We start from the raw sequence: 71,786 nt of genomic DNA on the forward strand, positions 1-71,786 counted from the left end.
ATACTTGCATGTTTTTTTCATAATTAAAGTATTTTTATGTCTTTACACATGTTTTGTATTGAATGAGAGGCCAATGGATACTTCTTGAAAATGGATGTTTGCGAATACATTTTTTCAAAAAAATAACTGTTACGTGTGTCAAGAGATATTTGATTTTTTTTTTTTATTTCACAAATTTTCAATTTTAAGTAGTTGGAAAGCTCAGATTTATCCTCATTTTAAGCCTTGGTGACGGAGCCAGTTGGAAGGAAAATAATTAATTTTATTTCACCATTTTTGCAAAACTAAATTACAATAACAGCTATAATTGGTCAGGCTAATGTCTTTGAGACTTAACTCCAATAGCTGACAAGTGGCAGATGTTTCCAAAAAGAAAGCAGGTGTCCAGTGATATTTTTTTGCTAACATAACTTCTCAGCCTCTTGGAAATCAATAATTTTGGATTTATTTGAGACAGGTGCTGTATCTGGATTACTGCATTTAGTAGCTACAGTCTCCAAAAAATTATCAAGCATTTTAGAAATTTGAAACTTTCCTATTTTTTAATACAAAAAGAAAAAAGAAAAAAAAAAAGGCTCAATACATCTATCAAATAAATTTTAAAAAGTTGCATTCTTTCTTTTTCCACAACCAAATAAATTTGTTTCAGGGTATTTATTTTATTGTTCCTCCTCCTATATGCAGCTATTTCAGTGGTACTGGTGTTGATACACAAGTACTATAGTTTTTTATCAAACATTCTAGACATTAAGTCTTGTTCCTGGAGACAGACAGGAGCCTAAACTCTAGTGCAAATGAGATTTTCACATAAAAATGAAGAACAAGTAACAATTACAACTTCTAACTTAACTTTGTCTGTAATTGCATTCCAAAAGGTGTCTATTTCTTAAAAGGCTTGCAGAATTGAATGTCCTGGACTGTTTCCTATTTCATTATTGCAGAGCAAAACCCACACAAGGTTGAAGCATTGTGCTTCATTCCTTTAAAGAAAATTAACTTTAAAATCTTAGCACACATCAAATCTTGGGAAATTTTAATGAGATAAATACCACTCTATGTTCTACCCTAGTCTTGCACATGAAACCTAATTAAAATCACTAGAATTGGCTGGTATAACTGGGAGTAGAATTTCATATCTCTGAACAGATTTAGGCAGAAAGTATTACCATTGACAATCTGACTACATTTGAAAATTAAATATGCTGCTATTATTTTACATCAATTTTACATTTCTGTAGAATATGTAATTAACATTTATGTTGCCTACAATTATTTAATTATTTTTATGCAATTGTGATAATGTTGCAGAACTGTGGTATTGTACTAACTGAACATTACTGTCAAAGTCTATAGCTATTGTACTGTAATGCATCCACTGACAGTATATACAGAAATGTGTTGGCCCTCTTTCCTATGCAAAAAGTTACTTTATCATTCAATTTCTTCAACAGTGATTAAACTGCTCAATTTTAAACTGCCAAAGATGTCTGGAGAGAATAATGATGAGTCATCCCTATTTTCAAACTGTGTGTAGAAAATTAAAAATGTATTTTAATTTTATATGTTAATTGAAAGGTTGAAATGTTGAAGTATTAATAAATAGACAATATTTTTAGATCGACTATATGAAGGCATTTTGTGAAATATTTGTGCTACGAAAATGACATGGTTTCCTGTTAGGCCATGTATTTACTTCTAACTGGAATAGCATGTTTACTTGTGATTCAATATTTTGTAGTGTTCTTTAAGGACCAATTCACTCTAACAAGACACTGTTAAGCCTGAAGGTAAATGATGCTGATGCATTTAGCACACTTTATATCCAGCATATGTTTAGTCCCACAAGGGATCTTTATTCATCTGACCAAACACATTGATTTCTGTAGAACTCACCATAGGACTTCTCATTGGAAAAATACCTGAGGCTAATTGTTTCCTTTAGATTGCCTAAATATAAACAACTAAATTAATTTAGACATCTTAGTTACTTAGGAGAATAAATACATATTTTAAGGAACAGCTTGCTATAAAATTATTTTTGTGTCGTTTTATATAAATTGCTTGACTGCCTAATGAAAATAAGTAATGAAATAAGCCTAATTTTTCTTAATTATTGTACAGTTAAAAATAGTGCTTAATCTGTGATACAGAATTGTACATGTATTATAAAATGGAGACCTCTATTTATTTAGCAACAGGTTATTTGTTTTCCATGGATATTAAACTATTCTTTCCTAACATTGTCTAAAATCAGTTTTATTACAGGTTCCATGCATCTTTAATTTTCTCTTACAATTCTATTAACTGTGGCAATTATGTACAAGTTAATTAAGTGCACATGTTCTTGAATTATTTAGTGTTTTTGAGTTATTTAGAGATTAATTATTTTGTAACTGTTTTGCAAGTTCTTCAGCTTGTGGCAATGGTTACTGTGAATTGGTGCCACATTTAATTTTTTCTTCCAACATTGTGAATTATATGATGTGCCAAAATAAGAAAGTACATTAATACTTTTATTTGGCATTAATTGCCTATAAAATAGTGTGTCTCGATATTTGTGTCTGTATGGTATTAGCTGCCCAACTAGCATTAAAGGAAATAGTTAATTAATATAATGCAATGAGTTCCCAAGTGGCAATAAATTTCACAGGTATTAATATAATTAGGAAACAGCTTTCCTCTGAAAGTTAGATATATCAGGTGCATAAAAATTAGATGGATTCAGTTTTTCAGTGTAATATTTTCACATATACAGTGGTAATGAATACATATGCATAGGTCCTTGTAGACAGTGCATCTCCTAATACACAAGGTTTTGGTTTCTTGGCTGTTCATCCTGTAGTATTTTCTATCAATGTAATGAATAATGTTGCAGTACTGATACTGTATCACCATATGATACTGCTTGAATTAATTAGATTACAGCCTTTAAAATAAGTGACACATTTAACTGACTTGAACGATGATCTCTGTCATTATATATTGTTTTTCATGCCTTGTTGGCAGTGTCTTACAGTGAGCATAATATGTCTCCCATGTGTAATATTCTCTTTGTAGTTGTGTTTGTCAGACTGTTTGTGCTGTCTCTCTGAACAGGGCTACTATAAATTATTAGTAATGCTCTTATCTATTTTTCCATAGATGGTGTTTTACACAAAAATCAATAAAAAATCAGTGTAAGATATTTTGCTTTTTCTTCTGTGCTTATGCAGAAAAAAATTTAGCTTGTGTTTCTTTCTAATACATGGGTGCTCTGATCAACATTTTCTCTGAGAGATAAATGTGAATGTGAGTTAATAAAAGTATTCTAAGGGAAGTTTATTTATTTTTCAATGTCTGGATAACAGCTTTTTCACACAGACACACCGGATAGCTGTATCCTTTATCCTGCTCTAAGATATTCTCCATGCTTTCAGAACACAAATGTACACTACAATACTATCAGCATATATTCAGTCCACTTTTCATTCAACAAGAAGTTTGGCCATGATGAGATTGCTAGGCACCAGTATGTTTGCCAAGTGTCCTGTCGTGAGTATGAAATAGAATTACTCTTAAAAAAACAAACAAACAAACAAAACAAAACAAAAAAAAAAAACCCACAAACACGTGAAGCACTTTGCAGTCCTTCTTTTGGAAATATGTAACTTTTTCCTTAAGAGGATTTTGCCAGTATAAGAGGAGAACAATACGTGACAATACATGGCTGCTTAACTGTCAATGAGCAGCACAAACTGTTCTGAGTTCAGAGAATTGAAGAGGCATGGGTCAGTGGAGCTGGCAGCATTTGCATTGCTTTCACATTAGGTACATAGCATTCCCAGACTCCCAAATAGAATGTAGGTATTTTTAAAAATTCAGAACATTTAATACTGGCTTGTGCCATGCCTAACCTAACAGTAACATTTTGGACCTTGAAGTCTTTATTTTCTTGGCTTTTATTTTATTAATCTCCCCATTTCTCTCTATCTCAGTGATTGTTCTACTGGATTATGTCAGCAGCTTGGGCACCAAACTGACTCCAGCCTTACCTTGTGCTGTACCAGAGTATAAATTGTGTCCTGTGATTTACTGTGTTTCCTTATAATAATAAAGATCAGTGTGAAAGTTCACCTCAATTCCATACCACCCCATGACCTCAACACTGTATTTTAATAGTACAGGTAGGTAAATCCAGATGTTGAAAGATCTTTTGACTTAGCGGGTTTAAGGCTGAGTTTACTCCCTCTCACTTCAAGGTCTTTTCCTTTTATTCTGTGAATATCAAACACAGAAGGTCGATCAGAGCAGACAAAAAAAAAAAAAAAAAAGAATGGAAAGGAAGTCAAGGAGTCAAAGAAAAAAATCTTAGGAAGACTGATTGCTGTACTTCAAAGACCTCAGTATCGTATTGATAGAGTGCAGGGGGTTTTGGACACAGTCTACACAGTCTACACAGCAAGGAAAGGCCATCATTTGACTGAAGACCCTCACTGCAGCACATGAGAGGTTTATACTGAACAATAGTCCTTTTAAAGCTCCCAACCAAATTTGTAAAATAGTGAATAGCACCTCTGAGGTGCTAGAGGAAATAATTCACTCAGCAAAGTCAACAGGAGATTAATGGCAGACACATATGTGACCATGATCTACTAACACGCAGCTGTGTCCTACACACACAGTCCTGTTGTTTTATGAAATTTAAGTTTTACCTCAAGAATAGACTTTTATGACTGTGTCTTCATACCAAAATACTTTGTCCTCAGTCAAAACAGAAATCCTGTCTACATCAAGTCCACTTTTTTGACATATTTCTTAGCATTTGTAAAACTGAAAATCCAGTACTCTCACAAGTGAAGGCCTTGGTGTCTTGAATATTTTCATTACCAACTGAAGAGGTAGATGTGATAAAAATACAGTATAAGCCTTCTTGGAGTTTATTATCTTTTGAGTAGAGATTTTCACAGTTGATTGCATGATTTTGAGTACGGCCACTTGCTGTTTGCCAAGGGCAGCAGAATCCCTGTAGTCAAACTTGCATAATGTAGTTTTCATCCTAAATTTTAGAAGCTTCATGTTGAAGAAGGTGCACAGTGAGCAAATGGATCTTTACAGTATGATCTTTGGAACAGTGAGCCAACAAGTGCCATGTGACTTAAGCTTATAATTTACAGACTAAGTTGCCCAATTTAGGTATATTCTCTATATATTTGTCATTCAAAACACAGAGCAACCAAACTTGAAATCACTTAGGCTACAATAGAAATAAATGCAAGCAGGACTTTTTATATAAGCTTTAAAACTTTGAATATGTACAACTTCAAGGAAACACCCAAGAAAAAAAAAAATTTATAATCCAGCCTTTTCAGCTAACTGAAAGCCTTCAGACCTATGGGCACTGTCAGCACAATTAACTCAGATGTTTAATAGAAAATCTTGTTCCATCCAGTGTAAGCCCAGATACAAAACAAAATGTTCACGGAAACAAATATTCAAGTAGAACAAGGAAGGGCCAGTAAAGTAGTTATAGTAATGGAGAGATGTGTGTGCATGGAAGGATGAAGAGTGTCAAATACCAGCTCCAAGGATGGCAACTACATTGTCACATCGTGTGATATATATATATGTGTGACGTATAATGTTCTACACATCCTGCCTTCAGATGACCTGTGCTCTATGATCACAGTTCAGGATGTTATGGATGTCAAAGGGGTCATTGCATTTTCTAAATTCAGAGTCCTGTATTATGCTAGGCTGTATTTCTGCCACCATTTTGGAATTGCATACAGGATGAATTTCTACTAAATGCAGAGTGTGCATGGGTATTTTCGTGTATACACAAATACATGATATTGGGTATTTTCCCTTAGATGGAAAGAGAACTCTATAGCATATGTGAATACTAAATGTGAGATGCACCTTATTTGTGCAGAAGGCAGGTATGAAATGGGAGGGGTGTAGCATGCAAGCTGGGAAAATTGAAAATAAGCACTGTGTTGATTATAGTTGGAGCCATAAAGGTGTCTTTCTTGATTGTTATCAATCACTTATTTTCATACAAAAGCTATCTGGAGATTTAAACAGCTATCTTAGCATTTAATAAATTTATTCATATATTCAAATATTTGGAATATTTACACTTATATTTATATACAGCTTGGAATCACTGTATTTAATTATTGTCAATGAAAACAGGTTGGCATCAAGAAAGCCTGCACTCAAAGAAAGACTTGGGATACATCTCCATGTGCATATCCAAGGTGATGTGTGCAACTTCCTAAAGTGTTTCTATATCCTGGGAAAGGCAGCTGAAGGGAGCAGTCCACTAGAGCACCTGTGAGCACACCAAGCGCTGTGTAGTCCTTGAATCTCAGCTGTCAACTAAGCCTCGAACAGCTGCTCACTGTTTGCAAATAGAAGATACCTACATCCCCTCACCCTTCTGTTCCAGCCTTTACTTTTTTGTATCGGTCTATGCAGAGAAAAGGTTCTTTTCGCCCTCTTCCCCGCTGCCAGGCTGCCCCCGGCAGCGCTTTCCCGTCTGGAGTTTGCCATGGCGGCGTATCACGGAGGACTTTTTCATGATTACTTGTTATTTATCGACCTGCCCCTCCCCTGTGGGAGCCGCCGACCCTCTGCCGCGGACGGGACGGGCAAATGGTTTTCTCTCCTCGGTCGCGTTCATCGATAGCAGCTCCCGCAGCTGTTTTCTGTCGGGGCGGAGGAGGGGGTCGCAGGCGGGGCTGGCGGCAGAGCTGTGGCGGCGCGGCCGGGCCGGGCCCTTCGCCGGGCGGAGGCGCCGCGCCGCTCCCATGGCAACGGCCGGGCCGCGCTGCCGCCGCAACCAGGCACCATGGCCTCGCTGGCCGCGGCCGAGCCCCCCGGCCCTCGGGCGGCCGCCCGCTCCCCGGCCCCCGGCCCCTCTCGCAGCGGCGGCGGCAGGCGCAGGAACGGCCGGGACGCCGCCCAGGTGAGCTCTGCCGCGGGCAGGGGCACCGCCAGCCCCGCTGCTGGCCCGATCCCTGCCCTGCCCTGCCCTCCCCGCTCTGCCTGCCCTCCCCCGTCCCCGAGTAAATTCGTGTTGGTTTAACGCGGCTTTTTCACATTTTAAACACGTTTAAAAAATTCAAAATTAAAAAAGATAAAATTGTAAGTGTTGCTTTTTCAGGATGCACCGTTGAGATCGGTGGATTTGAATCACGTCATCGCACTACTCAAAGATTCGGGCTCAGTGAGTAACCCTGGTGCCTCGCTATCTCAGTTACACAGGTACTAATGGGGCTTTGACAAATGTTTTATCCTGTAGCACCCGCCCTGAATAAACTCAGGTGAGTTTATTATACCCACCGCGGATGGGTGGAGCTACACAGCACAATGATGAGTATTTTTTTTCTGGTATTTGCTTCTGAAAATTATCATTGTTATTAAAAAAATGTGTCAGTTATGGGTTGAATTTAAAAAATACACAGAGGAAGAGAAGATCACACAGGAACTTAATAATAGAAAAAAGTACGAGCATTCAAAAACTAGATGTGCAGAATTTAATATTTGAGATTTTTAGATCTGGGGAATAGATACATACACAACCTTATTGAAAATATGTTATGAATTTATTGTGATTGCCCAAGTTAACTGCTAACAGTTCTCTGAGGTAATTTTAAATGAAGGAGAAATATACTAAGGTCAGTATTGAGGAAGATATATAACTACCTAGGTACACAGGAGAAGCATCATCTTGTGGGCTTTCACAGATGATTTATAGTCTACAAGATGATTTGGCAGATTAAATTCCCTAAGCTATCAAATAATTTTGATCCAAAATATGGATAATTTATGCTCTTAAACAAGGACCTGATTAAACTTAGCACATTTTAAGTTAGTGCCCCACAGAGTAGTAGTTATATATTCCCCTCTTCCCCTCTTTTAATACAGAGCTGATAGAATAAACTTGCTGAAGAAAAAGGTATTGGGTGATATTATTTAGTGCTTCCATAGAGAGCATAAGCTGTATGATATAATGCCTATAGGATTCTGAGCTTTTACAATTCTGAAACAACTTCCTGGCCTGCCTTAAGTTGCAGGTGCTCAGGAGAGCTGAAATGGATGCTGCACATCACTGACCCAGCCTGACATAGCCTCACTTCAGTTGTTCTCACCTTTGAATTTGAAGGCTGTGGTGGCTTTCCTAGTGGTGCAGACCACTCTAAGCCACTTAGATCTGCATGTTTACACATTTATGTTGTATGTGATATAGGTTTGGTTTTCTTAGTTGCATTGCATAGAATCACAAAGAATTTAAGAGAAAGAGTCCACATGTTTAAACAGGAGCTTTTGAAAGCCTCTTCAGTTAGAGAATAGAGTTCATACTTGGAAATGAGGCCTCATCATGGAGTTAATCCTCCTTCGAAGCACTCTGAGAATTTCATTGTGTCTTGTAAACTTTTAAGTCTGTTTCCACTTTAATTTAAATTTAAAATTTAAATTTAAAAAAGGGGATAAACATATTCATTTAAGGTTCTAGGGCAAACTGCAATTAAGACCTGCTTTTCATTCTTTTACTTAAGAAAGATGTGGAAGAAGAGCAGCTGAAAACTCTCAAGAAGGTAGTCAAGCAATTTGAAAATGGATTTGTATCCTTTTTGCCACTCTAGAATTCTGAAGTCATGGTGTTTTATGTATGGTAATAGGCTGACTCTTCAGCAAAGTATTTGATGCTGTACTGTGCTTCCATATGGAGAGCAGGGATGATCATATGTATTCTCATCACTGGCCTCCTTGTGTGCACACAGCCAAGTTTGGTAGATTGGCAAGATCCTTGGATATTAGATTCATTTGTAACAAAATTCAATAGAAGGTTCTCACCTGTACAGTGGCTGAAGGTGTCCAAAATGTACTTGGTGTACTTTATAAACTCAGAATAGAAAGGCATAATTGCCACTATTTAAGAAACTGCAGATAAAATAGCAAGATAAAATAGACTTCCAGTAAGGAGACATTTTAAAGAAAAATGAGGTCAAACTAATTTATCTGAAATTTATCCTTCATATTTACAGTATAAACTGGAAGTTTCCAGTAATGAGAAGTAATCTGAGGGTGTTGGAATGTGGAAAAATGTGATTAATTTCATACAGTTCAAATAATTGCACAGTGATTTAAGGCATCACATTGCAACTGAGTTGTGTACTTAAAGGCAGTTTCTGTGAGTCAGTGGATTGGTAGTAACTTCTCAGTCTCAGTTTTTGGTTCAGTTTTTATTTTGTGCCTCTACCCTAAATTAAATAATCTGGATATGTATTTGGGTCCAGATTTTCAAATTTCAGTTAGTCACTTGGGACAGAGAAGAATTTACATATCACAAGGCTGTCTCAGAATTTAGGTAGGTAAATCTGACACTGTGATGTAAAACTTTCATCCTCCATGTTTAGAAATTTTGTACTGAGCTTCCAGTGAGTTCACCTGAGAAGACACCTAAATCAGATTTGCGAAGTTGTACATAAATAAAAGTAAGGCTGCTTCAAAAAGCCCAAGTATAGACTGACATACTTCTTTTAAACACCTAACTTTGTAAACATTGGTCTTATTTTTTCTTGGTTATGTCTTTGAAGTGTGATGAGCACGGTTTTCAGCTTTTTCTTCTGATTCATAGTGGTACAGATGATCTGATTTCCTTAATTTTACATTAAAAGCCCATTAAGAATGTAGCACAAATTACCGAAATTCTTGACCTGTGTGCAGAAAAAGTGAATGAACAAGAAGCTTTCACCGAGCCTTTATGTGAACTTATTAAATTGTTTGGGTAAGTACCTTTGCCTCTCTTTTAGAGATCTAAATACTGCTTATTAACAGGTCTATGCATTTTCTAAAGAAACTGACATATCCATACAGCATTTATCTGCAAAGCACCTGTATCTGCAAGGTATCAATTGCATCATCCTTCCTTTTCTTCAACTGGCTTTTACTTGTGTCCAGTTTTCTGGTGACATGAATGAGGAACCTCTTTTAACAGTTTGATATCTGTGCAGTTACATGTTACATAATTTACCTAATTCAAAACTGTGTTGTACATGGCCCCAGCTTGCTTTGGAAGCAAGGTTCTTCAGGGTCTCTTATTGCCTTAAGTCAATCTGGGACTGCTGGCATCAAAAGATTCACCAGCTGAGTGGTACTGAGGTGTGTTTTGCTGGTTCAGACAAGCTCTTGAGTTTAAAAACTTAGAGTGACACAAGGACATTTAATATGTGATGGTAAGCATTACATAATGACGTATTACAGCAGAGAATGAACCTCAACAGGATTTAGGATTTATATTTTCTTTAAAAATGTGTTGCATGAACTTTCGGGCATCTTCGTTGTCATGCTGCATTTTAAGTAATGTGTAGAATAAAATTTAGGTGTTATCCACCTAATTATTGTCTTCTCCTCCTCAATAATTCAGTAAAGTCATTTATGGTATACTTGTAGCTACAATTACTCTTTTATTTTATTTCATTTGAGGAAAATAAGGAAAAAAAAACAAAACCGCTTGATAGAAAACTAGTGGCATAGTAAAACAGATATTCAGATAAATTTTTACATAGCTTCCTCTTATCTGTTAGGTTTAAGAAACACAGAATTTCTCAGCTGAATCTTTTAGTTCCTTAGCACAGAATGTATGCTTTATACATACTGCTGTATGGCTTTTCTTTGCTGCCATACAGTGTGGAATGAGGAGGTACATCATGGAGTTTAATTTTCTTAGGTGTTTGCTAATAGCATGACAAAACTGAGAATGTGTGTATAAACTCAATAAAATGTAGCTGTGAGAATTTTCCTCTTTTGGAGCAGTTCAGCACTAATTGTGGTTTCTGCAATTGATATATTTTGGAAAATTGCACCCTTGGGTTTTGCATTATTTTCTGTCCTATGGAAATTCCACCACAATTCACTAATTCTTTACTACTTCATATGACAAAGAAGCCTTTAACCAGAGGCAGGGCTGGGTTTTTTTAAGAATTCAGTTTTCAGGTACATTAATTTTTCCAGTAAAATATTCCACTCTTGTAACTGCTTCTGTTTACTTGTTTTTTCCCCAATGTCTTATTTCTCCCTCCCCTGCCTCCCCCAGCATTTCTTCCATTGTTTGCTCTCTCCCTTCTTTTTCTCTGGCACTGTTTACAGAGGTAAACCTACTGGAAAGCTGCTTCCACAGTATGTACTGCAGAGACCTTGGCATAATATTAGAATGTTTACTGTTAGACAATTTTTAGTACTTACATGTTTATGTCACGTCTGAGTATTTTGAATATGTTATTGGGTATTTATTAATATCCTGTTTTAAAAAATGAATTTGTTGTTGTGCTATTTGGAGTCAGTTTATTTGGTTTACTTTTACTCATTTCAAGAGGTCGTGCCCAGAGATATGATCTTTTTTCCACCTCTGCACGTCTGTACATAGCCTAGGTCTGTAATAGCCTGATGGTGTCTAGGTTGTAGGATTTAGTCTTCCACGTTTAATGACATTTGTTTATTCAGCATATCTTGTTGTATCATATTTAAATTGTGAAAATATTATCTATGAACATGTACCACTAATTGCCAACATGTAATTGCAGATTATGAAGCTTTCAGTGTAAAATCAACATTGCAAAGAATGTGTCTATCCTAGAAAAGGTGTCCTTATCTAAAAAAATTATCAAGGAAGAAGGGAAGAGCTACTGAACTTTTATGGTCACTTGATTAAAGCATAGTTGTAATATTTTTAAATTTCATTTTGCAGGTTACCATTTCAAAAAAAGAAATCATCTGATGAGTCAAACTATTCCGTTGAAGTTTCACAATCCATTGCACAACTGGGTGAGTGTAACCTGATACGCCACAATAAAATTATTATTATGCCACAATAAAATCAACTGTATTATTAGCACAATTTTAATTTATTGTTACTCCTTAGCAAATGTAGGTAATTTGTTTAAATTATTCATTCAATCCTCTGGATTTTTTAGTATTAGAAACAATTTTTGCTTTGCTCTGCAGCTAACCTGCAGATTGGCTAGCAGAATTACCTATTTGCCAGTGTCAAAAGCTACATGAGAAAACGTTATCAGTGGAGATGAAGAAGCAAAGGTGTATATAGCCTGTTTTATTTAATCTTGATCTGAGAAATGGGGGTATCACTGTAAACACTGAAACCTGGGATGTGAGGAACATATATCCTTCCTGTTTCTATACTCCCTTTATTTTGTATCATATCTGCTTAGAAGAAGAGTTTATAATGACATGGTAGTGATGACAGCAGCTTAGTCTAGTAACTTTCCTCAGAATTCCTCAACTTCTGGAATAACATCCAGTTTCTTAAAAGTAAGTGTCTGTAGCCATAAAGCTGAAAAGGTAACTTTTTGATTAAACTTATGCTACCCTTGTAAGATGCCTTTTCCTCTCCAGTGTGGTAGTCTGTATCTCTTGAATATTTTGTAATGAAACTTTGCATGAAATCACAGATTTGTAGGGGATATGACCAAAGGCAATACTAAATGCTGTAGAAAGAAGAATACTGTGTTAAGAATACTTTCTAAAAAAAATTTTAAGTCTGTTAATTACATTTATTTCTCTTTCTGACAGGTTACTTGATGAGAGTGCCAAGCTCTCAAGTTAAAATACAGATCTGTAAGAGCATTGTTAGCTTTTACAATATAGAGCTACCAGGAAAACTACTTTCAGGTAAAGCACAGTATTTTTATTTTTTAATGATCTCAGCTACTTTGAAATGCCTCTTTTAATTAGTTATTGATTATATTTTCTTTATAACTATGGTTACTGTATCTCATATATTAAATATGTAACCTTGGTAAAAGTGCAATTAACATATTTTCATAGAGGTGCATATTCTATATCTGAAATAAGTTCACCAATGTACAAGGAATTAATTATTACACTTACAGAATTAGCATTAAATAGCATCCAGAAAATGTGAAGTGCTACGAGATCTCTGAAATGTGGGTAATGGAGGGGATAAAAAGCAGTTAGGATCAGAATTTTAACAGGGGAAATGTAGTTTTCAACATTTTGTGTGTAGCCTGGAGAGAAGCAGCTCTGGTTTCACTTGTGTTGTGAGGGATAGAGCTGAACCCATTAGGTTTGATGGAGTTCATGTTGTATGGACATATTTGAGTGTAGGTTTGAATAATCGAGTGACCTATCTGCAGAAAGAGGCTATGCATGAACTCAGGCATGATCAGAATCCACTAGTATATAATTCCTTTCACTCTCATGATGGTGCCAGGGATTGTTGTCAGGTGAAGTTAGTCATGGATCCCCTCCCAGAGGGATACAACATCATGTTCTGATTCAGCTCTGGATTTACAGGAAGCCAACCTCAAGTGATTATTTCCTCAGTGTGGCTCAAGAGTGAAGGTCAAGGTGCATGCCTGATGTCAGTGTGCTCCATGCTCCCTGCTGTGTTCCTGCAGTGTGGCACTAGTCCTGTGCCCTTTTACAAGCTTTCATTCATTTTAGGAGGCCAAAGAAGCTTCTGCTGCTGGAGCCCTTTCAAGATTCTAGAAATATGAAAGCATTCAAATCTGTTTATACCTTACAAACAAGACTCAAATCCTGCAAGTGTGCTTTTAGTTCTGAATCTGTAAATAATTCCATCAGGATAAGTGAATGTTATTGAGCAATTTAGTTCTTTTTTCAATTTAGAAAGTAAGATACGTTATCTTGAAATGAAGAATGTGTTTCGGTCTGATTTTTTTAAGTCAAATATTTAATCTCTAAGCATATATGTAATTTTGCTAAAGTTTGACCCTGCAGAGTTCTTTTATCTATAAGGTAATACCTAAGCCTGTCAGAGTGTGTGCTTAGTTAAACCTCATTTCACCATGTGCATTATCTGTATTTATCAATCTTGTACTTTATAACATTTGACATATATATATATATATACACATAAATATATATTTGAGCTGATTAAGATAAGCTTTGCTTTCATGAGTTATCATAATATAAAAACAAATTTATTTTCTCAATGCTTCACCTTCCCCATAATTCAGTAATGAATTTCAGATTTGCATATGCATAGACAAAAGTAAAAACACATTAGAAAGTCAAACTTGTAAATCAAAGTTTGGATTAATCTATTTTTAACAATATGATGATAGAATGCAATAATTCTCTTGTGATCTGGCTACTGAAGAGAACTAGGTTGTGTACTAGCCACTTACTGATGACTGAAGAAAGTTTTTCACTTCTATAACCCTGCTTTAGCTTTCATTGTCTAAATTCTAAGAAGCAATTAATTTGTTTCTATAGCACTGAAGTCTGCTTGAGGGTGAGTCTGTTGGACATGTTTTAGGCGCTACTCAGAAATGAGAAAAGCTCTTGTGTATTGGATTGGTTTTTTTAACAGCTTGAAATATGATACTTGATTTCAATCCTTTCTTGAGAAAGGATGAACATTTTATGAAGTAATCAAAATTCTGAATATTTTCTGCATTATAACTAAAGTTATTGTATGTGCAGGTTACCAGCCAACAAGTGCAAATTATAAAATCCTAATGGCTGAAAGTGGAGGATTAGCAGAAGCTCTTGTTATGTCACTAGCATTAGTTGAAAATCAACTTATTGAGAAGTTGTGGGTACTTAAAGCTCTCCAGCATCTTTCTACCTCTGGTAGGTACAAACTCTTCTTTCAATAATCTCATTACCACTGATCTTAGATCATTTGTTCTGTGAACATGCCTGAAACAATTGCTGACCTATAGAGAATTAATTACTCCAATTTACATAATTTCAGGAAAAAATTGCAAACAAATGGTGAAGGCCCAAGCAGCCAGCAAGCTTTGTTTGTATCTAAATGGTGCTGATCCCTCAGGACAGCTGGTGTTCCGTTCCTCAGATATCCTATGGAGTCTGCTAGAAAATACTTCAAAAGAAGAAGTGGTTAATCAGCTCAGCAGCTTGGAATGTGTGCAGTAAGTACAGGGAGCATTTTATGAATTACTTTTGTGATTTTGGGAACATCTAAAGCAGTCTATTGTATAGCATTTTGTTTGAAATTAACAGAGAAATGTTAATGTGTCTCTTATTACATCCTCATTAAATTTTCAATATTAACACAGTTGTTGCTGTTACAGGGCAAGAACCAGGTGCTCTGCTGCATAGTGCAGGAGGAATAGCTCTAACTATTCCTCTGTACCATAAAAGAGTTAATTGCAGCATTTTCAAAATCCCACCTTAGGCTCAACAGGCCAGTATTCCTTCACTGTTGAAATGCTGATGTTACAAAACTATAAGTAATTTCTATGCCATGATATACAAGGATTATTTCTATATCCTCTGCTGGAGTAAATTACAGGTTCTTCCTTAGTGAATTAGACTGTTTTAACTATTTAAGATTAAACTTTCTTCTCAATAATCATTCAGCAATTTCCAATTCCACATTTGAGTAAATACTGTGTCATTATTTATAACAGAAACAGTGGAAGATGGAATTTTCAATACATGCATCTTGCATCCATGAATAAATTTGATGTCTAGCAGTACCCAAAAAAATCCACTTCATAATAAAGTTTTAAGTTATTTCTCTTGCAGTTAAACCCTAAGGCTTTGAAAAGTAGGATGCTGAATGAGGATTCATATACATAGAGCTGTCCAACATTAGAATATCAGAGGAAAAGGTAAAATGCATTTAATTTTATTTTAAGCACTTTGAAAGAAGTATTTGCCGACCTTGTTACGCGTGGCTTCCGGCACTGCGATCGCCAGCTGCGGAATGACCTCTTGGTGATTACCACATTACTGGCTGAAAACCCTGCAGTACCTATGATTGTAAGTATTGTATTCCAGACTTCTCCTTTGCTTTTATAGGCTTGATGTCCATCCCCATTAGGGCTCTAATATTTTTTTCTACTGTGTTTCCAGTGCTTTTTGCTTTCTTGGATTTGCTGAGCAAGAAAACATCTTTTCTTTCTGCAGTTGTCTTTACCTGAAAGAAACTTAAAATCTGTAGGTCATTAGCCCAGAATACTAGCATCAACCTTATTTAATACTTAGAAAATCACATTAACATTATTTATGTGCAAAATTTAATGTTAATTCTTGTACGGATTCTTGAGTGTGCCATTCTCCTATAATAAGTTTTGCACTAAATCTCATTTGTTGTTTGAAGATGTAGGCTATGTTCTGATGACCCAAATTCAATGTTTGCCTCATAACTAGGAACAAGAAGGGTGTCCAAAAATCAGCTCAGGAGCTCTAAGCAAGATTCTGAGACAATAACTACTTAGATACAGTTAATAAGAGGCATATAAATTCTTTTAAAGGCTACGTCATATAATGCAATACCATGATTTCCTGAAATGTAGATGACTCATTCTGTTGTAATATTCCAGAATTTATATGAGAAACCTGCAGAGAAATTAAGTTTTTATAGATGTTAATATTGATTTAGTCTCTTGTTTTACACTTGAGATTTGCATCTTTAAATAAAGTTGTGGCATGCATACTGAATAATTAGGCAATCAGATCCCTGTGGATCTATTGGCTATTCAGCAATATATTACTTTACTCTTGAAGAGAAGTTTTCCAATTAGCCACATTACTAAATTAAGATTGCAAACTTTTCATTCAAGCTTTTCATTTAACATCAATTAGTATGAAATGTCTATTGTAGTATTGTAGCAACATATTAGATATCTAAAACATTCAAATTGTTTATCTAGCTGTGGAAACAGGGCATTTTATTCCTACAAAATAAGTAAACCAGATATGTATTTTTAATTCCTTATACTAAAAGGGAGAAAAATTGTTCCTATGCGAAGAAAATTAAAGCAATTTAATTTAGGTTCTTTACTCTCAGCCTGCCTTGAGATTTTACAAGTTATAAATATCAAGTAGAAAAATCATTAACATTACCATTTAATCCTGCCTTATAGATAATACTAGAGCAATTTGCTTCAGAATGTTCCCTTTTCTTCTTAACATGCTATCCAAGCAACTTCAGAAATGTCAGTCTTGTATTTTACATAGTTCACGAATCAGCACAGGAGTATGAGCCTTTGAAAAGGTAAACTTTCCTCATCACAAACTGTAAAATATACATGAAGTTCATAATATTAATTATTATATCTGTGTTAGAACAAAACTGTTTTCTAATTGCTTACCTCAGAAACAAAACTCTTTTGCCTCTAGTGTGCTGCACAGACACCTCCTGGCTTTTGTCCTAGCCATAGTTATAGAAGGACATTATTATCCTTCTGTTAGCTCTGTAGGAACCATGATTTACAAGATTTTATTTTCTGAGCTTTTCATATGTGGTATTGGTAAATTATTCTTGCCCATACATGTAGTTTTCATATGTTTGCTTGTGAATGCACTGAAGTTGAAGTGCATTGGTATGCATAACTGAAGCCACAAAATTGTATGTACTGGTGACCCGGATGTAAAACATGACCAAATGCATTTTAAAAAACAGCTCTAAGAGCACTGAGAATATGGTTTTCTTATGTTAGATTATATAGTGAATACAAGTGTTTGGGACTTCCCCACAGAAGCTCAGACTTGTACTGAATGAAACATGGGTTTAATTGTACCCTTAGGACTGCAGTTAGTTATTGTTGTATAATGTCCAAATGGTTGTTCTCTTCTTTGATAAAATTCTGTTTATTCTGCCATAGGATACATTAAAATCTCTGTTCTGAAAACATCAAACCAAAATTAAATCATAAGTCTTAATTTCACTGCAATCTAATTTAATTAATATATGTTTTTTGAATGCCTATTAGGAAAGTGGATTTGCAAAGCTCTTAATAGTACTTGCAACATTTACTGAAGGTAAGAGATTCCATACTGCATAATTACACTATCTTTGCTTTTAATTGTGATTTTTTTGTAACTTATCTACCATTTCCTTCGTAGTTAAACTTCCCAATCCCTTGGTAAAAGGTTTTAAACTTACCTACTCATACGAGGATTTTGAGATGAAGAAGTTACTATTTAATATGATAGGAATCTTATCTAGAGACCCATCTGCTGCACAGGTAAGTTGTAACACAGCAGAAATAATAAGTTAAAAAAAAAAAAGGAAAAGACAAAGGAATCATGAGAATATTACTCATCTGCCATAGTCCAGTACACTGAAATTATCTGTTCTCCAAATCATGAATTCATACATAACTTCAGACCAAGTCTTGCTGTTGGAAAGCAGCATACAGTTTCTATTTTAGAAAGTTACAAACTTAGACCATGCTATGAAAATGGCTGGCAAGTGACTGCAGAACTTTATTGAAATACTCCTGAAGAGCATAATAAATTTTAGCAAACCACAATCTGTGGGAAAGCTACAGAATATAAGAAGTTTTCCTACTAAGTACTTGTAGTGTTCATTACATGGTTTCTCAATTAAAAAAAAAAAAAATTGTTAGTGTAGGGCAGATAGTTGACTCATCCTTTAGATTTTTCTTATTTGCATGTGAAATCTGTAAACTGTCTCTCTTTTTCTTTCTCTGCAGCTCCTCAGTGAAAATCATGTGATGCCAGCTTTGCTTTATTATGTAAAACTAAATCATCAAAAGCCTGGATTTTCTGATTGGTCTGCTGCCCAATATGAAGAATTGCAGCTTCATGCAATTGCTGTTTTAGCTTCAGTGGCTCCTGTGTTAGTAGATAAATATTTGTCCTGCCAAGCGAATACTCTTCTCCTTGTGTTTCTAGAGTGGTGTACAGGCCAAGGTCAGTGGGTACTCATGGCTTTCACACACAGGTAACCTCAGAACAGTTCAAATGAACCTGCTTTCTTTGACAGGAAAGGAAAATGTAAAACTCATTGTCAGAACTATTCTTTTTCATAGGCCACCTAGGAAACAAATGTTTCCAAAAAACAAACATCTTTTTTTTTTCTCTACTGAAGGATGAGCTGGTGCCCCTTTCCCTGTGTGCCACTATATTGATATTCCTTCAGACAAACATCTCTACTGTCTGTGTTTGAAGTGAGCCAAGCCCTTCCCTTGTGGCAAGAAATCCAATCAGTAATTCCTGCCATGAGGCAGGACATATACATAGTGAGACTGGTTTCAGACTAAAGCTGGCTTCTGGGCATCAGAAAAAGAGTATGGGCAAAGCAAAAAGATAACTAAGTGCATTCAGTTTTATTGACCAGATTTCTAAGGATAGATATTTTTCATCATAAAATTGGTATGTCTTCCTAGGAATAAATTTTTATTTGGGTTGAATGGACATCAAAAGATTGATATTTAATGTCATGCTAAACATAGCATATTTTGAGTTTGTAAAGCTGCTCATTAACCTAGTAAGGTTAAAAAAATGTATAATAATCTTAAATGTTCACCAGAATGTTACCTTTCTTATGCATGTAAAAAGTATTGTCCTACACAGAAAGGCTTATTACTAGATGGTTTTAAACAGGAATAATTTCTAATTTCAGTGTTTTGGAGTTTTGGGAGTTTTGTTGTTGTTGTGGTTTGGGTTTTTCCTTTTTTATTTGTTTTTATTTTTCTTGAGCACATTGTTCTGAGCATAGATTGTCTGCCAGAATGAGTATTCCTTGTGTTCCTCCACAGATCCTTTTGTTGGTCGAGGTCACAGTTTCCATGGAACAGGTGGTCGTGGTAACAAACTTGCACAAATGCGCTACAGCCTCCGAGTGCTGAGATCTGTTGTGGCCCTTTACGATGATGCTGTGAGCATTAATTTGTGTGACCAGGGAGCAATTAACCAGCTACTGGGTAAAGCACAGTTTGTATTCCTGTTCTTTAATTAGTACATTTCTGTTGACACTAAGAATGTTCCTGAGTTTTGCATTTCTTTTTCAGTAACACATACCTAATGTTAAATTTTGGTTTAAGTTCCAAAGCAAACTGGTTTAAATTCTTTTCTTACAAGAACAGAAAGTTTTCAGTACTGTGAAAGAAACAAAACAGATAAGATCCTTTGGAATTCAAAGAGTATGTTCTAACAAAAAGTCTAGAAATTAAGTATTTTATAGCTTCAATTCTACTCCAGTGAAAACTCTGTGGAAACCTACAGCTTCTAATGAAAGCAAAATTAATACTATACCTTACATATCAGAATCAAGTAACTTTTCTTACTCTAGGAGAATTTTGTGTATGAATGCCCTCTTCCACATAGTGGTTCCAAGGCTGATTTTCTCATCAGTGGTGGTATTTCATGTGTTTCCCACATTTCCACTGTCAGTTCAAACATTTGTGAAGCTATGGAATAGAGTGAACCAGTGTTGTTTTATTTCTGAGACTTCCTTAATTCATATCAGTTCCCTGAATTCCTTGCACTGGCAAAGGGGCAGCACAGTGTCTGGAAAAAGAAGAAATCACTGCAAGCTGCTGTCATTAACTCTGTCACAAAGAGTAAAGGCATGAAACTGCAGCATCAGAGTGCTGCACTTCTGGAAGCTCTTGTTAAAACACAGGAGATAAAACTGAACTTACTTTAAAAATCCTTTAATGTAAATTTTGAGTTATTTAAAAAGCAGCAGCTGTAATAGAATTTTGACTTGTGTATATGGGCATTCATATATATAAAATATATCCATTTACAGACATCTTAAAGTATGCAGCAGAAATATCTAAAGAAAAAGAAGGTGCTGTTCTACTGGAAATCCAAGCTGACATATTATTTATTTTGTCTGTTCTCTGTGAAAATGATGTCCACAGAAAGGTATGTGTCTTTCTATCTTACACTGTGCAGAAAATGTCAAAACATATTATATTTTCTTTTAAGGGACACTAGTTTTTTGTTTTAATTGAAAAGCAGGTGTCATTGTAGTTCATTGTTAACAAGTCGTGTTTCTTCACACAGCTAAAATACAAAAATACTCAGAAATCCACTAGTAAGTGTTGAACCTATTTGATTGTTAATCTACATTATTTTAAATTTGATATATGAAAATGTGTTAAGAAATGAATTAGCACTTTGGGAAAACTGAAAATCTTTTTTCCTATGTGTATATCCTGCTGTAACAAGTGGACCAAATGTATTACAATATAAATATTTACATTTCCCATTGTGTTTTCTTCCATGTTTAAATTTAGTAAATATTGCTTAAGAAACATTGCTTTGATTAACATTTCAACAGGAACTCTTCAGCTGTGAAGGAATTGATATACTTATCCCATTCTTTACAATGGATCCAAAGAAGTTATATAGTGGATTAGGCCACCACTGTCTTCTGCTCAGTGCACTCGACTGCTTGTGGTTAGTGAAGTATTTTAGCAGCAGTAATTTGGAAAAATGTCAAGTCTTGTATTTTTCAGGTCTGCAATGCTATAACCTTTCTCTACACATGTAGGCCTTTCTTCTGTTTATAATGTGTAAATATTCTTCATAAAACTTGGCTAATTAAAAATGATGCAAAAGAAGTGGAATATAGTGCATGTAAGATTTTGAAAAATATTGATTCAGTGTGACAGTCTCAATCCCCACAGTCACCTCCTGACATGCAGACTTACTCAAGACTTTTTAAGCCAGGCACAAGGTTAGAGTCTGTAAATAACTTTAGAGAAGTAAACAGCAGGCAAGAATAGACCAATATCAGCAAAAAACTGTGTAAGCATAAAAACTGTTTGCGAACTGGCTATATTGGGCTAGAAATATTTTAAAGACTGCCAATACATAGGAGGAAAATGAAAACTTAATTTGTTTTAAGGCAGAGGTTGATAAATATATTAAAAGTCGATTATGTTTGATGGGGGAAAATACTGAACAGGCCATCTCTTTAGTTTCTCTTTTAATGACCATAGCAGAGGAAATAAAGAAGCAACAGCAATATGAATGCTGGCTTTATGATGATTTTAATCTGGGAGAAGCAAACTGTTGCCAAAAAAAGGCTTGCTTGACTCACCCCTTTGATTTTTCTGGCAGAAATATTCACACAGCCCTGCAATAAACCAGACTAGGGACATGACCTGGTTAAATTTTAAACTCATTTACTGAGTTAGTTTCAGTTCAAATACATATTCCAATTCATTGAGAACCTGCCAAATTTCTTATGCTGCTTCAAGGAAGGTGTGCCATCTGCAGGAAAAGAAAGAGCAGTCAAGCAGTTATTTAGTTACAGGTGTAAATGAAAAGGCACATGAAACATGATTTTTCTACTCCCTGAAGGTATGAAGCATATTGCATACCAAATGCTATGCAATTCAGCAAAATAAACGAGATTATTGTAGAATGTTTAGAAGCATAAAAGTGTTTCTACATAAATGAAATAATTTCTGTTTAAGGTCCTGTGTCGTTGGATGTCACATTGCAGAGGTCTCTTTTATTGAAAAACAGGGCATTTTTCTCCTTCTGGATTTGTTGGCAGTAGGTATTTTTATTACTGGTTTTGTAGAATTAAAGAATAGGAAAACAACATAGAAAATTGTGTTATTTTTGTTGCCATATCTCCTAAGATTGGTATAATACAAAAAAAAACCCAAAAAAACCCAAACAAACAAACAAACAAAAAAAAAAACCCAGTATATTTAATTCCCTGAGACAGACCCATGTATCTGCTCAGAAATTATTGGATAGGTTTTCTATGGGATTTTTTTTGTTTTGTTTTGGGGGTTTTTTGGTACATATTTGACAGAGGCAGTTTTTCATCTAACAAAATTGTACTGTTTTTGAAAAGAAAACCAAAACTATGCTCTTAGTTTGGATGTCATCTCTCTTTAGAAAAGCACTTAAGTTAGTAAGAGCACTTGATGGCTTTAACAGTTTTTATGTTGTTTATGTTTTTAGTTTTGAAGTTACTTTGTATGTGTATCTTGTGTGTAGAGCTATTTCTGTGGATCTTGTACATTGAACTGGCACAGACATTTCAACCTCTTCCAAAATAAAAAATGCACCTTCCTGGGTTCATTCACTCTTTATTCATACTTGTTGTACTGTCAGTCCCTGCAGTGCAAGGCTGCAGACCCTCAGAATAACAGAGTCATAGAATGGCCTGGGTTGGAAGGAGCCTTAAACATCATCCAGTTCCAAGTGCCCTGGCTGTGGGCAGGGCCACCTTCCACAAGATCAGGTTGCTCAGAGCCACATCTAACCTGTCCTATCCAGCCTTTGGGGTTGGGACATCCACAGCTTCTCTGGGCAAGCTGTTCCAGTCCCTCATCAGCCTCCAAGTAAGGAATTTTTTCCCAATATTTCATGTAAACTGTCAGTCTTTCAGTTTGAAGCCCTTGGCTCCTCTCTGCTGTTGCCAGAAGATCTGGTCACAAAACAGATGTGCTGTGTGGTACTGCTCAGCCTCTGCCTTCACAGTCTTTCTCACAACACTAGATCTTGGTAACAGTGTATTCTCCAGCACATGATCCTGGAGACACGTACACAGAACCTACTGTGTAATTCTACACACAGGAATGCACCTTATATGATCCTACACTCATACCCCTCATTTTCCTTGATTTATGGAACTTTGCATAGCAGGATTCCACAAACTTTAAGGATTTACAAGTTTATACACTAATTTTGTGCAAATACTAGTGCTGAAAATCTTGCAGTTACTTGATCATGTAGTACACAGTTTCTCAGAAAGTAGTCATCACTGTATTTTCAACAGTTTAAAACTTTCTTTACTTTGCTCTTGACTAAGTTAAGGGAAAAGAACCTGTGCAATATAATTCTTGGAATCCTGGTTGAATTTTCTGACAACCCTAAAACAACTTTGCACATGAGTATATGGCGAGGGAAGAAAGATCAAACAGCAGCTAATCTTCTAATACAGTTATGGAGACAGGAGGAGTTGGATTTGGGAGTCAGACGTGATAAACATGGGAGGATTGTTGGTAAGTTTTATGATGCATGTGGAACATGTGAGCAGTCTAGTAAAATAGTGACATCATTGGCTTTTGTAGTCTGAATTCTGATCACAGTAAATAAGAGCATTTACAGCTTTTCACTATAATTCTTACCAGACCTAAAATATCTTCTGTTCCATTTATTTTTTATTTCATTTTATTTATTCATCTATTTTCATTTCATTCTGGCTACTATGTGTCATTTTCTATATCAGCTGGGAATGAACCAAGTATTGAACAGAACTGTGACCAGCATTTCTAATGCTGGACAGTTAAACTGCTTAATTTCTTCCATGAAAGGCATTGTGTTTTGTTATATATTGTAAAAAGAAGTGAATGCTGATCTCACAAATTTTTAGTCATGGTAATTAATATTTCCTGACCCAAGTTATGTTCAAACTCTTGGCCAAACAATCAAAATTATCTATATGGTGTCCACAAGGTGAGATGGATTTCCTCTAAGTTTGAGAACATACTACATCTTCATTCTTATACTCTGGTTTTGTGTTTTTATATTACTAGACATTAAGAGACCTATTGTTACCAGATTCCAGGAACTGCAAAAGGTCATTCCAGTACCTGCCAGTTGTCCCAGTTTTGCCATCATGGAAGTTGCAGAGAGCATACGGGCAAAAGTTTATTCACTATTTTGCAAGCTAGGTAAGACAAATGAATTGCCTTGTCAGTGTCATATTTGTCATTAAACTGAACTTGTTCACTGGGGATCAGTAAAGTCACTATAAAAAAAAAAAAGGTCAAAGGAAACATTGTGATTCAGCATCAGTACTCTCTAATTAACATATGCTTGGTTGTTATGTTTTTTTAAAAAGTCTCTCTTTATTGAGGTATCAAGACTCCCCCTCTACTTTGCTGCCCCTACCACCAGGAAGAATTTTCTTAGGACTAAACCTAAAATTAGCTTCAAATTCTCTGCAATTTATTTTCCCACACACAATATCTTTTTCACATATTTTAGCACTTCTACATTTATTTCTCTAGATTGAGAAAGATATTACTCATTGGTTGAATGTTCTAACATAACCTCTATTTTTTTTTTTTTCTGGATTCTTTCCAATTGATTAAAATTCTTTATTGTCTGAAGTGTCCCAAAACTGAGCACAGTACTCCAGCCTCACAGGCAGATAGAGCTATGTTACTCTACACATCTTGCAAAGAAACATTTAGATGTAAATGTAACAATAGCTGTATTCCTAGCATGATACTATTTCCTCACTCAACTTAGAATGTTTTACAGTCATCTACCATCCTGAATTTGTACAGGTGGTTATTCCTACACTTAGAATTTTCTGTTTGTCCTTACTGAATTAAATTTGGTGGGTTCAGATAATTTTTCAGAGTGCAAGGGTAATTTGCATTTTTATTTTTTCTTTCAAAGTTTGGCAGCCCCTCTTATTTTTTTGTTGTTTGCACACTGAATATGAATACTCATTATACCCTTGTCTTAAAACCTCAGCTTAAGTCAACATGTGATACATCCTTCCACTTCCATGAGATTTTTTTTTTTCTGTTTGTAGAACAAAAGTTAGGTCTTAATTTTCAATAATTTATGTTGGATATTAATTTTTTACCTATTAAGGCTTAGCTGCATAAACATTACTTGTCTAATTATTTGTCTCACAGGCTTTTTTTAGTCTTATTTTTGTTTTCATGTCCATCCTCTGCAGGTTCAGAGATAATCAGTAATTGTTCTGAGATTGCTTCAGCCAGTTCTCTGCTTTACCTAGAGAAAGAACTGGTTTGAAAACATCCTTAATTTCTCTAATAATCTATAGCTACTTGCCTCTCTATTGTAACCCAGGTTCTTACTAATTTTAGTAGCATTAATTATGTTAAATGTTGGATCACAGCTGGATTCTTTGCTAAAATAAAAATGCATAAGATTTTCTTCCAGCTTTCTCATATATTCACAGATATGTTCCATGTTAGTTATATACATTATATATATTCTATACATATATATGTATGTATATTATATACATATATTATATACATCTATATATGTTGTATACAATGATATACATTGTACCATGAGGTACTGAAATTATATGAAAGCAGATAATAACATATGGAAATATTTCACAGTCTTTTCTCAGCATCTTTCTCTTACTATTAAGCTCCATAACAGCCTGTAACACAATGATCTAAAAAAACAGTTGTGGTAAATTGTCTTTATTTAGTATTATATGCATTTTAATATTATTATATGGTATTTCTTAGCTTCAAAATACAATGTAATTATACTCTAGACAGATGCTACTTTCCCAGCTACCACACAGATGATATGATGAAGTCTAGAAAGAGATTTGATAGACTATATTTAGATTTTTTTGATTAAGTGCCATTATCATTCAGTGTGAAAAAAAAACACTAAAAAACATAGTCTCAGCTATGCTTCTCAGCCAACCATACTTCCCTACCTTATTCTTTTCCTTTTTTTCCCTTTTTTTTTATGTATTTGGAACATTTTGAAAGGTAGAGTCGTGATGCTCAAGGCATTATGCTGAAGACAAAAATCTACAAGATGGGGGGACTCTCTCATTAGACAGCTTTGAAACAAAGCACTGGTGTGCAATTTTCCTGTTGGCTGCTTCACAGTTAAAGCAATCTCTTTATGTGCCGAGCTGCAGCTCTACAACCTGTGACCTGTAGACTCAACTGTTTGTCTGCTTTAACAGAAAACAAACCCTTACTAATAAAGTGTAGCATCCTGGCCTACCAAATGATTGGAAGGCTGACAGAACAATTCATAAGTAAAGATTTTAGTACAGAGTGTATTATGGAGAAACAGAAGTTTTTTATTAGCAAAGGCCTGCTCAGGATCAAGAGTGACTGACTGGAATGTGTGTGATGAAGCTTTTGCATGTGTTCATATGACAAATGTCTTTTTTTTAGAATATTGTATTTTAAGATAAATTAATCATACTGATGTGATTAATATTCTTTTAGGTTTTGAAAATTTACCTGGCTTATCTGCTAAGGATTTTGTTACACTTGCTATTATTCAACATTATATTGACTTTAAAGTGAGTATAGTTCAAGCAAATAATACTATTGTACCTGCATTCCCAAAAATAGCAAGCTTATCTCAGGACATAATAAACAAAGGACCCTTCAAAAGCTGTCCCCTATGTCACAAGTCACCTATAACTTCACATAGTGAAAGCCAGTATTCATCAGCAGAAGAAACAATCCCACCTCCAACATTGCATCAATCCCCATGTTCTTGCTTCATACTGCTACAAATGTTTGTGACCATGCAGCAAATAAGACTAGAAACTAATGCTAGTTAAAAATAACTCAGAAAAAAATCGTTTTAACTATTTGCCAAATCAATACAGGAATATGTAGGAGTAAGAAACTGGGGAAGGACTGGAGAGTAGGACTGTGTCCTTGCATAGTAGGGTCAGTTTAAGGGACACTATTAAAAATAACATTAAAAACACATTCTTATGAAGGTTCTTCTGTGCTTTGCTATCTTTGTCCCCATATGCAGTATTCATCCATCCATCCATCCATCCATCCATCCATCCATCCATCCATCCATCCATCCATCCATCCATCCAGTGTAAAGTTAAGAATGGTGTGCCTGTAGGAAACTACAGCAGGCTAATAAGCTTTGTGAAAGCTGTCTTGCTCAATTGATGGCTCATGTTGCAGTTTGCTCTAATAATGTCTGCAGTTTGAGATTTTAAGTAGTAGGCAGTAGGACTCTGTACTTCCCTCTTGTGATTTGGTATTTTGAAGCTATTTCTTCTGAATTTCTGTAGTTACCTTCTGTAGCATTCTTGTTACTCCTTTTTGAATCAAGTTTGGTCTTGGGAAGGCTTAGGGAGGCTTATCATGAATGAATCTGGCACAGTGTTAGTGCATAATCTTATATAAAAATTCCAAGAAGTCAAACAACTTTGTCTATTTTGAATAATTGTCTATATTTGAATAATTGGAACTGAAGAATGAGATATATCATATGGTGTATGTTTCATACACAGATTGGAGAGGTTTGGAGTGAAATATGTGCAGAGATAAAAGAAGAATTCAGGCCTGTTACGTCAGATGAGAGAGCCTTGGAAGTTATTTCAAATGTATTAGAAAATACTGGAAAAATGGTTGTTTCTATGCAGACTGAAGTGCTTAAAACAGAGCGCCAGCACAAAATCCAGGAAGAAAAAGAAACTTACAAAGAAGTAAGACAAAGGAGAATTTAAATAAGGAAAGCCTACCTAATCTTTTTTGTTAATTTATGTGCTGATTTTCTTATTCTATAAGGTTGAGAATCCTGTATGTGTACACTGCTTGAAAATTTTAACTTCTAATTTAATTAGGTTAACCTCAGTCCTCCCAGCTTGTATAATATCCACAGTATTTAGAGAGCAACATGAATAAATGAAGCAGTATCATCAGTGATGTATCAGCAGTGGGGTAACAGGAAATGATCATTATTTTACTATAGAGTTGGACCCATGTTCATCTGTAGCAGATAACAATACAAAGTACTTACTCCAACTGTGCCTACTTCTTAAAATGAAATATAGGTCTCTATTATAAGCTCCCTTGCTGAATATTCACAGACCTTTATTACTTCAGAAAGTAGGGCTTTGTGCTTCCCAGCATACTGAGAATGAGAAGGTATAGACGTTTTCCAGCTTTGGTTATAAGTCAAACATTTTGGTTTTTTGCTCATCTACTGTCTCACCCTCTCCTGCTTTCTGAGAAATAAGATCAGTTGATCCAGTTAGTTGTCTGGAATCTTATGCTAGTGCTTGAGGATTGTCCTGCATTGTGACGACTGCACTTTTGTCACCTGAGCTGATTCTATCTCTTTTATTCAGCATTTGAGAGTAAGAATATACAGAAAGCATTCCTGAAAGAGCTGGGCCTCATCCAACATATGTGTTGGAAGAGAGGAAAATTAGTTTACACAAAGTAAGCCTCTCTTTGTTTTTAAAGGCAGTGCATAAATGAAGTTTTTAAAGGGCAGGTACTTTACTACCACATTATCCTCCAATCTCAGGTAAAATGGAAGAGCTAAGGTAGCCAAAGGGGTGCAGGTGAACATTCTTTTTAAATGGCACAAGCAATGGTATCAGAAGATAATTGATATGCAAATAGGATTGTGTTGCATGCTGTAAATCTCATTTATATTACAGATCCAAACACAGAGAGAACTGTTAAATAAATCTTTGGAAAATTTCTTGTCTCAGACATCAAACTATGAGGCATTGAAGGTAAGAAACCTGATGGAGCAAAAAATTTACAATCATGGTGTAGTCATAAGAATTGTGAAGTTACAAACACAATTTCTTAATGAATTATAAGGATATTCAAGTAGAAATGATAGTAAATTTTATATTCACACAGCATAGAAAAAGTAACCAGAAGATATATGTAAAAGTTATGCAATCTTTGATTCTTCTGACTACAATCACAAATTGAGGATCAACATTGTGCAATTGAGGAGTGGGTGTATATAGGTGTATTTCTTCTAAAACAAAACTACAAGTCTGTTTGTTCTTACTTTATTTTTTCTAATTCTTCATTCTCTTTTTTTTTAGTACAGCAAACATCTTTCAAGATGGGAAAAATTTTATGATGAAAGGAGTTTCTTCTATCAATATTTGCACTTTCCCAAAGGAACATAAAAATATTAGAGTCCTGGTTTGGCAACCAGGAAAATGAATGAAATCAAACTTAAAAGAAAAACTTTGGCAGCTAAATTTAATTTTTCTTAATTTCCTGATGGACTTGCAAAGGAGAACAATTTTCTTTCTATGCAAGCATCTACCTGGCCTCTGGAAAGATGTATGCTAGAATTAGAAATGAAAAAGGGACAGGAAAAGGACCTCAAGAACTAGACTCATTAGTTGTTGCTGAGTCACTGGGAAATAGTTTTAGGCACATGAGGGGGAAGGAGATGGATATAGAATGTCATGAATTTACCAAGGGCAAATCATGCCTTGGCAACATAGTTGCCTTCTGTGATAAAACTGTTTATTCTGGAAAAAGGGGAAGGAGGATGCCTATTCCCCTGGCTTTAGCAAGGTATTCAGCATGGTCCTGTGTAGCATTCTTGTAGTCAAAATGGGCATATATGGACTAGATTATATACAGGTAGACTACAAGCTGTGGGGAAAACTGGCTGGACTGATGGGCTCTAAAGGACAGTGGTCAGTGATTGAAGTTTAACTAGTGGTCAGTTTTGAGTGATATTCCTCTGAGTTAATTATAGGGTTAATAATATGGTGTTGGTTTAACATATTCATTGGTGACTTGGGTATTGGATCAGTATTCATCCTCATCAAGTTTGCCTCATCCCTGGAAGTGTTTTAGGCCAAGCTGGATGGGGCTCTGAGCAACCTGGTCTGGTGTCCCTGCCCACAGTTGGAACTAGATAAACTTTAAAGTCCCTTCCAACCCAGATCATTCTGTGATTCTGCAGTTCTATGACACTGAGCTGGAGGAAGCAATTCATATACTGGGAGGTAGGTAGGGTTACTATTCAGAAGCTGGACAGATGTGCTGACCAAAAGTTCATGAAGTTCAGGAACAGAAAATGTGAAGTCGTTCAACTTGGGTTGAATTGGGATTGTATTGAGATGCCTCAGTCCAGCTGGGTGTGCCTGGGGAGGTGGCTGTGTGCTCTGTGTGGGGTGAAAGCTGCCTGTGAGGCAGCAGTGTGCTCTTGTGGCCATGAAGGCTCACAGCACCCAGGGCTGCTTTGCACAGAACACAGCCCACAGGTCACAGCAAGCAGGGATTCCCTTCCCACCCTTGCAGTGCCACATCCATTTATTCTGGTTTTGGGTGCTCAGTACAAGAAGGAGTAAACAAGTAGGAGGAGGGTACTTACATTAAAGGCAAATAGAATTATAACTTCATTTATTTTATCATGTTGTTTGTATATTTTCAAATGAGTGCAAATGACACAATCAATGCAGATTAAAACAATTTTACCTTTTTTTCTGACTGTCTTTAGAAAACAAAAATGCTTCAGGAGGCATTAATAGATGCATCCAGATTTAAAGCAAGTATTGAAAGTGGACCAGACTACTCTACTGATATTCCAAAACTCAATATAACAGTAAGTAAGCCTTAATAACACTTTTATTTTCATTAATAGGTAAGTGGTATGGAGTTTGTTCTGGCTATATACATGCTGCTGCTTACACTTTCTTTAATAATGTTCATGACAAGCTCCAAGCACGTAAGAATCTGTATCTTCTGCAAATCACCACTTCCCATTCTGACATAGCCTTAGATAAGCACTTGGACAGAATGAAATTCAGATCTACAAATTACTCTGGAAAAGTGCAGGCAAGATGGGCTCTAAGCTATGTGACATGTACCTGTTGTGAGACAGCCATTCATGAAAACCTTGGTGAGGTCAAGACCTCCTCCTTTCATTGCTAAGTACATCTGTGCAATCTTTGATACATCCATAGAGGTGTCCTTTAGCAGTAACATGTCCCTGACTGTCTGCAGATAAGCCACTTGTTGCATCTGCAGAAAACATTTTGTTGTCATTTCTATCAGTTAATTGAAGACTGAGAAAATGAAAAGCCTTTGTTAAGATCTAATTCACACCTAACAGCATATTTGGATATTGAGTTTTAACAAAAAATGGGGGAATCCTCAGTTTAGGCAATAACTGTTTTTAAGCTAACTGGATTATTTCTGTGTAAGCATCACAGCCAAGGAGGATTTAAGGGGGATAGTTTCTTGGCTGCTTATAGGTTACACTTACATGTGAGGAAAAACTAAAAACAATGAACATGAGGTGCTGTTCTCAAACTTGTAAGAAGGCAAGAGATTCTATTTTGGGCTACCTGGCATGAATGAATAATGACAACTAAGGTGGCTGAAACTTGAGAAAGAAAAGAGGAAGTTCATGTTGGATGTGATGGAGAAGCAAGGAGCCTAATAAGGAGCAAGGGGATTGTCTCAGAGTGCTGAACTAGGATTTTTCCCACACTATCTTAAACTTCAGAAAGATATGCAGGGGCATCTCTGTGAATGCAAGGTGAAGTGGTCTGGAGCAATTAATTAGGTATTGCATAAACAACAGCGAGACTGTTAAACAGCAATATTTTGCAGAAAGTATCTGAAAAAATTTGATATAAGCATGAGTAATCTGGAAGTTGTTAGTGGAGAGAAATACATTGTTAGATTTTGTTTTAAAGGCTTGAACCTCAAAACAAGTATGTTCATATCTTAGAGGGAGAGAATTTAACAAGAAAATACCTTCATGGTTCTACAATCAATATTTCAATAACAGTAGATAAAAACAAGGAAAAGGTTAGTCCATTTTGCAGAATAGGTGTCTGAGAAAATGTATCAGCAACATCATATAACTTTCCTCAGGTACATTGCTTAGGAGAATTACAAATGACAGACATGGCTGGAATTGTTTTTAATTCAACAGTCTTCTTCTCTCCTCTCTGCCAATCACCCTCAGCAGGGAGAGGTGAAGAGTAAGTTAATACAGTTTTTGCAAACCAGTCAAGGTCAAGTAATCAAACATGTGAGCCACGTGCACTCGAGGAGTTGTATTTTCTTTTAGTAGGTTGCAAATAGAAGACAGAGCTGTCACTCAGGATATTTATTCCGAGACCCAAACCTGTTCAGTATAAAGAGTAGTAATGAATATGGAAATGGTATGTGTCTTTCAGTCTTGGAGATTTCCTGGAGCAATAGTTCTATGCATTTGCATTTTGAGAGAAAAAGGGCTGGTTTTTTTCTTTTTAGTAATAAGTAATAATGTGTAGTGAAATTCTGAGATCATAAACTGTGGCTGACATTCTATACAAATCCAAATAAAATTGTAATCAAAGTTCTATTGGGTAAAGGTTTGATTGTCTTTTTTTTCAATTCATAAATCAACACGAAGGCAGAAAAGCAGAGCACATAAAAGTAGCCACTGAAAAACCACTCTCCTTTCTTTTGTATTGATGGGAACAAATTGTGAATTTAGTATAAAGGATAGCTTTAGTGGCCCTCAGAAACCTCAGCAGGCATCTCCACCAACTGAATAATATTTTCAAAAGGCAGTTACTGTTTTAATTCTCATTTTAAATGCTAGCATGAAAGTCAAGCACTGTATTTATTTTGTATTTCAGGTCGGACGTGGTCGCTCCATAACCGTGGATAGTTCTCTTTGTCAGCAGAGTGGAGAGCCACTGGCTGATACAGAGCGTGCTCCTAGAAAGTCCTCTGTTTGTAAAAGAGCCTTAAAAAAAGATCAAAAGAGATAAAACATTTGACTCAGTCAAGAAAAAGTCAGTACCTGTAGAATAGATGCTGTTCCAAAGAATGCTATGTTAATATATAGTTACCTATATGTAGATACAAGATAAAATCTGTTTTAATGATTTGAAAAATTGCTTAGAATATCACAAGAGTAAAATTATAGTTTCCCTTAATTAATATAACATGGGGATGTCTTATTAATGAAGTTCCCCAGTACAGTATGGTGCAAAGGTATGTTAGTCTAGTAACTTTGTATGCTAATATCCACTGTCAACAGGTCCACTGTTTTCATTTCCATCTCTTGCTGACACATTCCATTCATTGCAGTTTAAGCATCTCATTGAGCAGGGTGATAAATCTTCACATAAACAGGTGATAAATCTTCACATAAACACATCTGATTATTCATTTTCCTGAATACCATACCCACATAGTTTTTGTCCAAGCCCATTTTGTTTCTTGAGTTGCCACTTTTAGCATCAGGACTTCTGACATCCCAGTTTTCATCTAAACACTCACTAAGGAGCTTGTTTTTGCTAACAGTTTCTCCCAGCCTGTTGGAGAGCATCCTGCTGGAATATCTTTCTCCATTTGGGTTGCTCACAGCTCTTTTACTAATCTAATAATTGTTGGGCTATTATTCCTTTTGTCTCCAAATAGAACTCATCTTCTCTCATCTTGGCACCTCTAGAATGCCTGCACAAACTGGTGAGCAGCAGACCTTTGTGCAGATGACTCAATTTCTAAGCTATTTTCTTTTTTAATTTGGTCAATGCCAGAATTCACTGTATTACAATAGTGCAAGATTCCCTGAGGCTCTTCATTTTAAAACCAGTTGCTATCCAGTGCTATGGCATAATTTTCTGTATTGCAAGCTTTTATGCTGTGACATACAAACTGACACTTAGTCTGTCTTTTTTGCCTGTCAGCAACATCTTGAGAAAAGCACAAAGTTTTGCTTTTTTAACTGCCAGCTTGATAAAAAGGAAAATAATTTGAGCTAAACCGATTCCAACTCCCTTTTTTTACTTCATGAAAGAGAGATGGGATAGGTGTGTATATAAGCATATCTTAAAAATGTTTGTCACATAACAAGACAATGGTGGCATTAAAAATAAAGGCAAATAGTTTTATTTCAAAATTGACTACCTAATTCTATAAAAAGAAGAACCCTAAGAAAATAATGAAATAAAATAAAATGTACATATGAAAAATGGTATTTGAAGTTTAGAAAAATCTCTACACGTGTGTTTTCCAAAGATCAGAAGGATTTTTCTTATGGGCAGGTCTGTTAAACCATTGTTGAGTTAGAAAATCTACACATTGTAGGGTAGGAAGGTCACCTAGTATTTAAAGCTAGAGAAATTAAATTGATCTGTGTCTCTATCTCTGTGTCAAGTAGTCTTGCTCAGTTTTTTATGTTTATATTTCTTTGACACTTCTGCAGCAGCCTTACTGCTTTATTAGTGGTTTAGAGAACGTATGGTCTGTTGTCTTTTCACAATTAAAACCAAACACTACATATTTTACTAGGAGCCCAAAGACTGATGTTTGGAGGGCTTTTTACATCCTTTTTTGCATGCACATATGTGAATGTGTAGGTGACTCATTACTACTGGCAGCAAGGCAAAGGCCCATTAAAAAGAAAATATAGAGAGCTTATGTAAGTCCTTCCAATTTCTGAGCAAAAGCTACAGCAATATGCTGTAGCCAAGGTATGGATAAACAACCTTTAGCTGGAAATCAGGGGTTTTTTATGCAAAAACTTTCAATCAGGCACTGAGCCCGACAACATTGTCCCACAACTGTATTGTTTCTGCTGCAGACACCCTGACTGCAAATGAGCAGCTGCAAATGCAAATGCTCTTGTTTGTTGAGCATTAATGTTAATTAATAATGACTGGAGAATGAAGGGGGCAGAATTTCCCCAAATACTTGCATTTATCCTTCATAAATCAATACTAATACAAGGCTTACAGCAGCACAAACAGCATTTGATTCTGCAAGACAGCATGGACCACAATTTGGCTGTTGCAGAGGGTAACACAACACCCAAGAAACTGGGCTTGCTGTCCCTGCTGCAACCCAGGGATGGAAAAAGAGGGGGTACTGGTGGAAGAAAAGATCATCCTATTCACTGTTAATCCCTCATGCTGACATCCCATGAGTAGTCAGCTGTGGCTTTCCACAGCTCCCATAGATGTATACCTAACATGTCCACTTGGAATTTGTTTTACTGCTGTAGTGTACCTGGGGTTCATAATGACCTGCCCCTTTGGCAGACACCACAGGGTGACCATAGCAATTGATTGTTCAAACATGCTGGAAACATTAATGGTGGATGCTAAGCACTTTTGTGTCTTACAGAAAAACAATTTCAACAGACTTACTGCCTGAAGAAGGATGAAACCTTTAAAACTGCATAGCATACCTTGCTCTGGCATTCAATTAAAAGACCACTAATTTTTTAGAATGATTTCTGTCAGTTAAAACATTTGTTGCAAATGCAATGCAGTACATAGCTTTATAAACTGGATATTGCTGGGGCAGGTTAGATGATGCTGCTCATCATAATGTATCAATTCCTGAAGTTGCTGTGTTTGGGTGTGTAATAACTCCATTTGCTCAAAAATATTGTTTCTATCAGGAGCTTAAAGTGATGTTCATGGGTCAGAAAAATCTCTTACTACTTTTGTACCCTCTCCAGAATACTGTAGGAGACATATTTTAGAAGATGCAGTTCAACATTGTGTTTAACTAAACAAACATTTACAAATCCATGAAACTTGTTGGATATTTTACAATATATGAGCTAGGCATTATGTGGGATGGATTTATTTTTACTTATGAAGGTTTATATGCTGTTACAGCATGAGTACTAAGTAGGCAGTTATTCTTCTTGGATTATTTTATCCATGCTCAATGGTTTATACTGAGAGCAGTAGTGGAGTCAAGTCCCTCTTTTGAACCACTTGGTGCCTGGGTCCCATCTCAACTGCAATGTGGCCTGCAATGACAGGGCTGGACTGTATCACCTTATTAGCAGCCTTGTGTAAAGCACTGCTCATCATGTCACCAACTAGTGGCTTATCAAATACCATGTTAATAGTCGAGAAAACTACTACTATTCAGACCTTGCTGCTTAGAAAAATACTTTAATTAATCCATAGCTTAGACTAAGCAATAATAAAATACAAAGTCTAGATTGCACAAGACATTACGATGAGCATAATTCTTCTCTTTAGCTTCTCTTTAGCTTCTCTTTTTTTCTTTTTTCTTTTTTCTTTTTTTTTTTTTTTTGCAGCTCCTAAAGTTAATAGTATGTGCAAGACAATATATAAAATACATTTGTTTACATTTTTGTTGCATAATGTATAAAAATATATTGGTTTTCCATCAAAATTAACTTTTAAAAAGAGAATTACTGGAAAAGACAAGACTCCACAAAAATATGACACATCCAGACTTTAAAGTTTATGTGGGAAAACAAAGGTGTTGACCCGGAATACATTCACACATGCACTGAGGAAAAGGCAAGCTTGGTAGACTGCAAGACAGGAAAGCAAAAGTGACAGTGTCAGTTTAAGTACTTTATACAAAAAGAAAAGGGAAAAAAAAAAAAAAAGATTGAACCATGCCAAAGGATTTGTCCAAACATCTATAGTATATATTGTGATTTTATACTCCTTCGTTTTGATGTTGCCTTGTTTAAGTGTCTTCATTTTCTCCCCTTTTGGCCTAAAATGGATTGGTGAAAGCAGACCCTGCAAGATTATGAAAGACAGGTAGTTATTGTCCAAGCAATATGTTAAAAATGCTATGATTAAATAATCATGTTCATTCCAAGAACCTGAATCATCTGACATGGTACATCAGAAAAATCCCTATTGCTGAGGAGGAACAGGGGCAACAGATCTAGGACTGATTAGTAAGATGTAAAGTCACCTACATGACCTCAGTTCAGACTCAAACCTGATCATGATGACCAGAACCTGTCACTGTTTAGTGATTCACAGTGACCATGACATCAAACTATTTGTCAGTAGTTCTAGTAGGCAGAATAGGGCTCAAACTGTCAGGGATTTGAGCTTCCCTTCTGCAGAGTGATGGTTCCCCAAAGCTGAGACTGAACTCCTAATACCAGGAAACCTTCAGTATTGTAATTACTTCATTAAGGTATTGTCATTTATGTTCACACAGTGATAAACAGAAACTGCAGCATCCATTTCCATACACTTCTACATGCACACCCAGCATTTTTTACACTTTGTTAAATATAGAAATCTAGTGCCCTAACTACTACTGTCTTGTGTATTATGAAATTAGCTACCATTGAAGGATGGAAACACTTTGGACAAGTAGAAACAGAAAATTGGAAATTATATTGAGTTGTCTAAACAATGAAGGGTGAGGATGGAGCATTGGTTCAGTTTAATGTTAGCACCATATCCTATAGTTACCTTCTAAAGTTCTGTGTGAGTATGTGGAAGAATATTTGGGAGATGTTAATTGTCTTCTGCCCATTCCATGGGATCTTGAGAGCACACAGTCTACATACATATCCCAGAAGTTCTGGGCTAAATCATTGAAGAGTTCATTGTGCTTGGGCTTAGGGGACTCCTTTAAGAACATCATGAAGTCCCAGAGAGCAATAACTGTATCTGCTACCTTGAGTTTCTTCATTTCCACCAGCCCATGGGATGATACCTCCCAGCACTGATGGTCAATCTCACGCAGGCTTGGAGGAGTTTCTTTTTGATACTCTAGATTGGCATAAGCCAAGTTCACTATCAATATACAGCCCAGCTGAAACCACCATCGTTTCCATACAAATTCCATACTTCAAGAAGGTATCTGAAAAGAAGTATATAAAATCACAGTGATTCTGACATTATATAGTTCATTGTCACATAATTCTCATGGGTACCCCAAGAGATAATTTATACATATATTCAGAAAAATACTTTTTTCCCAAACCATAGAATACATACCAGTCAATGAACCCAAATGCTGGAAGCTAGGTTTGCACCTAGAAATTGTTAATGCCATTTAGAACCCAAAATGCCCATGAAAACCCAAAGCAAAAAGTTTGAAGTGATCATAGCCAATGTCAGAAGTTCTCCTTGAGACTAACACTTTTTCCCTTCAGCTCCTGTGCTTGGATTGTCAGTAAAATCAGGTTAATAGTAGATGCTTAAATAGTCCTAGTGGTATGCTATTTTAAGTTACTGCCAACAAATAATTATATACAGCCAGTCTTTCATGGAAAGTCTGACTCAAAAAGATGTTAAGGAAGGAATGGTAAATCAGACTGTACACTGTATTGGGTGAGTGTAGGCATGCTAGGAACTCATTCAGCAGCTGTTGCAAAACTGCAAGAGGGAAAATTCCTTTCTGGCTTATATTAGAAAATTTTAAAAAATTAAAGAAAATTAAGTAATATTTTGGCATTATTATTATTATTTGACACACTGCTCCAGCCACCTGAGGTCCCTAGTCATGTATTCCTTTACTTCAGCTTCAGAGCCCAGGGAACTGAGCCAGATACACACCAAGCTACCCCTTCCTAAAACCCCGGGCCAGCTACGTTTCAGCAGGCAGCAGGATTACCTGCTTCAGCATCCTGAGAGCTTGTCAACATGCATTAGTTATTCTTCTTTGGGTTCTTAGAAAACTGGTTCTAGCAAACAGGTAGGGATGGAAATACTTCTCACTTCAGCTTCACTAGGCACCAGCATTCAGAGGAAGGAGACATTGACAATTTCCTACAAAGCAGGAAAACAGCAGCCAGGAAATCACCAACATTTTGAGTTACTCTGATTTCATGGTTTAATCCAGCTAAAAACTGAAATGCTAAAGGCCCATTTGAACAGCACAAACAGGAGCAGAGACCACAACAAACCTCAGAGACTTTGAACTAGTAACTCCCACTATTCAGTACAAGAGAGGAATTCCACAAAGGCAGTAACTAAAGAGCCACAGCAGAAGTTGTACTTACAGTATTTAAGCGAGGAGATGGAAAACAGTAGCCTTGAAAAACAGAAGCCACTTGGGAAAAAAGAAAGACATTCATGAGAGGGCTGCAAGTGCTTGGCAGCTGCTGGATGCTCCGAGGATGCTGAGGTTACAGTGCACAGGGACGACTGGCACTGGCAAAGCTGCAGCAGCAGCAGCTGAACTCAGGTCGGTGGAAGGTGGAGGGAGCTGTGGCAGCCCCACCTCTTTCTGCAGCAGCTCCCAGTGTCAGCCCGGTTTGGGCTGGGGCCTCACCTGGAGAGACTGGTGAGGGAAGAGGAGGGGCAGAGGGCTGGCAGAGGGAGGGAAACACAATGGACAGCAAATCTTTCTCCTAATAGGAACATGAACACTCATTTAATAAACTCCCACTCATAAACCTAGGTTTCCATGCATGTTCCTGTTTGCCCACCAGAACATGCAGGGACATTGCTCAAAGTAATGAAAAGAACAAATATGCAATAAAATTTGGTCTGTTAGGGTTTCACAACATGCTTTGGTGGAGTTCAACATGACAGGAACAGCCAGACAGTTTTTTCAAGTAGAAATTCAGTAATTTCTGTCTAAAAGCCAATATATACAATACTTAAGCACAAATACAAATCTGCTACAACACTACAAATGACATTGTTCACAATAATTGTGTATCTTCTGGGAGCTTTACCAGCTAAGCTATGTCAACACTGTTTCAAAATCTTGGTTCAAAAAGTAAGCCATGTTTGAACCTACATAACTAAAGAGAAGGAAATATCAGACTGGAATACAGTTACCTTATCTCTGAACTCATGGTATCATTGAAAGGAGCTAAAGCTCTATTACATGTAACTATTCTTTGAAATTCTAAGGCAGTGTTCATAAAAAAGAAATTAAAGCATTAGAGTTCACAAAGAATCTACCTTTAAGTGAGCTCCTTTGTATCTCTAATTAAAAACAGCATTCAGTAGTAAGTTTTCAAGTTAAGACATTTTCCCTTTTTGTTTGCTTTATGCACTATCAAATTTATTAGTGTTATCAATCTCACAGTGAAACTGTCAAAATTTCAAAGGCATTTAAAGGCATGTAAAGGGGTTGGTAGTTCCACAGTTGCTTGGCTATGGCATCAATCCCTTCTCATTTTATTCCAACTTAAAACATCTAGGTGTAGAAGCATAGGATACTGGTGCAAACACAGTGATTTCCTCCTACTCCAACAGCCATTGAAGACAGCCTTTGATCATATTTATTCATCCTACAGATTTATTTTTATCACTCTTCTCTTGCTTTTCCTTTTTCTAGTCAAATCCACCATTTGTTGTCTTAAAACAAGGTACTCACAAAACACACTTATAGAAACCAAAATGCTAAGGAATAGGTTTTTGTTGGGAACATCCTTCCAAATAAAAATATCTCTTTTCAAAATGCCACCTCATCAACAATGTTCTCTTAGGAATCTACATGAAAATTCATTGATAATATCTTTAAAAAATCACATCTCTAAGTGAAAAGGGTTCTGAAGTCTGACTTCTGTATTTTATTTTCCTTTCTCACGTTATCCACTTTGTCGGTCATGCACTGAAGGATCATCACCTGTGGGAGAATGCCACCTGGAACAAAAATGAACCCATGAATTCAAGCTGGCAGAGATCAAAATTATTGGCAACTAATAATCCTGGGAAATGCACTAAGTTTGTAGGATGGAAGCATCATGAAGATAGTCACTGATCATGTTTATTAGGTTAGTCATTAAAATTTCTATTTCAGAATAAGAAAAGTCAAGGAAAGTCAAGAAAAAATCTGTGACCACCTTTATAAAATCTAATATACCTTAAAGCTACATGAAAGCTTGGGCTGAAGGGGAAAGTCCTTAAAGCAGAAAATCTATCCATGTACTTTGGAAAGATTTTTTTGAGCTAATGACTAAAGTATAAATGGGATTTAGAGAAAATTTGTGTTGTGTTCTTAAATCTCCAGGGTTTCCAAGATAATTTCAAAGCTGCAGCATATGCTACATATAAACCCAAAGACTCCAGCACAGCTACTTGACACTGAGTTTTATTAGGTGGCTCATATGGCTCATAGTAAAAGTGTCTATTTCTGTGATTTTTGAATGTTTTAGTTGATAGCTGAATCTGGGCAAAATAAAATGTTTTTCTCAAAATTCTTCCAACATTAACACCTTTCCATAGCATGTGTTTTAAACTGTTGTACTTTCACTTATTCCTTCTATTATGGCAGCTGGTGTGCTTCCACCTAGTGGGACTTCACTGTACTGAAGAGTGTATCCTTAGTATTGGCTAAATCTATTAATCTTTTTCCATAAAACTTTAAAATTAATACATCAATATTTTACAGTATTTGGACCTTGGGTATATTGGTGAGGTTATTTCTCTCAACTAGAAAGACCATTATGCAATGGTCTTTCCACATGAACCATTGTGCATGTTCAGAAAGGCAAAGAAAGAAAAAACTGACTTTTGTTTTTTGATTATTTCAACTCTACTTTAAATACAGTTGTATTGCCAAAATATTTCAGCTTCATTTCTATATATTTCCATCAAAGTTAGCTCTTTTCCAGACTGTGAAAAACACCATATATAGCACAAATTTCAAAAAACTGCTGGTGGAAGTTTTAAAATTGTTGGGGGAAGAGATTTTATGGCTTCTTCTTGTTAGAGTTGATGACAGTATACTACTTAGTAATTTATACCATGAGATAAAAGAAACAGAGGGGTAAAACTGTGATTTGAGGTAGCTGTATACTTGTGATTTTCAAGCAATCATATACAACTATGTGAAGTACACAGTAAGAATGAAAGAGCAGGAACTGAAACATTATTTATCACAAAACTCAGAATATTGACTATGTACAAATCAGTTTGGAAACCTTTAAAATGCTACCAGCCCTATGTGACTGAATTATATATATCTTTCTGACATAGGCACACTGGTTCATGAACAGGATTGATTCACTGAGGATGAAGAATTGAGTCACCCTCTGCATCACTGATTAGCAGCTTCTGAAGTAAAAAAATTACAGATGTTCTGCCATCAGGCTTGACAGTGAAGTGCTCACAGCCCTGTTACTGAAGATGAAGTATGACACACCCAATGCAAACAGGAGAGAAAGGTGATAGAATCAGTCCTGCCCTGGCAGACAGAGTCTCTTCAGGAGACCAGATAGATTTTTGAGTCATGTTTTTGGATAATGAAACATCTAAATATACTCCAATTTCAGTGTTAAATAATTCTGCTTCAGTAATTCTTAGCAATGTGTGATGAGCCACTTAATGTTATAAAAGGTTCCAGAAAATGCACAATGCCACATTTGAAATGAAATGTTGCTTAATTCCCTGCTGGCAGCTTGCTTGTTGGCATAAACTTGCTTTCTGTTGAGACAAATATAGTGTTATGTCAAAAAATTCAACACCTTCAACTCATAACATATAGGAGACCGTCTTTTCTTTATTTCTGTTTTTTGAGGTCAAGTTGTGATTGATTACATGAGATGAATTAACACTGGTTAGTAGCTCTGCTGGCATCTCTGGGCCAGTCTACACATTAACACGTTGACCTCCTGGTGCATGTTAAGGAAGTGCAGCACACTGAATTTAAGGCTCTGCTAAGTGGAGCAGCTTCAGACCAGGCTGCTCTTAACAGTTGTAAGGACTAAATTCAAACCACAAAAGCAGAACACAGCACAAAAGCAGGGTGTTATATGATACATACTTGTACTGGTATCCAAGGAGGGCTTTGGGGCTGTGACTTGATACTTGAAGAACTATCTACAACTTACCTGAACTTTTTTCATCTCACTTTGAAGTTCTTTTGCTTATTCCTTCTTTCTATTTTTTTCTATAGAATGCTGACATCATTAGCTTTACTGAAGTCACAGTAACACAATCTAACTGTTGCATTCATAAGGATTTCTGAACCTTGCCTACTATTCAGAGAAAACTGACAGGTCGTTCTCATATTATTAATCATAAATCTGGACAAAATGTTCTGCTGTTTGGTACTATGAATTGGCATGGTAACACAGAACGGGAAGATCCTCCTGAATGACAGGGGCTATTTCCCTGCCACTACAAAAAAAGCTCTGTTGTACAATCACCTCATACATTTATCAAGTGCCATATTAAAAATAGAAATATTTTTGTTCCCACTAATTCCACGGAAAAGCAGTTTCGTTAGTCAATTGCAGTAATGGCTAGAAACATTATTCTGGTTTCCTGATATATTTAGTACTGAATAGTACATATCTGTTTGTTCTTGTGTCTTTCCCCTTCATTTCAATGGTTTTTATCCTTCATGTTTGCTTTCCTGATATATTTATAGACAGCACTTGTGTCTCCTCTCTAGTTTTGTTTTATTGCAGTAACCAAGCTGAGCCATCCTAAGATCTGTTCTTTTGAAAGGCTCTCAAGGTCTCTGGTGATGAACCTAAATTCCCCCTAGCCCCCTCTTAGTTCAACCTTAGCTCAGTTATAGAACAATTGATTAGGTTTTCACAGTACCCCCAATTAAACGTTACTAGGACCTTACAGTGGCATTTATGCCTCCCTACATTAAATGAAATCCATCTCCTGAGATACTTTCTTGTGGTGGTTTAATCCCAGCCAGCAGCTAAGCACCATGAAGCTGCTCCCTCACTCCCTCACAAGCAGGATGGGGGAAAGAATTGGAAGTGTAAAAGTGAGAAAACCTGTGGGTGGAAATACTGACAGTTTAATAGGGAAAGCTAAAGCCATGCAGCAAACAAAGCAAAACAGGGAACTCATTCACAAATTCCCATGGGCAGTTTAGTGTTCAGCCATCTCCAGAAAAGCAGGGCCCCATCACACGTTAACAGTGACTTGGGAAGACAAACACCATGACTTCAAAGTGTTCTCCCTTTCTTCTTCTTTTCCCTGGCATTTTTTACTGATCATGATGCCACATAGTATGGGATATGCTTTGGTCAGTTGGACCAGCTGCCCTGGCTGTGTCCCTTCCCAGCTTCCCACCAACTCACAGCCCACTCACTGATGGAGTGGGGTGAGGAACAGAAAAGGTCTTGGCTTCATGCAAGCCCTGCTCAGGAATAACTAAAAAATTCCCTTCATTATCAACACTCTTAGCAGAAATCCAAACTACAGCTCCATTCTTGTCACTCTGAAAAAAAAAAAAAACAACCAAACTCTATCCCAGCCAAAAGTAGCACATTCCTTTACTTATGGTGATTTCCAAAAATATCTGATTTCCAAATTTCATGAGCATGCTCTCACTGATTTTATCAAGACTACTACTACAAAAAAAAATCAAGTAAGACCATCCTAAAACAAACCTTTAAGCTTAACATTTTTCTTTTCAGCCTTCTTTGTGCCTATCTCATTTTTCTCTCATAGTTCCTCTCCTAACCCCAGAATACTCATTCCTTCCCAGGTGATGCCATATCCAATGTTTTGGGGGATTAATGCAATAAATTTGAGTTTTTCCAAAGCTTTGCAGTGAGGCTGAGGCCAGGTTTCAAGGTCTGTGGTTGGCCAGGTCACTTTTCTTCTTTTCAAAGCAACTACAGCCCAAGTTCACCTGACCTAACTTCAAAGACTCAGAGAGAGAGATGGAGATGACAGGGAGCTGTTCTTGATGTGATTTGACCTCTAGAGACATCCAAGGATAGAAGAGGAATCTCAACCTGCAAGCCCTCAGTCAAATGCCTCAAGGACAAGGCTAGGCCCACATTTCCTACTTTCCAGTCATCACATTATTAACTGATCAGTTCAAAACACTTCTCACTAGATTTTCCGTATTACCTGCTTCAGGACTGCCAATGTGGTCCCCATGATCTGGAAGAACAACATGGGAGATCTGAATTCTTTGCTGTGGTAATAATTTCCTCTTCTGCCATTCACATGAACTTAAATGTTCTGCTGGGTCATTTACAATGTATAAGGCATACCACTGTTTTCTAACATTTTAAAAAATTGTTTTATTATGTAACATTAACATGCATTGTTATTTTTAGTATTAAATTACTATAAATGGTAATGATTCTCCTCAGGCAGCTAATAGGTGCAATTGAGAATGTAAAACCTTGTGGAAAAGCTGTAAGAAGGAACAGAAAAACATTTACTTTGTGATGAAGATTAGTGCTTAAAAAAACTACAAAACCACTAAAAACATGCTCATGTTGTTTAAGAAATATTTATCTGCAAAATAAAGGCTTATGAAAGAACTTGGGGGTGATTTTTCTCCTCTGTCCTGTTGTTGTGAGACTCCAGCTGGAACACTGCATGCAGTTCTGGTGCCCCAACACAAGGACATTGAGCTGTTGGAGCAAGCCCAGAGGAGGCCATGAAGCTGCTAAGGGGACTGGAGCATCTCCTCTCTGAAGGCAGGCCAGGAAAATTTGGGCTGTTTGGCTTGGAGAAGATTGTGTCAAGACTTCATTGTAACCTTCCAGTATGTGGAGTGGCTGCATAGGGAAGCTGGAGAGGGACTTAGCCAGAACTGTAGTGATAGATGGGCAGTAGGTTCAAACCAAAAGAGGGAATATTTAGGTTAGATACATAGAAAATGTCCTTTACTGTGAGGGTGGTGAGGCACTGGAACAGGATGTCCATCCCTGGAAGTGTTCAAGGCCAGATTGACAAGGGCTTTGGAGCAACCTGGTCTAGTGGAAGGTGTCCCTGCTCATGACAGGGGGATTGGAACTCGATGATCTTTAAGGTCCCTTTCAATACAAACCACTCTATGATTTTTTCACTAATTTTACTCTTCAGACCTTACTGATATCACATTCACAAAATAATTTCTTATTCGTGACCATTTAAAAAATGCAAAGCATTTTAAGCTTTATTAAAGCCATGTATTTTAACTCATTCTGAAAATTAGCATAATTTAAAGGTTGGTTTTGTTAACTCCTTCTGGGGATCTTGGCATCCGTGCCAAATTATAAGTACTTATCTTATTATTGGCTTTTCGCAAATATTAAAATGAATCTTATATGTATAATATTGGAAAACTTAGTTGAATGAATATAGTTTCTTTTAGTTCTGCTATTGACAACATTTAGAAATAGTAGTGTGATAAATAAATTTTTTGGAACATAACATGGTAATGTAAAAAGCTTTTGTTCATATAACTAACTCAGAGAATGGTAAGAAGATAATCAGGAAATTCTTCACATTCTTGCCTTCTCCTGTCTGGATGAAGACAGAGGTGACGAACACCAGAACTCCAGGGAAAGGATTTATTGATCTCCGTCATCAGGGAGTGCACCGACAAGAGGCCACAAGGGGAAAAAAAATAAAATGTAAAAAATGTTGATTTACAGGATGTGGGGGACGGGGTGATTTTAAGTAACGCCTGAAAGGTCTATGAATATGCAACAGGTTGATGCATTTAACCAAGTGTTTTCTAAGTTAAGGTGTGCTCTCGGCGGAATGCCAAGCACCCGGCCGTTGTAACCTTTTGTCTCTTACTGTCTTTTATTAAAGTTTTTTACATCTACCAGGACACCGAGCCCCGTTTTTCACCGCTCCGGGGCCCAGGGCCGGGGCCGGGAGCAGCCTCCAGCCGCTCGGCGGCGGGGCCGGGCCGGGCCGGGCCGGGCTGCGCCTGCGCGGCTGCGGCGCCCAGCGGGCCCCGGTCCTGCCCGCCGGAGCCAGCCCGAGCCAGCCCGACCCGCCCGAGCCAGCCCGCACTCCTGCCCGTGCCCCCTGCACAGCCACCGGCCTGGGCCTGCGGCCGCCATGGTGCGCTGCGGCGCGGCGGCGCTGCGGAAGGTCAGTGCGGCCGGCCCGGGGAGCGGCTCAGAGAATGGGTGGCGGGAGGGCTGGCGGGGATCCGCGGTCCCGCTTACGGGGCTCTCCGGGAGTTGCCGTGAGCCGGGTGGCGCAGGCCGGCCCTGCCCGCAGTGCTCGGTCCCGCCCGGTCCCGTCCCGCGCCCCTCGGCGCCACACGCGGTTCCGGCCCGGCCCGTTCCGCCGCCCCGCGCGCCGTGCGGTGTCGCTGCCGGGGAGGACGCGCCAACATTGATTAACAACTGTATGCGCTGCTTTCTGAACTTTCATCTATTGCCATGAAAGATCAGTCCACGCGGTTTTACACACCTTTCTGCGGAGCGAAATATAAACAGAACGTCGTTAACTGATGTTGAAACGTTTGTTTTATTAGTACAGCAACTTCATAGACGCTTTGCGGGTCTATGTGAGAGGAGGAACTGGTGGAATGGGTTATCCTAATCTGGGAGGGGAAGGAGGAAGAGGTGGTGATGTCTGGTTCGTTGCCCGAGAAAGGACCACCTTAAAGAGCATTAGGGAGAAGTATCCCCACAAGAGATTTGTAGCTGGAACGGGAGCCAACAGCAGGTAAGAGTCTATTCAATGAAAGTTGTTATTTGCAACTTTTCCAGAAAGCAAAATGTCAGTTTAAGTTACGAAGCCCGGTTTAATTTCTGGTTTAATTTCTCCCAGTGTTAAAGCTCTAAAAGGTGAAAAAGGAAAAGATTGTGAAGTTCATGTGCCTTTGGGAATTTCAGTTCTTGATGATGATGGCAAGCAGATTGGTAAGAATATTTGCTTTGTTTTAAGATACCTAATGTTTGTTACACTTTTTTTGATAACATCTAGTGAATTTCTAATACTAGGATGTTTTAAGGTTACACATTTTCTGAAATATGCCTGAGTTTTTCTTTGTTTGGCCAAAGAGTTGACAAATACATTGTAAAAATTGTTGGAAAAGCAGGGACCCCTTCCAGAAAACAGCAGTAGTTGATTTATATCACTATATACAAGTCCTTTGCTATTGGAAACAAGTGTTAAAGGCTGGAAGCCATACTGATCCTCCACAGAACCATTCATGACCTCACATAAATTATGTCTCCATAAACCTAAGTAATATCCCTGTATCTTTACTGTATTATGAAAATACTTAAAAAGACAAAGATCCTTGCTGTATGTCAACATTTTAGGTGCATATCTGTTTTTTACTCACTAGGAAAATCTCTTTCAATTCTCTTGGAATAGCTCTCAATGGTTCATTTACAGTTTCTCAGAATTTTTCTTTTCAGACTGTTTAGAATTAAAGCTAAATTCCCAAATTTCCCTATTGCAAGATTTGTTTATGATGCAGGCATATTAGGGGACTAAAGATACCCAAATATTTTGCTTTTTTTGTTGTTTTAATTATTCTCACCCTCAGGGAGACACTACAGTCTGCATCTTGATGGAAAAAGATGGACCATCTGATGGGAGCCACATTTCTATCAATACATATTTTCCTTGCATTCTTGAATTCGAATATTGGAGGGTTTAGAACCTCCATACTTTGCATGCCTGCAGTTTTCTTGAGGTGACTGTATGACAGAGAAGAATACTGGGGTGTGATGGCTTTCATTTGTTGCCAAACAAGGAAAATCACCATGACCTTGAGGGCACAGTTCTTGCAAGGAAGCATACAGAAAATTGTCTCATAACTGGAGGCATTTAAGTGGAAAATCACAACTGAACTACTGCAGGGGATTGTGTTTTTTCACTAACAAATTTATTTTCAGGAGAGCTTAATGCAGCAGGAGAGAGATTCTTAGCAGCTCGTGGAGGTCTTGGAGGCTCTTTGGCTACAAACTTTCTGCCTTGCAAAGGTCAGAGGAGAACTGTTCACCTTGACTTGAAACTTATAGCAGATGTTGGCTTAGTTGGGTAAGTACTGTAGTTTGAAAACTAGTATTAGAAAACAAAATATTACATTTCAAATTCAACTATTGTTCTATTCAGCATCTGCTAACATAAATCAGTCCTGTGGTCCTTATTAATAAAAAAACATAGGAAACATGAAATGATGAGTTTGAGGTGGAAATAATCTATTTGGTATATACTAGTAAAAAAATTGAAACTTGAAGACAGCATGGTTTTCTAATTATATTTTTCTTTTTTTTTTTTTGTTTTTAGAAATAATTTTGTTGATACAAAATTTCTCTAAAGTTACGTATTTTTTGATTGGTCTTCAGTAATTACATGACAGAATTTTTTTCTTGTTTTGATCAGTGTAAAAGTACAGGAGTTTTATGATGCTGATGCTTCTTTAATCTTGTATTTTAGCTGACAGTTTGCCTTCAAAATGGATACCAAAATCATTACCAGTCAATTAGAGAAGCATATAATTTTCTTATTGAGAGTATGAATCAGCCTCCGATAGTTTGCGGTTGTACTTTGATCTCTTTGTGTTTGCTACTTTTACCATTTTGTGAGTGGTTTGCTATTAGATCAGGTTAAAGAAAACCAAATACAAACATGTAGACTTGAGAAAGGTCCATCAAGTTTGGGTACAGGTTGTGATGTGTTGGTCTAGGTTGTAATTCAAACTTCAAAGAACATATTCTACTTCTGTGGAAACAAAGTGCTCTCTTGAGGATATGACCAGAGGAACATTCTGGAATCTCTTTAAGGCACCTTTGAACATCAGAGTGTATGAAAACTGCAGTCAATAATTTTTCTATTATAACAAGAGTCATTAGGTTGCTTTCTTTTTTTTTTTTTTTTAAGAAAGATTTATGTATAGCCCCTTTATAAAGGTCTATAATGTAGCACCAGCCTCATTAACAGGCAATGGTTCTTCATGTGTTCAAAGGGAGAGTGTTTGGTTTTCTGTAGGACACCTGTCTTTGTGTTGAGTTGCTTGTGGACAGAGTTTTCTTTGGTCATGCTGTGATGAATATTTGTGAATTTGACTGCAACACCAATCTTGCCTGGACTTTCTGGATGGATTGTGTGCTAAGGACTGTAGTTTATCCTTGGATGCCAGTATTAACAAGGTTTACTTGAATCAAGGGTATTGTGCCTTTTCCAGCTCAGTTTAATCTTTAAAACAAGTGGGTGTTACAATTTCAGTCTTCACTTGGGTTTCCATTTCAGTGGGTGGATATATTCTGTGAAGAAGCTTTTGTAAAAGTTGGTGTACCCCTTAAGGAACACTTTTGTGATAGGATGCAGGTATAGCTCTCCCTTGGAAAGGGAAAATGTTGCAACAGTCAGGTGTGCACACACCAGTTCCTAGGTGTTCTTTTAGTTTTACTTGGTAACAAAACAGGTTAGTACTAATTTTAGGATCCCTCATATAACTTTGTTTCCTTAGAACCACATATAGACTGTGCATGTGTGTCTATATGTACAGTCTCTCTCTGAGTTTATATTTGCTTTGCTATGTTAGCTAAACTCTAGCATAGGTCTCATTGGTACTTTCATAGACTTTCATAAACCATGATATATAGATTTTCATAAAAATCTATAGACTTTCATAAACCATGATATACAGATTAAGAAACTGTAAATCCAACTGGTAAGATATATTTGCATGACAGCTTTTTAGAATGCAAGCATAATTTACAAAATCAGCTATAGCACATAAAGAGTGAATCCAAGTATACCTGGATGGTAATGCTGTATTTCTGCCTGAATGACTTTGAAAGATTTCCCTTAAATGTATTACACATGTGTTCACATAACTCTCCTGCCTGCATTTTTAGGAAGCATTGTTGAATTTAGAAAAATTACTCGGATTTGATGTCAAAAAGTAATTCTTAATGATCTGAGGCTTGTTCATTTTGTAAAAGAAAAAACAGCCTGAGTAGATGAGTGCACAAATACATTGATAGTATTGAAGAATACGTTTGGAAATAAACATACAGTAATCATATAGGTGTTTATTCAGTGTATCAATCCTGACTTTCCTTCTAGGTTTCCAAATGCAGGAAAGTCATCCTTGTTAAGCAAGATTTCTCATGCCAAACCTGAGATTGCAAATTATGCATGTAAGTTTCATACACTTATTTTTAGAGCAGTAAGATTTCCTGAGAGCAAGAAGTCTTTTCACTGACTTGCTTATAATAAGAGTTTATAATAAAGAATAGAGTATAGCAATGTTGCCTGGGTTTTTAATTATAAGAAATACTTCAGGGAGATACTTGCTGCCCCAGTGTCCAGTTCCTTTACCCACCTCAGTTTTTCATGTATACACCCCCATAATGCTTCAACCTCCTGTTAATGCAGGGTCTATTTAACATTTATTTTTGTCTCAGCCCATTTTATTGCAACTGAGACTCTCTATGGTATGTAATATCCTCAGTCTACTGAATATGTACTGCCAAGTTCCTTTGCATAAATATATTGTATGCTTAAGAATTTGCTATCACTTGCAATAGATAAGATTTGGGGGTTTTAATCTGCCCACTGAAAAATGGACAGAATTTTTAAAATAATTTTTCTGTCAGTTAGTTAGAATTAGTTGTCTGGTCTTGTTTAATTAAAAAGTAAGAGTGCAGTACTGATAATTCCTATGACCTTTTTCCACCATTCCCAATTCTCTACAGCCTTTTCTCAGTTTGAAGAATCCTATCTCACTTTACCTTTCATTGTTTTATCACTGTTTGGAAGCTAATCCATAGTCCAGGTAATAGTTTTTGTGTCTGAGGCTTCTCTACCTTCACTGTTCCCATTTTGGGATGACTGGAGTAGAGCTGCAGAAAGAGACAAGACTTGGGTTTTTGTGGTCAATTTTCATCTATCTTATTTTGCTTTTTCTTTATTCCTTTTTTTTTTTTTTTTTTGTGCTACTGCACATTTGGTTAATTAAATACACTGAGAAAGTCCTAAAATATTTAAATGTTTTGCAACTTCAACAATTTTAAATGTTAAAACCAGTTTTGTTTTCTTCCTGTCCCTTTGTCACAGTCACAACAATACAGCCTGAACTAGGAAAGATCATGTATCCAGATTATAAGCAGGTAGGTATGAAACTTCATTCTGATTGTTTGTTAAAGTTATATGGAGTGACTATTTATGTTGCTTAACAGAATTTCAGAAAGAGAATGGAAACTTGTGGGTATTTTCATGTGTATGTCTATAATGTGTACATATCAAATGCAATTACATGGACTTCAGAGAAGTTATGGGAAAACTACTGTTTTATTAAATAATAAGAGAGTTTCATAGCCAAATACAGTATTTTGATGTAGGGCTTATTTCAGGTCACTATAATAAATGGCTTCTCATTTTCTCTTCCTTTCTTTTGGTGGTTCTAATCCTGATTTACAATCTTAGAGTTATGGAATTGAGATTGCTGTGTCCTAATACACTCTTTTAAGTTTAGGACTTGGAAAAAAAAAATCACTGTTTCAGAGTTCCAGCCTATAATTTTATTGAGAAGAAACAGATTTTCTGCAAGTTGCCTATACAGAGAGCTATGGACTGAGTGGGTAATTTTCAGAATGCAAGTAGTGGCTGATTTGTCCAGTAGCTGAAGATCTACATTAGTGAATGCCAGGAAGTTTTGTGATTATAACCCTGTTACCATAACTTCTTGTGATGACTTTCAAGCTTGGCTGTTCTAACTTCCTTTTATTTTTTTTTTATGTTTGTGGGGTTTTTGTTGGTTTAGTTAGTTTTTTGGGGGCACAGGGTTTTGGGTTTTTTTGTTTGGTGGGTTGGGTTTTTTAATTAAAAACTGAAATACCAGGACATGATAGTGATTACTGAACAGCCAGGATAGTGCACTACCTGAGAGGTGAGGCACCTGGATATCATTTTTTGTGGTAGGCTGTGAAAGACTGGTGGAGTTATGGCCCTACCACCTTAATTTTTGTGAGCTCTATTCCACCCAGCTTCTTCAGATAAAAATTGTCAGATAATTCTGTGGTGGCTGGAATCCTTTCTAAAATATCCATTGAGATGGAAACCAGTGCTAAATGAGAGAGGCTAATAGATTTTGGACCCCAGCTTCACCTAAAAGTTGCAGCAAACGTTTTCGTTCCTCAAGCTTGAATCTTCTTTGATGTGCTTTTACTTTGTTTTTGAAGTGTATGATACATGCAGCACTGGACTCATCATTTTCAAGGTAAAAGGCGAGTGCATAAAAGGGTTTTAGATGAGTTAACCAGAAAAACACAGCCCTCAAATATGAAAAGACAAAAACCTTATTATTTCAGAACCAATAATGCTAGGGAGATTCAGTAGCTGATGCTTGAAACCTTCACTTAACAAACTTCAACAAAACTGTGTATTAAAGAAAGTAAGTCTAGTTTGGTTCCCTGTAGAGATGCCGTGTATCTAAGGGAATTTTTTAAAATCATTTTATCTGCTAGTTTAGGGTAGTTTATGCTAGAAAGCTATGCTGCAAATGAACAGGATTTTTCATAGCCCTTTCAAAAAAGTGTCTACCATGAATGAGGATCTCTTGCTCTTACTGGTGTATCTTTCTCCAGCAAGAGATCTACTTAACTCCTGGCTTGCTTTTCTGAAGTCTTTTTCATGTCATAGCCAGTGATCCTTATTGTTGGCCATTTCTACAGTTCATGGTTTTTATAGCACAGTTTTAGGTGCTATATAGAACTATATGGACAAAATACCTTTTTTCTAAATCGAGGGAACTAGGGTTGTGATCATGGGGAGCTTCTGGGAGTAAGAGGAAGTATTCTCCATATTGCAGCTGCTGAAACCAAAACAACGTAAGCAACATAATTAAGAGCAATAATTGAGGTGTCTTTCCTGTACCACTCAGGGGACAGTGACTCATGTATTTCTACAGAACACTGACATTTTTAAAGAGATATGTAACAATTTGCTCTTTTTATCTTAGTACAGTATAAAAAGGAAAGTACATGCAAATTTCCTTGTGCTGTCATTACTGCTTGGAAAAAAAAAAAAAAAGACACCAAAGTAGAGGATCTGAGTAGAGTTAGGTTTCTGGTCTCAGTACCAGATCATGAAAACTAGCAGAAGCACTTATATTTTCTACCACAGTATCTGAGCAATATCTGAACAGTGTATCTGCAATAAGTAGCACACTGGAAATTTTATGGTATGCTGGCTTCAGGCATTTTTCAATTTAATCCAGTTACTGTCTAAATGGGCATTAGATAGATGTGAAGACCCTACCTTTGCTGTTCTCTACTTCACTCTCTGTCTTAGCTTTCTGTGACTACTGAGTAGCTGTTTTCATTATTATTCTGCTCTTTTTTGTCCGTGTGCCTCAGCTGTCCAACAGCCCTCTCAACCAGCAGAGAAAACGACAAGGTCCCTGTCCATTGTGGAAGTCTTTGCTGGGCTCTGGCTGGGAACTGATTTATTAATCAAAGTCTCATTTGAGCTGAAGAGCAGAAGTCAAAATTTTTTATCTTTTCATGCTCAGAGGAGCAGTGTAAAGTAGGTTTGTATTTGGAGCAATGATACTCTGTAGCCACAAGGAACAGACTTTATTTTCTTTTCCAGTGACAGTTTGAATTCTATACAAATGTGATTGCCTAAGATGCTCACCTTTCAGAGTCTGTCTTATTCTTAGGTAATAACTAAATTTTGTGAGATCTCCGCTGAGGTGTTATTACCCTCAATTTTGTACTTTGCAGACAGCTATAAAAAACAGATGGGGGAACATGAGGAGCACCAGGTCTGTGTAATAGCAACATTTTGTTTAATCTGCTTCTAATGATAGATTGTAAATGTATTGAAACAGCCAGTGACTATTATTTTGTCTGGGTTCTTTTGTTTATGTAAAATGATAATCACTGTTGATAGTTTAAAGTCTGTGTGTTTGCTTACTGAAATATTTTGTTTGAAACTTTTCCTAGATTTCAGTAGCTGATCTCCCTGGACTGATTGAAGGTGCACATGCAAACAAAGGAATGGGCCACAAATTTCTCAAACATGTAGAAAGAACTAAACAGCTTCTCTTAGTTGTAAGTTATAAATAAATAAAATTTGCAGTTTATTAAAATCAAAGTGCAATAAATAAAATATATCTTAACTGCAATGTAATTTAGAAAACCATTTGTAATTTGCATGATTATGATAAATGTAGCTGTAACTCTGTTTACAGAATGGAACACTCAAATGACTAATGATAAATTAAATTCTTAAAAAGAATTTATAATTGAAAATTTCCAATTAATTTAGAACAGTGAAGTATTCCAAGCGTAACAAAGGCATGATTTTTTTTTTTTCTGTAAGATTCTCATAAGAAGTTGTAAGTTCCCATAAAAACCAGGCCTTTGAGAAACACTGTATCAGAATTAACCACTTTGTGCCTCCAGTGTCTGATGTTTCTTTGCAACTATACATAGTTGCCCTCTTTTATTTGCCCAGGAGTGAACACAGGGCCATAGACATACCAGAGCAGAGTAGTTGATGGACAGTACCTTGATCCCGCAACATAATTTTACACCACAAAACTTGTTTTTGTGTAACTTTTTCAGGTTGATATTTCTGGATTTCAGCTGTCTATCAAGACTCGGTTCAGAACAGCCTTTGAAACAATATTGCTTCTTACAAAGGTAAGTTCTCATCTTTCCATATGACAGTTTTAGTTATGTGTTGAGTGAAGAAAATGGCTCTGTTTTGATCTGATGTTAGTGTGTCTTCTGGATTTGTAATATAAAGCTAATTAACAAAGAGATTCTCCAAAATTATGAAGTTTTTATTTTTACTTGCCCAGTAAAATTTATGTTGGATACCGCATAATTATTAATGGAATTGATTAATCTATGCAGCATGAGGCATGTTTCTTACAGTCAAGTAAAGGTAAAAAAGACATGATTTTCAGTTCCCAATCCAATAGCATTTTAAGAAGTAGAAATATGTGGTTACAGTTAAAGCCCTGCCTTTTTGCCCTTACTGCATAGACTAACATAGGCAAGACATTAAGCCCCAGCTTTGCAGACATTCACTGTTTCTATATCTTAACTATGCTTCTGATTAAAATAATGCATGTTATGTAATTTTATCTCTGACTGTGTGATTTAACTTGATGAATCTTCTAAATTTCAGTTATTGCTGTTTATTTTTAGTTTGTTCAGGTTGTGATTTTCTAGTATTAAAATGTTTAAGAATTATAACACTCTCCACATTATTTTCTTGTGTGTTTTATAGGTCTGAAGTTTTTCTGAGATTGATTTTGTGGATGTCAGAATAAACAAAAACCAAAACTCTTGTTCTTTTTGTAAGAGGCATTTCAGAACGAGCTAGCCTGTTTACCTGAAATCTGTCTTTGAACAAAAAAATGACTGAATCACTGAACATTATTTTCCTCTGTGCTTCAATATGTCAGCCTTGAGCACCTGAGTCAAACTCACAGCTGCTTAGACAAGAAAGGCTATTTAGGCAATTAAACAAATGCAAGAGGAGATGTAAAATTGAAGTAGCACTTGTTAAACTACAAATACTTACTAATGGAAATTTACTTTTCTTTTAAGGAACTGGAACTGTACAAAGAGGAACTTTTAACAAAGCCTGCACTTCTTGCCATTAATAAAATGGATTTGCCTTGTGCAAAGGATAACTTAGATGAACTTAAAACACAACTAGAGAATCCTCAGGGTAAATGAAATTCCAACAATAACTTTCATTAAAAGTAGTAGCAAGATTTCATATGGATAATTCTGCATTGGTAGAGAGTTGTTTGAATCTGAAGTCAGCTATTAAATGTATTGTTTAAACATATGTTTAAAATCACTTACTGCATTTAGAGCTCTGTTTATATGCAGAGATCTATATATTATATTGTTTGTAATGGCTTCACTGTTGGGAAAGGATTGTAATAAAATAGAGATATCTCAGATGATCTTTCCTAATCATAATGTGGGGAGTAAATTTCCAGTCTAGGTGTCTGGAATAAGAGTAATCTGCATAGAAGGCCCTCTTCCAGGCACTGACATATATACCATTTGTCATGTGACTTTGACCTAAACACATGAAAGTTCTGGACAGGTCTATGTAGGTTTACTTCAATCTTGTAATTACATTGGGGAGAATTGCTTTCTCTTTCCTGGAATGTAAAGAAACCAGAATGGCTTAAGACCATATTCTCCCATATTCTGAAACTTGGGATTTCTTTGTGCTCATTGGAAGTGTATAGAATCTTCTCATGGCAGCATTAAGAATTGTATAACTGCTATAGTAGAGCTTGTTTTCTGAGATTTTAGCTATATTTTTAAAAACTTATTAAGCAGATAATATATATAGGTAATATATATAGATAATATATAAGATAATAATGAGATTATAGATAATAATTAATTGCAGTTATGTTTGTAACTGTAATTTATTAAAGTTTATTTTCTACATTTAATGGGATTTTATGGGCTTTGTAGTGATACAGTATTTGGGGATTGAACTAACTCTTTCAATACAATTTCTCAGACTTTTTGCACTTACTGGAGGAAGAAATGATTCCAGCAAATACTCTTGAATTCAGAGAGGTGATTCCTATATCAACATATACTGGAGAAGGAATTGAGGAACTCAAAACATGTCTAAGAAAATCAATAGATGAGGAAGCAGAACAGGCGAATGAAGACTATCGGAAAAAGAAACTCCTGCTTTTACAAACTTCCAAACAAGAACAAATGAATAGAAACTGGCATTCCTGAATGGATCCAACATATTTTACCTATGCACATTGAAGCCTTTTTGGTGCAGACCTTGAATTTAATTGTCTCCTCTTCCATCATTGCCTGCTTCCCTCCATTTGTTTAGGCACTTGGGTAGGGCACAGTGGGGAAAGAAACAAGTTTTTTAAAATTAATATTGGTTACAAAGCTCAACAATGTAAAGACCAAAGTATGTGCAACTCAAAGTACTGTTTAACAACTGATGACCCCTGGAATATTTTTTGCGAAGTGAGAGGAATGGAGGGAATATAACTTGCACAGAGGAGCAAGTTCAGCAACTCTTTGTGTCCCGTGGGCATCAGAAGAACAAGGGAAGTTTCTGATGGAGGAATTTTCCAGGGTCTGGGGCTTCTAAGGTGAACTGGTTCTGCTATTGTGACAGGCATTGGATTGTAGGGGTTTTGTTGGTTTTAAGGATTTAAAGGAAAACGCATATAAGTGGCTGCAAGGAATTGCCTTGTAGGAGCACAAAAAGTGAGACTGATTTGTAATGCTGGAGGTTTTCTTGACGCCTGCTGGTGCCCACTGTAGTCATCTTAGTGGTATGAATCCTGATTCCAAATTTCCATACTTAATTTGTGATGCCTTCCTTTTATGGAGTTGTTTGGTTTATGTTACATTTCAGTGAAGAAGATGGCTTCTTTTCAACAGAGATAAACATTTTTGATATATCTAATGTTCTACATTTTGTATTATAAGAAGGCACACTTATATTTCACTTTGAAAAAACAGGCTTTTATTGTCAGGGTGTTTTCTACTTTAAAGCTATTAACTGGATTGTAAAGCAAAGTAAGATTGAATACATCAAAGCCTTCTAGTTTGGTCTAGTTTTGTTTTGTAATATATGTATCATACCCTGCTTCTTTAAATTTTGTTAAAGCAGTCACTGGAAGAAAGGTATGGTTTCTCATATGCATTTATTTTATTATTGGCATTGTTTTTTTAAATTTTCCCTAATTTTACTATGTTTGGGGCTAATATGCTTCCACTACAGCTAAGAACAGGCTGTCAGTAATTTTTGATACTCCGTTTTACAGAATTGCAGAATCAATTAGGTTGGGAAGGACCTGTGAGATTGAGTCTGACCAATGATTCAACACCACCTTGTCAACTAGACCATGGCATTCAGTGCCACATCCACTGTTTCTTTAAACACCTCTACCCTTCACCTCCCTGGGCAGCCCTTTACCCTTTCTGTGGAGAAATTCCTCATGATGTCCAATCTGAATCTGCCCTGGCACAGACTGGGACCATGTCCTCTCATCCTGTCGCTGCTGGCCCGGGAGAAAAGAGACCGATCCCCACCTGGCTACAACCTCCTTTCAAGGAGTTGTGGAGTGATAACATCACCCCTGAACTTTCTTTTCTGCAGGCTATTTCATAGCTGAAAATAGCATTTTGCTTTTTTTAGTGAACACCGGTCTTAACCTCACACATAAAGGGGGAGTGGGGGTGTGTTTGGACTAAGAGGCAGCATGACTTGATTGGAGCTGCCTGCCCGGGTGAGGTTCCACCGAACCTCACGATCAGCTGGCTGATCGGAGGAGCATCCATCGGCGTTTTCGGCTGGGGCTGGCGGTGAGCGGAGAGCCCCGAGCGGGGCTGAGGGGCTGCAGGGCTCTCTGGTGCTGCCGGGCCGGTCCCGGTGGCGGTGCGCGGGGCTGAGGGGCTGCAGGGCTCTCTGGTGCTGCCCGGGCCGGGCCCGCACTGCGCCGGCGCGGCCGCCCCGCCCCACAAGGCCCCGCGCGGCCGCGGCCTCCCCTCAGCGCGGCGGCTCCGCGGCCATGGCGGCGGCCGTGGCGCCTCCTCAGCGCGGCAGCAAGGTGAGCGGGCACGGCGCTCCCGGGCCCTGCGGCTCCTCCCGGCTCCCCCGCGACTCCGGGATCGCGGTGCCGCAGCCTCGGAGCGCTGTCGCGGGCGGGGGTCGGCGGTGCTTCCCGGGGGGGACGCTGTGTGTTCTCTCCGTGCGTCAGCTGCTCTTTGCGATTCAGTCGGTAAAATAATTACCTGTGCTCCAAGTTTTTCTTGGAAGTCCTAGTCTGTTAGATAGGATCGTTAATTCTAATCCGGTACATCTATATTTAATTTTAAAAGGAGTTTTGTAGAGCGTGGAACTGCATGATTGATTCCCAGAATTAATAAATACATAAATAAATAAATAAATAAAGTGGTGGTAATGGTTTTGAATCAGTCCCTTGAAACTGGTGAGCTTTAGGCCTCCGGTTTCTGATGGCCGGTTTCGCAAAATCATAAAAGATTTTTAACTTCTAATGCTGTTGTGAATAGTTAGACAGCCGTTTATTTATAAATTGTGTTGGTAAATTATACTGTGACTTCTCTCCTACAGGGCTTTACAAAACAGGGATGCTTCCCAGACCATGGTCTTCTCAAGACCATGCAAGGGATCAGAGCTAGTTTTACTCATTTCTGGATTATGTCTATAGTAAATGTCCTTTTTGTCATCTTTGTTTCATTTTTTTGTCTTGTGCACCTTTAATGATTTACCAGTTTTTAACCAGGTTCAGCTAACATCTCTTGTTACAGCAACATGGATATTTAGAATAGGGAGTAAAATCTGTCCCTATTAAGGGATGTGATTAAGACTGGTAACTTCTATGGATCATATAAGAGCTTTGCACGGTACAGCTTTAAAATCCTTGGGATGGAAGAAGCTGAAGCCAAGAATCTAAGGCAAGGCAGGGTTTTATCAGGCCAAAGTGTGCTTCCTTCCCTTGGACAACTAGTTTGAGAAGTGGCTGAAATCCCTAGTTGTTCAGCACCACCAGGGATAGACAGTAAAAACAGATGGACTAAAGAGAGGAAGAGGAAAACCAAAGGAAACTCAATGTCTGCAGAAATGAGTTGGACACTGGGCAATATTCCATAGCTGCTCTGTATCTGTTTATTACAACACAGGTTTCATCATTTAATGGGAGGGACTCCTGGGCTGGGCACAGCTCCCTTTGACAGCTTTGTTTGCCTGTACTAATTTTCTACTTAATTATGTTGTTGTGGTTGTTCATGGGTGTGAACCTACAGAGGAAGGTCTGTGTTTATCTTGGTTTCAGCTGCAGAGTGCACAGAAAGCTTGACAATTCATCAATGATGTTAGTGAACAAAAGCTGCAGCTCCATGCTGCGTGTCTGCCTTTGTGTGTCTTACATGCAGTAGCATTCATATTAATGAGTTTCCAAATCTAAAGCCCTCTTTCTCATTTAGTGAAGAAATCAGGGTTCATGACTGTGTTGCAAAGTGTCTTTCTTACCTAGATAGTTTGATAGAAGAATTTATTTGATATTTTTATAGGTGATGGAGCCTATATCTAGAGGAATATTACAGTATTTCAGAGTTTCACATAGGTAGTTTAGAATAAACTCTTTTTGCACATTAACCCAACAAACTTGCCTTTAGGTTGTAACTTCTAGCAGTCACATACTGGCATGCTTGGAGGTCTGATGCTGTCCAGTAGTAAAGTGATTTACTTATTATGACCTGCAGATTTGATCTTGGGACTTAGATGTGGGTGTAGAAAATTCACAAGTGGATCTTTTCTTCCTCTGGAAAAGCTGGACAGCCAATTGAAAAGGCATCACCAGTGTTTCCTGTTTTTCTCCAATTTCCATGAAACCTTTGTGTAGAAGGCAGGAAGGAATAGAGACCTACAAGATATATAAACAATTTAAAGTTTGTGCCTTGCTTTTTGACATTAAATAATCATTGCACCTTTCCTCACTGCTGTTTAAGTGCAGCCTTGAACCTAACATCTGCAGTAATCATTCTGTATGACTTCTTACAGATTTTTTGCTAAAAACATAAAATTCAGGATGCAAACTCTGTGTCTTGGATCACCTATAAGAAAGGCAGATTTTTGCACCCTTTTGAGAGGACTAGACAGAGAACAAGCTCTGGAGAAAAAAAAAAAAAACTGAAGAAAGAAAGGAAAAAAAAGGGTAGTTTGTGCTTTGTTTTTTAGATAAGGGGAAATTGTAGAAGGTGATGGAGTTGGCCTAATGCAAATATAGCTGATATTTGTAATTCCTGAATTGCAGTGTAAATGCTATTGCTGAATTTGCATGAAACAAATGTGATGTTGATTCTTTGTTTGTTTTGTTTCTTAGATCCAGTAACACCTTTTTGCTGCTTAGAGAAGTTGCTAAGGTTTCTCTTGATTTGAGGACCCTGCTGGTAAGTACACTGAAGCCATCTAATTAAGGTAACACCTGTTTTGTTACTGTCTTCACTGGGGATTTGAAGCTATTTACAGTTTATAAAGCCAGCAGCGTTTGCAAGATGGGATAGGTCTCCCTGATGGAAGGGATGGTGGGTATTACTGCCTATTTGCAGTAATCTACTACTACAAATGAATTTTCAGAAACAGCAGGTTTCTGAAAATGGTTGGTGATGTATTTATTCCAGCTGGTTCATATATATAGCACTATCTTGGAGTATGCCCTGTGTGCATGCAAGCTGTATCCTGGTAAAGGCAAGCTCTTTATGGAAAAGCAAATGCATTGAGCTTGAGGAGAACAAAATTTGATGCTATATTAGATTTACCCCTGAAGTTAATTTGTTATAGTTCCATTTTCTTGCAAGTTGATTATTTTGACCTTACCAAAGCTAGGTTAAACATCATATTAAATTAATCACGATGGAAATACATCTCTGGTCCCCTTACCTAGGGGCTATCCTGTTAATGACCTGCCATCTGAAAAGTTAACTGCCATGGGAAGAGAAGCTTGCCCACGCTCAGCTATCCTTAGCAACAATATAATGCTGTCTTTTTGACAAATAAGGTAGTTCATAGCATAAATGTGGTTGTCATTATTTCTTTCCAGAGTGCTTCTTTAGAAGATTGTGATCAGCACATTCCAGTGCAATTCTTCAGGGTTAGATGGCATAAAATAATTGCTTAATGGTTTCTTAGGAAACAGATTGAACTTCATTTATTTGTCTATCAATCAATAGAATGCCAGCTAGCTTCATGGCCTGATAATGCTTTCAGTGTGTTTCCAGTACACATGGGAATTCTTTGTCTGAAAACTGGAGCTCTCTGGTCATTGGATGTTTGTAGGTATAAAAGGAGAATGAGGGTTCAGATCTAGTTGCCTGTTTTTCTGGGGGTTTTTTTTGTGACCATGTCTATAACCTTTCTGTGATACAGATACTCCATTACTTGCATATGTATTAAGCAGAACTTCTGGTCCTTAAGGAATTTGTGTATGACTTTGGACATTTAACAAATATGCACAATGCAGTATAATAATTTGGAAGACATTTCAGGAGGAGTTTATAACCTAATGGTGCTCAGTGAGAATTTGCCAAGTATCTGTTCATTTTTTGATACTATAATTCCTAGTGTCCAGCTTCAAGTACACTCTGGGGTAAATACTCAGTGCCTGCTGTGTATTAGACTTCTTTAAAATATCTTGGGCATGCAGAGAATTGAGTCTTGAAGACTTGAATTGAGTCTTTTTTTTGTTTATTTTTGTTTTTTAGAGACCTGTCATTGAGACTTTCTCAGCATCTTTGCAGGCAAGAGGCTATACATAGTAGGTATGCAGACAGTGGTTATATTGAAAAGGAGGCAGTATTAACATTTGCTCTGAAGTGGAAAATGTGAAAGCTGAATAGCCATCTGCTTTCTGTAATAGTTTGTGTGCTTGGACAGTTGATTCTCAAAGGCAGGAGTAGTGTGGAAGAACTGTTAATTGCTGTTGAAAAATTCATAGTAAGTTACTCAACAGAGCCTCCACCACTTTCTCACAGCTCTTGTCAACAGTTTGGCCTATATAAAATGTGTATGACTGCCTACATAGGCATTCCTTGCCAGTCTAATGATGTAGATTTTAAGCAACTCCCTTTTACTCATGCAGCAGCATGGTAGGACTGAGCATGCACCCTGATATTGTATCTGGGCTAAAGACAGGGAGCTGGCAGTCCAGGCAGGACAGGTGAACTTAAATGATGGCTGCGTAGACTCACACATTCAAACGTGCTTCTTTTTCATCTTGAACACAGTGCCTTTAGCAGTCTGTCAGCTGAGAAGTCGTAACAGTCTGTGAAATAACCTGACGTTTCATTAAAGTATGAATGTGGTGGTGTTACCACTGTATTAAGCGTGTCAGACAAAGAAGGTGCCACGGAGTTAGTGCCCACCAGCTGTCATCTAAGTTTATTAACCTGGCACGTAGTTAGTCCCATGACCACTGTTTTCTTTTATATTTTTCTTTTTTTTTCTTTTTAATTACAGGAAATAACCTCTGTGGGCAAATATGGGCTGCCGGGATGTACATGCAGCGACCGTACTGGCCTTCCTCAGTGGAACAGCCTCAGTGGCTGGGCTCCTTGCAGCAGTTCTGCTGCCAAACTGGAGGCAAATGAGACTGTACACGTACAACAAGAATGAGAGGAATGTGACCGTTTACACCGGACTCTGGATTAAGTGCGCGCGCTTTGATGGGAGCAGAGACTGTGTGATCTATGACCCGCAGTGGTACACGGCTGTCGATCAGCTGGATTTGCGTGTTCTTCAGTTTGCCCTTCCTCTGAGTATGTTTACTGCTGTCTCAGCTCTGTTCCTCTGCATGATTGGCATGTGTAACACAGCCTTTGTATCGAGCGTGCCCAACGTCAAACTGGCCAAGTGCCTGGTAAACAGTGCAGGCTGCCATCTCGTGGCCGGCCTCTTGTTCCTGCTTGCCTGTGCCATTTGTCTCACTCCGTCCATCTGGGTCATTTTTTATAACAATTATCTGAACAGAAAATACGAGCCCATCTTCAGCTTTGACATCTCTGTATTTATTGCCATTGCCAGTGCTGGCGGTCTGTTTTTCACTTCCATCTTGCTGTTCCTGTGGTACTGTGCATGCAAAAGCCTGCCTTCTCCTTTCTGGCAGCCCTTGTATTCCCACGCCCCCAGCATGCACAGCTATGCCTCTCAGCCCTACTCCGCACGTTCTCGCCTCTCTGCCGTAGAAATTGACATTCCTGTTGTTACACATTCATCTTAAGGAGACAAAGCCTTGGAAGCAAAGTTCTTGTGCTCCTTCAAGCCATGAAAATTGCAGGCTTGATTCTTTGTGCTACCCTGCACTGGGAATAATCCTTTGTATGGCCAGGTTTCCCAAGGCACAAAGCTGTGGAGGTCCAAGTTCAGCAAGTCTGTTGCTGTTCTGGTCTGTTACTTCCTGACCACCTTTCTTTTTTTATTTTTTATTCTTCGTTTTTTTTGACTCTGAGCTCACTACAGTCAAAGTTGCTGCTAATGCTGAAACAGTACACTAACAATTGTCTGTGTCCATCCTTATGCTTGCTGATGTCAGAGCAGGTCTGAATCTCCTTGAAATTTGATAAGCTATTCCTAGATTCTGATTTCATTGTAAGACCCTTGCACCCATGTATTGTCCAGATGCAGGCAGTGGAACTGGGTGTAGGGGATTCACTGAGTTTCTTGTTCATCCAGACCCACATATGTGGTCTGAAAAGGGTATTTGGCAGACTAATTCAGTTCTTTGCACTGTTCTTTGTTTTTTTGTTGTACACACAGATACCTGCTTTGGAACTTCTGTAACAGAATTAGTGCCAAATTACCCTTTATTTTCAAACTACCTATCTGAAGGAATAAAACTGATTTAACTAAGAATGTTGTTCTGTGCTGTAATAGCATTTTGTGAATTAACTCGAGGCTAGAAATCTTTTGTGAATTTTATTTCTAGTCTGTTTTTTACTAAGTTAGCAAATTCACTAGATCTATTTTGTGATTTTGTGAATGTTTGATTTGAAGGCCTTCTTAAAAATGGGTTTTCAACTTGGATATAAAGCATTCAGTTCTGGAGAGAAATGTCACTCACTGCAAAAAGGGTCAGGAAAATGGTAGAGAATTCTGAAGACTATCAAAGATTCTTTTGGAACACTGTATACAAGCTATAACAACATCTTTCTGGAAATGGAATTACAACCCTGGGGAGAGATTTTTTTACTTTAGATGTTTTTTAAAAGTGTATATACAAGGATTAATGAGCTTATGTTTTTTTCAGTTGATGATTGATGGACTTTTCATACTATAGCTTATTTCCTTACTGATTAAGACAACCTTTTCAGCCTTGTTTAGCTATTTTTAAATCTTGTTATTTCCCCTGCTGCCAACTCATAAATGCAGAAAGTTTCCTCTTCCTATTTTCCATAAAATGAAGTTTTGAGTAACTTGTGAGCTTCACCTTGTAGCTCTACAAGGATGAGGAGAGATTGTAAATTCCCAACCTGGGATGTCTTAAAATCACTTTTTGCCTTCTAAAATGCAGAGCAGCAGGTGAGCCCTAAGGATCAAAGCTCTTCAATATGGGCTTTGACATTACTTGAAAATTTGATGACAGAGAGTTGAAGAGTGCTATAATTAAGGCAAGCATTGGATTCTCTCAGGTTTTGGTAAATTGAGATCTTATGTTTAAGATGTCATTCCAGTAAGGAAACTTGTTTTGATTGGTGGCATTCTGGAGCTTAGTGGGTATTTGCATTTCATTAATCCCAGAATAAATTTGTTTTTCTGAAAAAATCAAATCAAGTTCTTTAATTCCAGTCCTGAAAATTCATACGAGGTCCTGAAAACCACTTCACTTCCTACTCTAGGTGTTAGAAACAGAAACAAGTACTGTACTGGGCAAATCTTGTTCTGTTAAAATCTGTGAAATAGTGGTATGTAAAGAAGGATTGTCTTTTAGCTGGTAGATCTCAGACTTCAGTAGACTGAGGAAGGAAGCTGATTTCTGTCATAATTCCCAGCATAGTCAGTAAAGGACAGGCCTTTAAGACAGTTCTTGATTAAACAGCAGTGTTAAGGAATTAACTGTAGACAATAAAGAATATGCAAGGAGATAAGCCTCTAAAGGCCTAAACACGAGTTTAATACTCTCTTAGGTTTACAAGGTGTGAGAGTACAAAGTATCTTTTTTCATCAGACTTGCATGGGATTAGAACATGCAAGCCAGTTTGTTTGTTTGGTTTTTTTTCTTCAAAACTGAACTTTGCTTTAATGTTAGTCTGGTTGTCGATCACTGTTGCTGGTTTAGCTGCCCATATCCTTTAATGCCTTGTAAGGTCAAAGAAAAAGGCCACTGGTCTGATTTAACATCATCTTGCTCCTGCATCACTTCAGTGTCTTTTCTTCTTTGTACCTTGCTTCAGTTTTGAGTTTATGACCAATAAATGTTACAGTCAGTGTCTGATACACTCCAAGCCTGAATTTGCAGAGTATTTTGATCATTTTTAAGAGCTGACGAGTATGTCTCTTAGTGACTTAAAAAGGAGCTGAATTTTCAGCATCTCCAGAACAAGAATGACAACCTGGCAAACTGTTGCTTTCTACAAGAATATAAGTTTAGCCAGTGTTACTTTCTGTGCACTTTAATAGCAGATTCCTCTGACAGCTCTTTTGTATTCTGACTTTGATTTTTATGTACAGAACTTTTAATTAGTATTTGCTCCTGCCTAAGCTGATAACTTGTTGCTTTGAAAATTGTGTCTTTCCAAAAGTCAGAGATGAATGAATTATGAAAAGTGGGACTCCAGAAGATAATGGATTCCAGTGTAGGTTTTAGTTAGCAAGAAGATTGTTGCATCATGTTCTATCATTGAAGCGGGGCTGGTTTTCTTTCACCAATTCTGTTAATATGTTTCTGCTGGATCCTAAGTGAAATTACCTGGAAGTGCTGTGCTGTATTCCCTTTGTTACAGAAAGAGATGGCCAACCTGCAGTGTTTTTGGGGGTTTTTTTTTTGCTAAGGTTGCCATTGTACCCAGCACCAGGGCTGGGGAGTGACAGGCCTCCCTGAACTGGGAAAAACACATGTACCCTGCAGGTATGTCTGCCAGGGAGCAGCCTCTGGGGAGCAGTTAGCACCCCTGCCTCTGACCAGCTGCACCTTCCTGGGCACTGCTGTGTGCAGGACAAGCACTTGGGGTCTTGAACAGAAAGATTTTAATTTGTAGCTTGTGCAGTAAAGGTTGGGTGCTCTGGGATTACAGGAATCTGTATTTTTTCAAGTAGTTCCTGTCCAACTTCTTTAAATTGTGTTAAGTGTTGGTTCTTTTTATGTGAAACAGAAGATATGTATTTTTAATAAAAGAGTCTCATATGGATGCAGTTTATTTTGATTTTGTTGAAACCAGTAGCTACTAGAATATGAAAGACTTTTTGATATTGATCAACAGACTATTTCAGATGCCTTATATATTTAAAATGTGTATACTGCAATTTAGCTGCCTAATTTATAAGACTCCTGCTTTGAGCAAAACAAAATAATTTTTAAAAGCGTCACAAAACCTCAAACCAACCCTTCTGAAAAGAGGGGATAAGCCAAACTCCTGCCCTCCCATCTGCTGTGCAGGATATGCTGTCAACTGGAGAATGTGATGCCTCCTGACCTGTGAAAGTCTTTGGGGCATCCCAGGGACTTGTTGCAGTCCAGAAGAATGGTGGTGGTTCTTAATGCTTCACTTCTGTGTGTGCTGCTCCTGCTGCTGCTGCAACTCAGCAGCATTATGGTGACTCAGTGCTGAGCCTTTCCCTATCATTAAGGGAGGAAATACAAAAACCCTTTGAGTGTTAAAAATGCTGATACCACAGTTCAAGTTCACAAAACCTGAATTATTTTGCAGAATAGAGTGAGACTTGCTGGTAATTCCTCAGGATTTGTCTTCTCAACTGGCATTCTAGAAGTTTTTATCTGTTTTGGGAAATAGTTTGCATGAGAACCATTCTTGTGGAGTAGGCACAGTAAAAAGCAGTTGTCAGTACCACAGCTCATTTGAGGGGGTGGAAAAATGATTTTATAATCTCTTCTTCAGCGGGCTCATTTTCTGCTTTGCTGTCACTTTCAGACAGGCCTCCTCTTTCTATGAGCCAATATAAACCTAGAGGCTGGTTAAGTGTTGGCATAAATACTGGGATGCAGGGAACTCAGTTTCTCCCAAAGTGTAGGAATGACTCATTTTTTCATATTAAAATTTCTAAAAAACTACCCCACCTATTTGTGCTCATTGGAAGCATATCTTGGCAGTTTTCCCTCTTGTTTTATTTCACAGGACTTGAATTCACATGTGGTTCATCAGGTGTGTAATGTTACTTATCCCTTCATGTACCTACTGAGCAGTAGTGCACCTCAGAAACAGCATAAGCTTTTCTGTAAGTCTTGTTCCACTGCTGCATTTTATTATTATTAATCAAGAGGGATATACAGAGGCCTCATTGGAGGATAAGAAGTTTTTGCTGTTTTCAAAACAGCTTTTTGTCTATGTTCCAAAGAGTCAATTTGGTTACTCAGGTATTAGGCTGGGCAGTATGGGGGCCTTGTCTTCTGGGTGTGGCAGCTGCAAGGAGATGTAAAGGCTGAGAACAGGGCAGTAGAAATTGTGGTGAGCTGGTATGAGTTACTGACTGTTATGAGGAGAGAGACCAGACAGCTGGACTTCCAAAAGCAGGGTTGTTGTCCTACTTTCTCTTATAACAAAGAGAAAAACAAGTAATGAAGCTCAAAGTGTTTTAATAAGCTTTCCTCAACATCCAAGACTCCCAGAGGATTATAAGCACACTTGGAAACACAGCATGCAAGTCCTGCCCAGGCAGTATGTGTCCCACAGACATTGACCCAAGTGCTCAGTACCACTTCCTGGCTACATGCCATGCCTGCTGTGTAGCCAGCACTGTCAAGGCTGACATTTCAGCACCAAAATTTGGTGCTATCCAGTGTCTCTGTGGCCTTATCACCACACATTACAGCTCTTCCACCTGTCAGAGGGTCTGTAACTATTGATACTGTGCTGGTTTTCTTTCCAAAGCCACAATATATTTATAAGCAAATGTGTAAGATCATTTACAAATTTACATTGGAGTTTAAATAAATACTAGCAGTTATGTCAAAAATAAGTTGTTTCCTAAAACAGGTCCTGAATCTATCTTTCATTACTGCAGACCTTTGTGACCTACTGTTCAAGAGGCTTCAGCATGTGATTTTTTTAAATGATCCTAAGCAGATATAAATATAGTCCTCTACAGGAGATTAAATCATGTCTTCTTGCTCCTTTTGCTGTTTATCTTTTCTGCCTATTTAGTTTTCACCCCCCCAAATGGCTAATCTGGCCTGCCTCGTGGTCACAAGCTCTACTGCCAACACAAAGGAGGTAGTGGAACTATGTGAGTGGAAGAAGGGCAAGACTGCAGTCTTGATTCTTCATGAAGCCTTACTTTGATAACTTTGTTTTCTCACGTAGTGAGCAATTTGCCTAAGAAAGATTCTATTATTTTGAAAAATTTTTAAGGTGGTTTGTGTTTACCTATTGTATGAGTTGTTGAAAAATGCTGCATTTGGAGAAAAAAAATGTGCTTCAAAACATTTAAAAGTTTATTCCTTTGTTCCTTTCATTTCATCCTAATTTACTCAGCATGACAGTATGGAAAGAAAAAAGGGGTAATGAAGCACAAAAAGAAGTTGACTTCTATTGAATGCAAAGATCACACTGCTTTAGACTATGTCTGTGTGCAGAAACTGATAATGATATTAGTGGGGAAAAGAGCAGCTAATTTTTTAGTAGATTAATACTGCCAGATAGTAAGGTATTTCCATTTGTTTATAGGTTAGATGTGAATAGTTTAGTGTTATCTCTAGAGACTCAGCACCATGGATTACTATAATTTCACTGTTTTGAATCTCTAAGTCAGCAACAATAAAATGCTCAGGTTCTTTCTACTGTTTTACCGTGGTGTTCTGTAGACAGGTTGAGTTTCCTGGCAAAAATGGATCTTGAGAAGCAACTGACAAAGGATTGTGTTTTCACAAAATGGGCTTAGTGGAGGGCATGATTTCTACAGTACAGCTTCAGGTAAGTGAGACTGCACAAATTTAGCTGCCTTCCATTGCTGCCTATTCTGTTTGATTCAGTTACACATCTCCCAGGGAAAGCCTTGAGAATACAAACCATCAGAAAAGCATATTCACCTTTCTGTTCTTTGTTAGGCTTGTGGTGGAGGCACCTTCAGATCTAACTCATTGCCTGCAACTCTGACCAAATGCTGCTGTTCTCCACAGCTGCAGAGGTGAGGACATTTTCCTTGCAAATACTTGAGAGAGTCAGCTGAGCAACTGGGAAAGAGCTGGCTCTGCAAGCTTGGTGGCACACTGGGACACTGGCAGCCACAACGTGAGGTTTCTGGGTACTGTGGCTAAGCTGAGATGCTGGTGGGGCTTTCAGCAGTTCTTGTGTCAGCTGTTACAGAGCTCATCATTCATTAAGCTGCAGCAGTCCCAGTTAGTTTGCATGTACACTTTCAAATGCTGGTGGCTGCACCTTAATTAGCCAAGGAGTTATGGGAGCCCTGAGAAGCACTAATCTTGGTGGCTCATGCCTGCATGCCTCGCTTGAGAAGTCCTCTGGGAGCTGTAATTCTCTCAGGCTCTCAGCACTAATCTACTTAGAGCAGCTACAGAAGATCTTAAACACTTGGCAGAACAGAATTTGCTCAGAGTGAATTTCACTACTCAGGGTGAGTTTCAAACACATCACAAACACAGGTTTGAAACTCACTAAAAGAACTCAAAATGGCATACAACATGAAAACATGATTTGATGAAATATGCCTCTGAGCTTCCTGTGTGTACATACAAAAGTACTAAAACCCTGCAGTCAGCCAAGTAGATTACCATTTCCAGAGAAGAAAGGCTGCCTTTGACAGTTTCTGTCCCTAGAAAATTGTCCCTTTCTTCTAAGAGCTTTTCTATACATCATAACTGTATTTTTCATGGATGGCTTCATTCTCTGAAGAATTTCAGGGTCCTGCTTTTCTAGCATGGGCAAGTCAATTCTCTGTAAACTCCCAGATTCCTAACATCTCAGTTCAGTAGCACAAGCAATGAGATTTGGATGCTGTGTTCATGGGAACATTTGTAAAGTTACAACTTTCTAAAACGGTAGTTACCTACTTCAGTTAATACAGGTGAGTGTATATTATGAAACTAAGCAGGGTAATCAACAGTAATTTCTTTGTATCTTAATTTCTTCAAAGGAGCAAGATATAAGTACTTGCTACAGTCAAAATTCCAGATGAGGTATTTTGGGGATGTGTGCTGGAATGATACATTCACATTTTGAAATTTTATATTGCATATGACAGAAGATTCCTTTTCTGTGATGATACAGAAAATATTGCACAAAATTCCTGGATATTAATTAGATACAGATACTATTTCTTAATTGGTCTGAATTAAAGTGATGGAGAGACAAAGACAGACCAAAGCCACAGCAGGATGTTTTGGTATTAGGATCCTTGAATTATTAGGTTGATCCAAGAAGCAAAT

The 71,786-nt window shown here is 37.3% G+C and overlaps 4 protein-coding genes across 11 annotated transcripts in view; 3 read left to right on the forward strand and 1 right to left on the reverse strand.

Moving 5' to 3' along the window:
- Positions 1–977, forward strand: part of STEAP2 (STEAP2 metalloreductase) — an 18,738-nt gene extending 17,761 nt beyond the window's left edge. For all 6 annotated transcript variants that reach the window (XM_079300029.1, XM_079300027.1, XM_079300032.1 and 3 more), the window contains one exon: positions 1–977. This exon is cut by the window's left edge and continues 2,664 nt beyond it. The gene's annotated coding sequence lies outside the window, so the exon portion shown is untranslated.
- Positions 978–6,796: 5,819 nt separating this feature from the next.
- On the forward strand, positions 6,797–58,331 carry CFAP69 (cilia and flagella associated protein 69). Its single transcript, XM_079302823.1, has 33 exons — positions 6,797–6,949; positions 7,148–7,210; positions 8,544–8,609; positions 9,666–9,775; positions 11,735–11,811; positions 12,577–12,675; positions 14,476–14,625; positions 14,750–14,927; positions 15,660–15,783; positions 17,739–17,787; positions 17,872–17,993; positions 18,465–18,684; positions 19,533–19,697; positions 20,528–20,646; positions 21,065–21,183; positions 22,209–22,290; positions 23,564–23,756; positions 24,291–24,428; positions 26,736–26,812; positions 27,779–27,973; positions 28,937–29,014; positions 30,763–30,867; positions 32,903–32,998; positions 46,505–46,792; positions 47,184–47,377; positions 47,483–47,574; positions 48,562–48,706; positions 50,741–50,814; positions 51,734–51,786; positions 54,625–54,732; positions 55,249–55,326; positions 56,245–56,368; positions 57,191–58,331. The coding sequence occupies exons 1-33, from the start codon at positions 6,833–6,835 to the stop codon at positions 57,418–57,420; spliced, it is 4,128 nt and encodes a 1,375-aa protein (XP_079158949.1). The 5' UTR covers positions 6,797–6,832; the 3' UTR covers positions 57,421–58,331.
- FAM237B (family with sequence similarity 237 member B) lies at positions 36,621–39,337 on the reverse strand. The gene is made up of 3 exons (XM_079300347.1): positions 39,031–39,337; positions 37,493–37,886; positions 36,621–36,796 (listed from the first exon to the last, which is right to left on the reverse strand). Exons 2-3 carry the CDS (start codon positions 37,869–37,871, stop codon positions 36,771–36,773), a joined length of 405 nt encoding a protein of 134 aa, XP_079156473.1. The 5' UTR covers positions 37,872–37,886; positions 39,031–39,337; the 3' UTR covers positions 36,621–36,770.
- Positions 58,332–59,162: 831 nt separating the features above from the next.
- CLDN12 (claudin 12) lies at positions 59,163–66,952 on the forward strand. Of its 3 annotated transcripts, none has more exons than XM_079299461.1 (3): positions 59,163–59,264; positions 61,560–61,626; positions 63,692–66,952. In XM_079299461.1, the coding sequence occupies exon 3, from the start codon at positions 63,714–63,716 to the stop codon at positions 64,449–64,451; it is 738 nt and encodes a 245-aa protein (XP_079155587.1). In that variant the 5' UTR covers positions 59,163–59,264; positions 61,560–61,626; positions 63,692–63,713; the 3' UTR covers positions 64,452–66,952. The 3 variants fall into 3 exon arrangements, with proteins under 3 accessions (XP_079155587.1, XP_079155588.1, XP_079155589.1); XM_079299462.1 differs by lacking the exon at positions 59,163–59,264 and adding an exon at positions 59,359–59,435; XM_079299463.1 differs by lacking the exon at positions 59,163–59,264 and adding an exon at positions 59,864–59,884.
- Positions 66,953–71,786: the final 4,834 nt, after the last annotated feature.

The sequence above is a fragment of the Erithacus rubecula genome (genome assembly GCF_903797595.1).
Source record: "Erithacus rubecula genome assembly, chromosome: 3".
NCBI classification, from domain to species: domain Eukaryota; kingdom Metazoa; phylum Chordata; class Aves; order Passeriformes; family Muscicapidae; genus Erithacus; species Erithacus rubecula.

Coding starts and splice junctions, on each gene's coding strand:
- CFAP69 (XM_079302823.1), top strand. CDS start 6,833: ATGGCCTCGCTGGCCGCGGCCGAGCCCCCCGGCCCTCGGGCGGCCGCC. Junction 14,928..15,659: donor AGCAGCTTGGAATGTGTGCA/GTAAGTACAGGG, acceptor TTTTATTTTAAG/CACTTTGAAAGAAGTATTTG. Junction 27,974..28,936: donor AAAAAGAAACTTACAAAGAA/GTAAGACAAAGG, acceptor TTTATATTACAG/ATCCAAACACAGAGAGAACT.
- FAM237B (XM_079300347.1), bottom strand. CDS start 37,871: ATGGAATTTGTATGGAAACGATGGTGGTTTCAGCTGGGCTGTATATTG. Junction 36,797..37,492: donor CTCACACAGAACTTTAGAAG/GTAACTATAGGA, acceptor ATAATCTTGCAG/GGTCTGCTTTCACCAATCCA.
- CLDN12 (XM_079299461.1), top strand. CDS start 63,714: ATGGGCTGCCGGGATGTACATGCAGCGACCGTACTGGCCTTCCTCAGT.